The sequence below is a fragment of the Homalodisca vitripennis genome, unplaced genomic scaffold (genome assembly GCF_021130785.1).
Source record: "Homalodisca vitripennis isolate AUS2020 unplaced genomic scaffold, UT_GWSS_2.1 ScUCBcl_86;HRSCAF=1036, whole genome shotgun sequence".
Taxonomy (NCBI): Eukaryota; Metazoa; Arthropoda; class Insecta; order Hemiptera; family Cicadellidae; genus Homalodisca; species Homalodisca vitripennis.
Genome location: NW_025776218.1, coordinates 1 through 54501, shown reverse-complemented (window position 1 = coordinate 54501; position 54501 = coordinate 1). Strand labels below are relative to the sequence as shown.

The 54501-nt window shown below is 35.9% G+C and overlaps 2 protein-coding genes across 2 annotated transcripts; one reads left to right on the top strand and one right to left on the bottom strand.

Moving 5' to 3' along the window:
- Positions 1 to 1204: 1204 nt before the first annotated feature.
- Positions 1205 to 6496, bottom strand: LOC124370333 (nucleolar and coiled-body phosphoprotein 1-like). Its single transcript, XM_046828622.1, has 3 exons — positions 6109 to 6496; positions 4925 to 5271; positions 1205 to 1351 (listed from the first exon to the last, which is right to left on the bottom strand). Exons 1-3 carry the CDS (start codon positions 6494 to 6496, stop codon positions 1205 to 1207), a joined length of 882 nt encoding a protein of 293 aa, XP_046684578.1.
- Positions 6497 to 24108: 17612 nt separating this feature from the next.
- Positions 24109 to 33533, top strand: LOC124370332 (piggyBac transposable element-derived protein 4-like). Its single transcript, XM_046828621.1, has 2 exons — positions 24109 to 24785; positions 33425 to 33533. The coding sequence occupies exons 1-2, from the start codon at positions 24109 to 24111 to the stop codon at positions 33531 to 33533; spliced, it is 786 nt and encodes a 261-aa protein (XP_046684577.1).
- Positions 33534 to 54501: the final 20968 nt, after the last annotated feature.

Below are 54501 nucleotides of genomic sequence, written 5' to 3'. Positions count from 1 at the left end.
CAGAAGGGTATTGAGATCCGGCAGCGATGGCCGAGGTTCGGGGCTCTTCGGGACCGGTCGGCTACAGTGTTGCCAAGTTTTTCTGTCTGACTCGATCATCCACAGCGTTCACATCAACCGCTTCTAGGTAGGGGTAGTTCGCAGCGGAAACATGTGGACACATTTATCGAAGCGATAAATTAATAGTGTTCGTTGTTTTGAGAATTGTTATTTTATAAGTAATTGAGTCAGAAATCAAAACCTTGTAAAAGATTTTTACTGAAACCACGAGTGTATTATTGAAAATATATACATAGGCCTAATAACAATAATTTGAATATGGTACATTTTACTGTTAATAGTTACCTTCAAAACACCAAAGAGTATAGTGAAAAGAACTAAAATTATATTCGTTAAGTAAATGCAAGTCTGCTAAGTTATAATTATTTACTCAGTCTTAGCAAATCCATTGAAATGACCACTGTGCCGCGGTCAAAAATCAACTCAAAACAAATAAAGATACTGTAGTTTGAACCTGACAAAGCACGTTTAGGATAGTATTTTTAACCAATAAAAGGTATCCTGTTAAAACCGTTATAGGATAATAATTGTTAATTGTTGAGTCTAAACTTAAATTGCTAGGGTGACCAAAATGCAAAATTTGCGACTAGGGCGTCAATCCGACTATGATATGAAATTTCCTTCAGTGTAACTTTTATCGATCAACTTAACGTAATCTAATTACTTGACAAAAAATCTGTAAAAATATTTCGAAACTTGTTATATTTTTAATTTATTACTAAATGTTACTAACTTTAAACCACAGATTTGTGATGAAGGGTGCTTTTTTTTTTTTTTTTTTTTTTTTTTTTTTCTTATCATTCAATTTCGGAAACCAATTTGATATATAGAAAATGTGGATTTATTTATAAAATGTAAGATTTAGTGAGTCGATTATTTTTATTTAAGTCTTATAATTTTTTCACTTATTTTTCAATAGCGCCCATTTTATAATCGGTTAAAACCTCTTTGGAAATTACTTTTATTTTTGAGTAAATTAAATACTAAACAGTACATATACAAAAAGCCAACTGACTTGGCTGCACACTTTAACCAGGAAATAAGTAGTGCCATTAAAATGCATTTAACAAATTTTATTAGTAATGTGTAAGGTGTAATATTTACGAATCATTACAAACTATCAATCAATACGGCTTTTTACAGTTCATCGAAGTCCCAACATTCTTTCTGCCACCGGAGAGAGAGGGAAAATACCACTCACGTTACTGCCGCGTTCTTCCTCTTCATTGTCACTGCTGTCACTGTCCGAATCCTCTTCACTGGAGCTGTCATTGCCGATGTTTATTACCATCTGCTCAACGGAGTCTTCCATCAACCCTTGATTTTTCCAAGCATCTAGGATTATATTCTTCGTGTGGTCTACTACCTTCTTCTAATCAGACTCTGTTACACGTTCCAACCCCTCTTTCGTCAACTGTAATATTTCAGTTATGTTAAATTTCCTGTTGCTTCTTGCAACATATTCCTTTACTTGAGATTAATTCTATAAGATTGAAGTGACAGTAGTATGGTGGCAGAACGAAGTACTCGGTGACCATGTTTTCTTCGCAATTTCGTCGACTTCATATTTTGTCTGAGGTTTTTTTTCTTTGAATAAGTTCTAACAATTCGGCTTTTAACATCGCCTTTTCATACTGTATGTCATGATTATTTAACCACTCTATTATTTCATCCTTTCTAGAACTGCTGTTAGGTGGTTTGTCAACTACTTTTGAGTGGTACTTTGCATTGTCCATTACTATGAGCGAGGGCCTCGTTAGGTTTGGAAGTAAAGCATCTTGAAAACATTTTGACAATACTTTGTGGTTCATCTCTTCATGATACTCGTTGGTTTTCTTTGATGTAAAAAGGTAATGCACAGTCAGGAATAAATCCAGCAGAGCTGCCAGCATGCAAAAGAATTATCCTCCCCTCTTTTCCAACGGGAACAGGAAACGTGCCTTCAACAGAATCATCAGTCCATCCAATTTTTTTACAGTGCCCAGAATTTACCCAAGTTTCATCAAGCCAAACTATTTCCTCAAAATTTAAATCTTTTATTTCTCTAAGAAATCTGCACCTCCAAGCAATGATATCTCCTCTTTCCATTAATATTTTACGGCTGCCAATTTCTTGTGTTTGAAACCCAATCTCTTCAATATAATGGCAATAGATGATTTGCTTCCACGAAAAAGATCTGCTTCTGCAAGACTTACTTGTAGCTTCCTTACTGTGGGATACTCTCTTCTTACGAAGAATCCGTAGACATGGCGGCGGATGGTATCTTTTTGAAAGGCGTCCAGCTCCGTAACAGGCTTAAACCTCGAATTTTTTTTTATCAGGAGTGTTCAGTTTCAAGCCACTCTGTTCACTTTGTATTTTCTCCTTTCCAATTATCACAACTGTATTTTTTCCTATCTCCAAAGCCGCAGCAGTTCTTTCGATAACTTTTTCTACTGGAAGTATCGGTCCTTTGTTAATTTTCTCTCGCTGGAAGTAGTCTCTCACTCGACAAACCAACTCCCGGGATTGGCTTCGCAATGGAACGCCTTTTTCTCCAACCTTGGTGTAAGGCACACTTATCACGCGAGTGCGGGGCCTACCGCGTTTTTTTATCACTGTTTCAGTGCACTGAGACATGGTACGGAATTAACAGTAATTAAATAATGTCTGTCACAAAAATGTAACACTAGAAAGTACGTGCGTACACTTGTCTTTCAAATAAGGTTTAGTCTTGAAAAATACTGTTTAACCCTTTTAGTGCCAAGCATAATTTGTTACAGTTATACTGAAAGTGCCAGGCCTTCACACACATGTCTGTACCAAGATTGCCAGCCACTTTTGGCCAAAAATTACTCATTTTCTTTAAAAAACTATAACTGGACCATTTTTTAAGATAAATTCCTATTTCTTTTTTTATATTACTCCTAGATAATTGTATTTTTCAAAAATATAATTAATTATACAACCAAATTTGTTTATTTTTTAAGGTAAAAATACTTAGTAAAAAATAAAAAGAATATATATTTTTTGAGTTTGACTTGAAATACAGTACAGAAAAAAATCACATTAGCACAACATTAGGTACATGACTCAATTCCTCATTTAATTCTGAACAAAATCTCAAAATTTGAAAATGCTAACTTAAAAAAAAAACATGTAAAATTTTACTTACCAGGAAAACATTCCATTTTGTGAATTAAATGTCAACTAATGTTTCTGGTTACTATAACAATATTAGTTAGTCAACCTTGCAAATATTTTCACTTTTCATTATCGTATCTTGTTTTTGAAAGAATAAAAATTAATTGTTCACTTATAAACACTAAAAATAACAAGTAACTATTTACATATATGTACACATAGAAAAATCATAAACAAAAAACTCAGCAGAAGTGTGAAGGGTAACACTTTGTGTGCACCCCTCTCTTGCACTTAACACACATATACAAGGATTTTTTTCTTTTTCCTCCTCCTTTAGTGCTCTCAACACTACAAACACAACAGTTTTTTTGCTTGTTGTCTCCAACTTTTTCAAAAAATCGTCGAACATTAGTATGACCACTACCACGGTTGGTTGCTGCAGGTCTAGGAGAGGTGGCATTTTCCTGCAACTGAAGCCACTGATCACCTAGCTCATCTACAATGCTCACCAGAAATTCTAAATGTGTTACAGGCTTTGTGGTGTTTAATTTATACAATATGTATGCATTTAACAACATTCTGGAAAAGAGATTAAATGTTACCTTTTTTCCAAAATTTAAAACTCTTCCTGTCGTCCAAATACTGGTATAGCATTTGATCTGATCCGTCTACACCTCCCATATTTTTATTGTAATTCCTAATCATTTTTGGTTTTGAAGATATGACAACGACATTTCCTCTCCGTTTTGACTTACGTTCTGATGCAGCAACATCATTTGTAGACAATAACAGAACCTGCATTTTTTGTGACATTTTTTGTCTGTAGCCAAGCATAATCATACTGCTTTTCCTGAGATATTTTGTTTGGCCAACTTTAAATTTTGGCTTCATTTGAGGAGGAATGCCCTTACGATTATGTTTCAGAGTTCCAGTTATGAAGGTATCCTTAGAATATAGGTATTTTGCCAATTTTAGAGAGGTAAAAAAATTGTCTACAAAGACATGGTATCCCTTGTTGAACAAGTTAGCCATTTTCATTAGTGTATCCACTACAGTAAAGCCTAAACCTTTGTTTCTTAGTGTTGTCTTATCATTAGCCTTAGCCCCTTTGTAAACAAAAAAACTGATACAATAGTGGGTAGCAGCATCACACAGCATCCATAATTTTACTCCCCACCGGTGATGTTTTTTAGGCATGTACTGCAAAAGTTGTGAGTGTGACTTGGTTGCAATCATGCTCTCATCAATTGATACATTTTTATCAGGTGTAAAATACAATTTTGAAAGCCGGTTCATATGCTCTATCAGTGGCTTGAATCGATCACATGGATCATAGTTTTGGTCGCCTGGCTGTGCTAAGTTTGTAGTGTCCACCAAATGAAAAAAAATTGCAATATTGCTTGGGGTTTCTTGTCATCATTCTAGGAAACCAAGGAATCAGTTGACTTTTAAGTGTACACCAAAATGAAGCAATAGTGTTTTGTCTTTTTATAGCCATATACATCAATATAAGAAGGAAAGCTTGCATTTCATTGATAGTAACTGGCCTCCAAGATTTTAGCCTACTTTGAGCTTTCATTCTTCTATCCCGGTTTTTATCAATAAATTCTGTAGTATAATTATTAGTAAATTGGACCATTATTTCAATTAAAGGAATGGTGAAGAAAAGTTTGAAATATGATCTTGGAGGGGAGTTTTGTGGAGGGCAGTGCTTGACTCCCGGCTGTTCCATAAAACTTACGGAGTGCTTTAGCCTATGTTCAGTGTCATTGGTTTCATTGACATCAACCCAACCAGATCCATCCTCAGATTCTTCTGAAGAGCTATTGTTTCCATCCCTATTGATAGGCCTAGGTCTGGGAGGTACCATTCTGTGGGCTTGTTGGTTAGGCCTAGCCCCTTGATGCCGTGGTGATTCATTTTCAGACGAATCACTATCAGATTCACTCGATTCTGTATCAATTCTTATATTTATTCTATTTAATCCTAGTCCCCGAATACCTGTAGAAGTGGTTGGTCTATTAGGATTGAAAGTGGGGTCTTCATCACTGTCAACAACTGAAGGTGAACTTGACACTTTTTCATATTCTGAAATATCACTCACAAAACTGTCAGAGAGATAATCATTTTCTACAATTTGAAGTATTGTGTTTTCACTAACTGGTGAATGGGAACGTTTCATGGTTACACATAAGAAACTAACAGATTGTACTACAATCAAAACATTCACAAACAATGCAAGTACAACAATAGAACAAAATAAACAGATTAGCCAACTTGAAAATCAAAATACGGCTATTATGTTTGGTCGTATGAATTAAACAAAGTAATAATTGGAAAGATTGTTTTATTGTGATTCCAAAACACTACTGATATGTTTATTTTAATTACTAAATATATTTTTAATCTTTTTTTACAAAACGTCCTAAAAATAGGACGCTGGCAATCTTCATACAATTATCCAACGTCCTAATTTTAGGACGTTGGCACTAAAAGGGTTAAACACTTGGCCACGAACACAGAAGCGCAATAACACCACACGAAACAACATACATAACCAACAACCAATGACGTAATGAAGCACGGTTTTGCTACTGCGCATCACCCAGCTGATACCTACTGGATGACAGCTACAACAGAGGAGACGTGACAACGCTGCCTCCGTCGTAAAGGAAAGTGCTCGGCTGTGATTGGTGGAGCGGTAGGGCGAGCCTTCGTGAGGCAGTTCGGCTGTCTTCGGTCGAGCTCGTCCCAATACCCTTCTGTCTTTAATTCAACTTTAGCATTGACAGCCTTTTCGCTCCTTTTCTCACAGCTACCACAGGCTGCTTTGATGTAATCACTGAACAACTTGGCTGGTGTTCTACTTCCATGTTATATCAGCTCCCTTCTGTTTAGATGAGGTTGTGTTTTTAGCAGATTCACCTTCACAAATTCCTACTGAAGCAGCTCCCGGCACCTTTTTAAAAACAGGATTTTCTTCTTGTGTAAGGAGCAGTAAGAACTCTTTCTCCCAGTCTTTAAGTTTAATTTTTTTGTTTCCAGTTGCTGTTCTATCAGTTTTTTTCTTTATTTTTGTTTTCATGTTGTTCAGCATTTTTGAGAGTTGCACCGGAGTAACTATTTTCCCGGTGGCTTTAGAATATTCTGAACATATGATATCCCAAGCTTTCTTCTTAGCACACATGACACTTGGCACTTTAGACTTTTCTACGACAACTGAATTTTCACTCAATAGTCGCACAAAAAGTGTTCTGTTAACAACGTCCCGCTCAACGTCAGCACAGTCACCGGCCTCATCACTTGACGACATAGTCAGCACCCAGAATGGTAAGTGAGTGACAGACAGCAGACAAGTGAGTCATGCACCGACGAGCCGGTACATGGATATCCCAGATAAACAGGACTCCGTAGGAACGTTGAGTTTTGTTCACCAACATGCGGTGAGGGGTTATCGATAAGAGAAGGAAAATAAAAGTGAAGTAAGTGCTATAGGGTAGTAAATACTACGGTAGTAAATGCTTCACCAAATCCGGATGGCCCGAAGTACTTACTACCCAGTGGAAGTATATTATTATTCACATCGTTCTGAGAAAATGCTACTACTTCGAAGTATTTACTTCAAGTAAATACTACTTTTTATTCACTTCACCCATTATGTTCAGATAATTGTTGTGGGCAACAGAAAAATTCAATTGTTTTTGCAATGTACTTGTATGCAACACAGGTACTTAATATTAAGTCCATCACCCACAAGTTCCTTATTAAAGGACACACGCAAAATGAGGGCGATAATATTCATAGTGTAATAGAGAAAAGTGTAAAAAGATCTCTTAAGTCAGGGTCTCTTTACACGGTCAGAATCATACGATCTGCCAAAAAAACTGGAGATGCTTACAATGTTAATGAAATGAGCCATAGTGACTTCACTGACTGGAAACAGGTGGCCAAAAAGTTTGGGACAAATTTTACTTTTGGCGCTGAAGTATAAGGAGCATTGAATCAAGAAGACTTAAATACACAAGACGACTGCAATTCAAAATACTATAGCAACATAAAAATTGCCGACATTAAAATAATCAATGTTACCAAAACTGAACCAAGAGTTATTTATGTTTGTGAAGACTTCATACAAAGAAAAAAAAATTTCTTAAAGATTCAAGTCGACATGGTTAATCCGAAACATCAAACAAATTCAGAGACATCTGATTAGGTAACTGTAAATAATCCTAAGAAAAGTCGTCGTAGAAGAAAAAAGTCATCCAATAAACTAGCAGTTTCTTTTAAGGAGATTGTTTGCTCCCCAGCATACTCAGACAAGCTTCAAATTGGAGAGAGGAAGAAAAAGACATTGAGGATCTGTTAAGATCTCATCATATTCCAAAATTTTATGAAGGATACTATAATTCCATTTGTAATTGACTGTCCTCCGTACAAATACACATTTAATAATGACTTAGAAGTAATTTGGAGCTTGTTATTATGCCATTAAACTGTTTTATTATTTTTACCTGAAACCGATTTGACACTTTTGTATACCTTTGTTCTTTTAAAGTAAATTGTTTTATAATAAAAGATGTGTCATAAATTTGAGTTTTTTCTTATTTCCATCTATCAGTAATGTTTTACCTGAATAATTATTAGCTTTCAGTTTAAAACAACGATGAACAAGTCCAAAATATAACTGGTTATATTTCATGAACACTGAAACAACTCAAAGTACCGTATGATTTATTTAAATTATATCTGTATTAATGTAAGTATTAAGTTAATTAATGTGTAAATAATTAGGTAAAATGTTTACGAACATTATGCGATTTTTTAGTATTTTAAATAATAAAATTACTAAATTTTTATATCATTATAAACATTATTTAGCACGTACTGAGAAATTACATTTTTTAGTTGTGGCACTATTGCATTCGGGGTGCGATATGATCCCTGCGAAAATTAACCCAATTGTTCAGCATGAAAATGTTTTATGTAGATGTCACTACACTGCACACCAGCAAATTTCAGTGGATGAATCTCTAATTGGTACTAAATCCAGAAAATTTTGCAGCAGTGTCTACCGAATAAAAAACCATCACCTGTGGGGCATGAAGGTACAGTAGTAGTCAATGATTACTATTTGAGATGTTTTTCAACAAAAGAACACGTTACGATGATCCACAGGAAAAGAGAATTAAATGAACTGAGAACAGGTTGACTACGCAAAGGAACTAGGTTGTTACACCTATCTTGATAAAAGGAAAACTCTGAAATATTGGAAAAAGGTTACCTTCGACATTATGAATAGAATGCTCCGCAGCACCTACATATTGAAATTCTGAGTATAAAAATATCAAATAATGAAAAATCAATGAGCCGTCTAATATAAATTCAAACCATTATTTTGGATATTGGAAATGAATGGATTAGAATAAAAAACAATGCCCCCCACCTGATAATAGACCTTCTACATAGAAGGACACTTTTGGAATAAAACAGTTGCCTGGAATAATGCTTTGCCTCTGCAAGGAGTGCAGCACTGAGGACACAAAACATCGCACTACTTATCGATGGTTAAGAGCACAATCATTGTAGGCACATTTTTTTGTGAAAATGAGATATTGGTATCACTGTAAGCTGGAAGTGTTCTCTTTCAATATGCACAAACATTGTATATCCATTCCAAATAATAATATCAAAAAGCTTGAAAAAACTAATTGTATCAAAACTAAGCCAGACAGATGTATAAAGTACACACTTATTGCATGTCCTTCAATTGTACAACACAAGAATAGGACAAATTTCAGTGTGCACACATAGTGTATGTCCAGACTAACTTCATTTAAGCATTAGTTATGTGTTCAAAATGAGGTAGCTATAATTGGTAAAGCACACTTTAAGTATGCTTAGTACTTTAAAGTACTACAATACTATATACATATACAATATACTAAAGTACTTTAAAGTATGTCCCTAAATTCTTTAAAACGGACAGTGTTGTCAAATCTATGATGTTCACAAATATTTTATGTCCAAACTTGCAATATCTATGCACTACATATAACGAAAAAGACAAAGCTGTTGGAAAAGCACACTTAATGTATGTCTTTGCGTTCTTTTAAATCAGTCGGTATTGCCATAACTATTCAGTGCTCACATATAGTATGTCCGGACTTACAACATCTGTGCAGTAATAATCAAGCTCTCAGTCTCAGGTTTCAGCTATATTATTGAATTGATGTCCAGAAGTTGATAGTGTGATCATTGTTAGTGTTGTATAATCAATTAATAATACTTTAACAACACTATTTTAATGTTATTTCACAATGGAAAGTTGTGGAGCGTTGATGTTAAGTATGCTGAAGAAGAGGAAAGTAAAATCAACTAACACACATTTGATTACTTTACAAGAGAACTCATCTTTGACCAGCATTTCCAAGGGTAAGCTGAAATAGGTTAGAAATTTAGTTAATTTATTTTGTAAATAAATTTTAATACACAGATTACACAAATTTATCATATATTGCCATTAAATTCCTCGAACACTAGTCATTTTTCTAATCCAAATCACCATTTTGATCTTCAGGTTAACGTATTACCTAACCTAAATTATGCACAATTTTATGTCTAGTAGAAGTACATTAATGAAAGTATTCATTTTGGTTTCAGAGAAACATGAATCTACAAGCGGGAATAGGGTGTTTGAAGAGGAAAACCTGTTACCATTAGCAATTCCATTATTGGAAATACCATCATCTGAGCAACGTCATAACCTTTCAGAAAACTATGAAGTCTTAACCTTAAACAGCAAAGAAGTGTTAGAGGAGGAAACTCCAGCACTGTCAATCATTCCATTCACAGGTACGGTTAACTACAGTCTTAATGCAATAAAACCAATTGAAACACCAAAAATATTAAAAGACCCAAACCATCACGATCTAAGCACAACTTTAAACAGCGAAGAAGTCTTGAACAGCGAAGATGAAAAAAAACCCGATGTCATCGATGATTCCATTAACAGGTACATTACATTGTGTCCATTAAGATGTTATACAACCTTGTACATAATGATAAGAAAACAAATACAGTATATATAATTATACACACACTGACACACCCCACTATGTTTATACAAAGTGAAACCAGAGTTAAGGCATACCTTTATTTGTGTTAGTAAATAAGTTTGAAAAGATACTTCTAAGCTCAACATGTTACCTCAATAATACTGATATAAAGAATATACCATGTTTACAAAATAATGTTTCTGTTCTATTGTTCCAGATGTAGCTGAGAGAATCAATGATTCTCTAGCACTTAATTGCTCAAGCTTTGACATAGAAGAAGGGACGTATGATTTATGCGGCAGTAGTATGCTTCAAGAAGATATTGGTGACATAATTTTACAGACCGACAACCCAGAAGAGGACATTTTTGAATTAATCACGAAAGGACATGAAGTTGCAGAAAGTTTTTTGGTAGTCCCAGAAAACCAACAGGTAGGTAAAAACTTTGAGCTACTGGCAGATGAAGGAATTGAACCTGTAGCAGAAAATTTTGAGCTGGTCCCAGAAGACAAACAAGTCGCAGCAACAGTAATTAGTATACGGACAAATGAAGAAGAGTTGGTTGATAAAACCCCTGAAGAAACAATTGATAACCGACAGGAAAGTAAAAACACTAGGAAACAAAAACCTGACCCTGCGTCTTGGGAGCGGAACATCCGAAAGAAAAATAGAATGAGTGGTAGGTCCTATGTAACACAAAAAGAAATAGTTATGCCAGAGAAAAAATTTGCACTGTTAGAAAATTGTACCTGTAGGTTCAAATGTTCAACAAAAATTTCAGTAAATTGGCAGAAAGCATTATTTGAGGAGTACTGGGAGATTGCTGACAGTGATAGGCAAAAAGTATCTCTTTCAAATTTGGTGAAGGAAACGCCTGTTCAGGATAAGAAATGAAAACTCTGGTAGGAAAAAAACACAAGTCTAGAGAGTATTATCACAGACAATGGATACGTTTCTATACAGACATTTGGACTTTAGTTTCAGCGAGCGCCGTGTGGAGCGCTAGGTGTACCGCCACGAGTTCTCTTGTCCCACTGTTGCTAATTCAACGGCGCGGCGCGCATCCCCTCCACTCACCCGCTGTGAACCAGACACACTCCTACTGATCACGTTCTACTGCTGGCGCGGCTCACTTCACTTCCCCACCTCTCACCCGCTCTGTACTGATACCCTCCCACTGACTCAAGTTCTGCTACTGCGTTGTATTTGTTAAGTTGAAAATGTCGGGTACTAGGTGTTCGTACAAAAACTGTTCTAACAGTAGGTTTAAAGTGAAAGGGTTAAAGATGTTTAGGTTTCCACGAGAAAATAGTGAAATATGGATTCAGAAAACAGGTAAGAATTAAATTGTTATAACAGGATATTAGTCATTTATAATATATGCTTACACTATATTTGTGTGAACACGTGTGATGTTCAGTTAGTTATATTTGTTAGTTGAAAATGTCGGGTACTAGGTGTTCGTACAAAAACTGTTCTAACAGTAGGTTTAAAGTGAAAGGGTTAAAGATGTTTAGGTTTCCACGAGAAAATAGTGATATATGGATTCAGAAAACAGGTAAGAATTAAATTGTTATAACAGGATATTAGTCATTTATAATATATGCTTACACTATATTTGTGTGAACACGTGTGATGTTCAGAAGTTTAATTTTTCCATTAAGCGCCGGCTTTTATTCACAGATGAAATGAACACTGGAATTCCTTGACCTAACATCAAATTATAAGATTTATATTAAAAATTAATTTATTCTAGGAAATCCAGATCTTATTGGACTGTCGCCGTTATCGATGAAGAAGAAGCTGCTATGTGAGAGGCATTTCCGACAAGGTGACATTCTACCTAGTGGTCGACTCGTCCATAATGCTGTACCTATACAGTATTCTTCAGAGGAAAAAGAGCCAACTCCAGGTCCTTCACATCAAACTTCTCCTTCTCCTCGTGTGAAACGTACTGCAGAGTCACCTAGAAGATATCTCGGAAGGTCTCTAACAGAACATCCATCTCCGACCGTGAGCACCTCTTCAGCCAGCTTCAGTGTTGAAACTGTTTCGCCGTCTGTTCATGGATGGATAGAAAGTGCATCACCTGCAAGACAATGTCTTTCTAAGATTAAGAGAGCCTTATTTCAGTCACCAACTAAAAACAAGCTTCTGTCTAAAATAAACTCACAAACTAAAAACTTGGCATCTAAAAGAGCCAAGATTTCAAGATTAAAATGCCAATTATTAAAGTTCAGCAGGCTTGGAGGTTTGAAATTCAAATCCAAAGAAGCCGAAATATTGTTTAGAATGCAAATTCATAAAAAGAACATGCATTGGAGTTCCGACGAAAAAAAATTTGCTACCGCTTTGTTCCTGAGATCTCCATCTACGTATACCTATTTACGAAAGTGTTTGATTTTGCCAGCAGAATCAACAATAAGGATATGGATATCGACAAAAAAATGCTTCATGACAGGATTTAATAGAGCACTAATGGAACAAATTAAATTAAAATCAAACAGTATGAATACTTTGGAAAAAGCATGTGTTTTGATGTTCGACGAAATGTCTATAAAGAAATGTTTAGAATATTCACCACAATACGACCTAATTGAAGGCTATGAAGACATAGGTAGTCTTGGTCGACACAAAAGGATTGCAAAGGAAGCAACTGTTTTTATGGTTAGGGGATTGTTTTATCAATGGAAACTCCCAATTGGTTACTTTGTTTCCGATAAAGGCCTGATGGGTAGTCAGACAAGGCTTATAATCGAAGAATGCATCAATAACATAACAGATGCAGGCCTCAATGTTAAAGCTATGGTATGTGACCAGTCAACAACAAATGTCAAAGCCTACAAGACTTTAGGTGTATTTGTTGACAAACCATATTTTTATACAAGTCGTTGACAAAAAGTTGTTGCACTTTTTGATCCACCTCATCTTTTGAAGTCCCTTAGGAACAATCTGTTGACCCACGACTTTGTCTATGATGGTCGGACCATTTCATTTTCCGATATAAGACAATTATTTGATATTGATAGCAAAAGTGAAAGTACAAGAGCAGCTCCTCAACTAACACCAGCACATATCTGGCCAAACCCCTTTCAAAAACTCTCTGTTTCTCTCTTGCAACTCAGATATTCAGCCACACAACAGCAGCGGCATTAAAAACTGTTACCGAAATTGGCCAGCTAAAAAGCGATACGGCTTTGGATACGTCCTCTTTTCTGAATCAAATAAAATTTATTTGATGCAATGAACAGCAGAACACACCATTCTAAAAATCCAGACTCTTGTGCATTAAGCTCAAGTAACAGCCATATAAATGCCCTTTTTGCCAACGCCTTGGACCTGTTTACCAACCTTAAGAAATTAAGTCCCAAAGTTTCAAGACCACCCTGTTTCGATGGCTTCATACTAACAATCCGCGCATACACTGAACTTTTATCATCAGAAGGCTGTAAATACATACTTACATCAAGACTAAACCAAGACCCACTTGAAAATTTATTTTCTTCAATCAGACAAAGGGGTGGGTGGAATCGAAATCCAAGTGTCCGAGTACTTAGAGGTACAATGCGTATACTCACTATTCAGCAATTCCTAGAACCACCCAAAACCACATCATATAATCCTGACTATGATGCACTTCTAGACCTAGGCAACAGGTGGGAAGACGTCACAGTCCAGAGTAAGGAAGCAACACCGCTTTCAGATTCATCAAATTCGTCTGAAGAAGACGAAGCATCAGCAAATGATTTCCAAAGTCAAATGATCCTCAATTCGGACGATTTCAGTATTGTTACCTTAGAAGAATGTTCTACAGTATATTTTGCAGGTTATTTGGCCCACACATATCATAGAAAGTTTAAATGTGAACAGTGTTTAAGCAAAATGTGCGACAAACAATCTAAGCTGTCAAGTCACAAAGAACTTCTAATTCTGAACAGAACTTTTTCAAACGTGAAAGTGAGTGACTCAAGTGGACTTTTAGCTCCCTCAGTCAACTTAATGTATGTTGTTGAGATTGCCATCAAAACCTACAAAAAGTTATTTAAGAAAGTGGCTCATAAAGCAAATGTTGTGAAAAGACTCATGAAAGCAACTGACAAAGTCATCTCATGCGATGCCATTTCATGCGTACAGTGTAAAGAAAACTCAACATTTGTGCTTAAACATTTGTTCAAAGTTTTGCTGCATAAACAGTGTAAATGGATTTCAAGTCAAATGAAAAAAACTACTGAAGGAAAAATTAAAATCCTCGGACACGAGTAAAAATTATGTATGGGTGAAATGTGATTAAATACTGGTAGATAAAAAGGTTTCAGTGTTTTAAGACACACTATGAACACCTATGCCTTTTCTTGTCCCTTCCTTGCTTAAAAAGTGCAATTTAGTGTTACGTAATAATTAATTAATATATGTTATTAATTTAACAAGAATATTGTGCACTGTGATATCCGACTAAACCTGCTCTTGCTCGGACAGCTTAATTGCAATTAAGATACGTTCTGTTTTTTACATGTTGTAAATATTATTTTTGTTTCAAAAAAATTGTTTATTTATAGAATGAAATTTGTATCGATGTAAATACAGTGTAGTAATAAACTTGTATCAGCTTTTGTAACTCAGGGTTTATTCCATTGTGTATTGTATGTCAGATTGCTCTACACTACAATTTATGGTTTATGTATTTTATAAATATTAATTACGAACTTGGTCTGCGTGTATTTAGAAATATAAAGTTTGTATTTTCTCAGAGTAAACATTTGTACTTAAGATAAATAAGGGATTTTTGCTGATCATTTTCACTTAATATTTGAGTGATTCATCAGATCTCATGTGAATGTAAGTCCTGCAGGGGCTTTACTGAAGAATATTTAATTTAATCTAGTATTTTTAACATTGTGTGCCACATAAATGATAAATTCTGCTTTTTTAATTGTTTTCGTATTTCAGTGCTGATACTTATCTTTTGTTTAATTCTTAGAATAATATTTTCATCAATATATTTTAATGTACTGTTACTTATTATTGTTCAGCTGAAAATTATTTTAGAAGATTTGTTCTAAATAAAACTTTTCATTTTATTTCCACAATATTTGTTTTCTTTTTGCTCTAGTTGAATTTATTGTCATGATTAGAACTTAACGTCATCTGATTAACCTGATTTTTAAAATACAGACATTCGATTTTAGCATTCTAGTTACATTTAATATTTCTATGATTTTACTAACTGAGCAAAAAATTAGGCTGATTGATTCATGTAGTATCATGGTTAGGATTTCATAAGATGCACGTATAAGGCTTTTTATACAATGAAGCTTATTTGATTGGTGTTTTTGTTATTGTTGTTGTTGTTAATATCCTATATTATTGGAATATAACCTAATTAACAAGCTTAACGTTGTATAAGATTTCTCAATTTCAAAAATACAAGTTACATTGCGTACAGTATTGGGATTAAGACGTAGGTACTGTATAGTCTATAGACAAAACATGATTCAATGCATAGTTCAATTCAACGATTCAATATATATAATTTTATTAGTTACAAAATAAAAGAAATATTTATTTCTGTGTTTAGTAACGGGAACAAACATTTTTAAAGAATTACTTTTAATACCTTTATGTTGTTTAACTTAATTTGCATTAGAGGAAAGATGGGAATTGAACGAGATTTTCCTGACCGCAGATTTATATTTTGAGGTATTGAAAACACTCAGGCAAAGACAGGAGTGTGTACTGTACGAGGCAGCAAGACTACTGAGCGAGCACTGAGCAAGAGCAGCGGTGAGGTGACGAGGAAGTGTATCTGCCGCGCCGCGCCAGTGCCAGCGCATGTGTTTACTGCTGTTGCTATTGGCAACGGGAGTGAGGCCTAGCGCGACACTAGTGCTCTCTGATGCTGTCATCCACTAACTAAATTTTTGCGCACGGTCGCTAACTGTCTGTATAGAAAACGTATTCCATTGTCTGTGGTATTATTTACCAGATGAGAAAAAAAATAAACATAGGGTTTGCTTGAAATTCTTCTGCTCTGTTTTCCAAATAAGTTTTCAAATAATTGATTTGGCATTAAAAAAATCATCAAGTGGAGTATATGTCGGTTTCTGATGGTAGGAAAGGAAGGTGTGCACCAAACAAAACAAAACCAGAAGTAGTAAATCTTGTAAAAGAAACACATAGACAGTTTCCCAAGGATGGAATCACATTACTCCAGGAAAACACACTAAAAAAACTGTATCTGTCTCCAGAAACTAAACTTAGCAGAACTTTATAGACTGTATGTCAAGGATTGTACTGAGAAAAACTTAGAACCTGTTTCAGAGTATAGTTATCGTACAATATTTAGATCTTACGACCCCCTCTCGCAACTTACGTCCCCAAAAAAGACCAGTGCACCAAATGCAACCATTATAACCGTGTTGAAGATACGAGTAAGAGCCCATTTGAAGAAGCTTACCAAGTTCACTGTAGGAGAAAAGAGGAAGCAATGGATATGAAGAAAAAATACACGGTAGATAAAGTTGATAATCAAATTACTGCAACTTTTGATTTACAAGCAGTTATGTCTGTGCCTTATGCAGGTGATTGCCAAATTTATTATAAGCGGAAATTGTCTGTTTAAAACTTTACAATTTATGATTCAGATGGGGATGGTTTGTGTTATTTATGGGACGAATGTAATGGAATGAAGGGATCTTGTGAAATAGGCACTGGCCTATTATCATACATTAATGGCTTACCTGAGACTGTTACTCATCTTATTACATATTCGGATACTTGTGAGGGACAGAACAGGAATCAATATATTGCAGCTGCAATGTTGTATGCAGTGAATAAAACCCACATCGATACCATAGATATGAAGTTCATGGAACCTGGGCACAGTTATCTGGAAGCCGATTCCATGCATGCAACAATTGAGCGTGCAAGAAAACACAAAAAAATATATACTACCAGAGAATGAAGTATCCTAATTGAAATGGCAAGAAAGAAGCCAAGTCCCTATACAGTAAAAACTTCAGTTCTCTGAAATCCTAGACTTGAGCAAGCTTGGACATGAAGTCATGAAGAACAGAACTACAAACCTGAATAAATCCCAAGTAAACTGGCTAAAGATTAAACGGTTAAGATTCCAAAAGTCTGAGCCTTGCACAATACAGTACAAGTACGAGCTTCAAAATGAGCTTGAGTTTCAAGAGCTGAATGTGAGCTTTATTAGTAATCACGATAATGACAACCATTTACTATCCTGGGGCACAGTTGAATTATCTCCCAAGTACAAGTCAATGATCCCCACATCTAAGGCCAAGAAAAATGATCTCATTTCTCTTCTAAATACAGGGGTGATTCCAAATTGTTATTCCACTCTAATCAATGACATCCCAGCTTCAGACAAATCCAAGGATGTAGTCCCGTATGTTGTCGAAGATGAGAATGATTAGAATTTATTTTGTTCCCTTGAACTCAAAAAGGTCTAGGCGTCTTGGTAAAAGAACGAAAAATCCAATTCAGAAAGTTCTGACATCTCTAAATATGGAGTCCCAGATATTCTTACAGATAACAATGATGAGGACTAACTGTTTTATGGTATAATTAAAGCATGATAGACAGGCTTCCCCCAACTTTGAAATGTTCTTTTTAATTTTTCCGAAAGTTTTAAAAAATGGACATACAATGATTGTGTTCTTAACCATCGTTATGATAGTGTGAAATGTAAGAAATGAATACATCCTGAGGGCCTCAGCAGGCAAATATTAAAAAAATACAGTATAACTTGTACATTATAAATATTTTTGTACATATAAACTTGTTATTACTTCTGTTTATAACTTCTATAATAGGGCTGTTTTGGTTTTTACAAAGTTGCTAACACCTATACAAAAGAAAATCTAAAAATAATATTTATAAAACAAAATGTTCATTTGTACAAGCAAATTTCAGAAGATGAATCTCTAATTGGTACTAAATACAATTTATTCCGTTGTAAATTACTGTTTGAGTTATTTTAGTACAAAGAAAACGCGTTACTATGGTCCACAAGAAAAAAGAGAAATAAATGACGAGACAACTTTTAAAGAGAAAACAAGGAACAGGATGACTAGACAAAGGAACTACTGTAGGTCGCAATACTGCCTGCCCACGATCTTTCCTTCCCTTCACTCAGTAACCTTTTTACAATAAGTTTCATATCTGATTTATGTAAGTTTTTTTGTAAATTGGGGGAGTGTCACAGTATATCTTGCGACTCAATGTGACAAATCGGCAATAAGTAATACTAATTTCAAACTAGTAGATGTTCGCGGCAAATTGGATGACGGATCTAGTTCATTTGATCCGCATAGTATAGCCTCGTCGCTAACGATGACGTCAAACCACGTGCAAATGTTAAAATGATTATTAGAGAAAACATATAACTTTATATTACAGTAAACTCAAATAATCAATTTATAACAACTACAAAAGACACTTATGTTTTATAAACAGTAGAAACAGAGATCGAATTAAAAACGTATTTGCGTACGTTCGGGATTGAAAGTGAAAGGCACCTATTTCTGTTATCTCCCGCTCACGACCTATAACGTTCTACTTGTTTGATTGACACACGGACTGCTAACATCTCATCTTATTGAGGGAGCTCATGCAAATGATTAAATCTGTTTTATATTTATTAGTTCTGCTGAAGATCGCCCTACGTTGACTGCGTCAATTTGTCGCGAGATCTGCCCCTCGTAGTTGTGTCAATTTGCTGTGTGTCGGTTTTTTAGTGTTGTTGACGCCCCATGTAGTTGTGCGCCTTTTTGTTACCAGTCCCACGTTGCTGTACCATTTTGCTCTGGATGGTGATGGTCGCCATCTTGCTCAAAATCTGCCCAAAGCTAGCTGCGTTCCCTTGGTACTGCTTGAAACTCTGCCACCTTCCAGATAAACAAATTGCTGTCCCAATCCTTTCCCAATCACTACTCAAAATGTGCTCCCTCTCATTGGTGATGTAATTTACTTCGTGTTAGATAACTCATACTATTCCAACTTAATACCAAATTACTATTAAATTTGAATGTCTGTGGTGTTGTCACCAACAACAAGTCTATGTCTATCTCAGGTTTTTAAATAGGTTGAGTAGTGGTTAAAAAACTTAATATCACTCCATTAAAGTTCCTATCACACTTTTTTATAAATGGGATACTCAAAGAAAAGTCAAACCAAGTGACCTTGACGTTAATTTATTCCATATTACACTGTCCATACATATATAATTCCACTCACCTTGCTTTGATAATTTAAGAGTCTAACATAATATCCCATCCTTCATTAAAATTTCAATACACCATATTACAGTTTCCTATTAATTTCACCATTACTATCTCAGGAGAATCCACACAACCTCCTTGCTTCAAGTCTGGAAAGAGAGAAGACCGAATCTCCGTATAAAACTACGGATACTGACTCAAAACAATACTCATCCCCTCTCCCGTTCAAATCAGCGTCTTCACGAATAAATATAATTTGATTCTTTTTGAAGTGAAAACTTCTTTAGGCGCGTTGAGCGTTTTGGTAGAGGGTAAAATCCTCGGTTCGCCGTCACCGACATGCTAATGATACTAACCTACATGAAAAAGTCAGTCTCGCTGTGTTTTTTAACCGTAGACTTGGCCGCGGACTGCTAACCTGCATGAAAAAGTCAGTCTCGCTGTGTTAAAACTGTCCCGGCGGAGTATGAAAAACAGACTGCGAAAATCAGTGACCTTTACGGCTTCCTCTCGCAATTTAAAAGTGAAGCCAATGTCGTACAATTCTGTAAGATGCGTCAAATTAAAGCTCTTAATATTGGCAATCTATTGGTTTACATTTTTAAATATTAAAAAAATTTTGAAATAATTTTGATTATTGTTTACATTTTACATAGCGTTTACAATGACAAGAAAAAAGTAGTAAGCGAGGATTTTTTTTATTTTTTGGTCAGACAAAATTTGTCAGCGAGAAAGTTGTGTGAAAATAGATGAATATTTTTTTTTGTAATTTATCATTTTTTTTATTGGAAGTTTAGTTTAGCCTGTAGTAGCGTATGAAGTGATGAGTGAACGTTTCTGCCGGAACTGTAGTTGGCGCATTGGCTCACTGATACCGTATTAACTCAATAAATTAGTTTATTGTGCAATAAAAATACCTTTACGAAAGAACCAAGTTAATTTAACTAATTTATTAGTTTTAAAAATATTGTGGGTTTAATTGTTATTACAATTATATACTTTATCCGTAGCAATAACTGTATTATTTACAACGGTTGTTCAACTCACTGTTGTTCACTCGGTTGTTTACTCACTTGTATTCTATGTTTAACTAACTATTAATATTGAGCAATTACAACATATTTTTATACAGATAAATGAATAATGAAAACAACGAATATATTTTTAAACATTTTTAATATTTGTACGAATATTTGTATTTAAAATTTAGCATTATTCATTTTAATTATGTTTTTAATATTTAACCTCTTCATCATGAAATGAGTATTATTACTGTATAAGATTTATCTTACTAGCGTGGTAAAATAGATTTTCTAGTTATTTGATAATATTTTTTCGTGGATTTTAAAATTGGAAAATTAAAAACGCGTCACATTTACAATTACAGATGTACTGCTACTATAACGTATTGTTAATTACTCTCAACTTAATAGTTCCGTTTTCACTTCTATCGGCAGTCCCACTACTGCTACTGTTTTTTTTGTTTTTTTTAAATTGTCGAAAATTTATCACGTTTACTATAATTAATCAATTTAAGTCTTTCTATTTTCTTTTTATTATTTTTTCAAAGCTTTTTATTTAAATTTTTAGCAACATGTGCTTTATGACGTCATCAATATACAAGTCATTTATCCCACAATTGGCTTTTCTGCGTAATTCTAATTAGTACTTTTGTAAAACACAAATTTTGGTTATGCTTACTTCATTTTAATTAATCAAATCTTTTCCCGTATAAAGTTTAATATATTTCTTCGTTGTTAATTAAATAAATCTCAATTCCGACAACATGTGATTCACTGACGTCACAATCTGCCGATTCACTGACGTCACAGTCTGCCAATTCCCCGCGAATATTCAAATGTCGTAATTTGACCTGTTACAGTTCTTATTAAAATAGAGAATGAATGAGTACAGTGTACATAATTTTGTATAGCGTAATGTGAGAAACGTATTTGCTTTGAAAAAGTTATATTTCCATATTAACTATTATAGTACTGGCGAAGTTTTCAACCACGAGTAGACTAGAAGTTAAGAGCCACGAGTTGACTAAATGTGAGTGAATTGAATAATGAATTAATTGTAACAAAGTGTTTCTTTCTGAAAGTATCTAAGGAAGACTAAAATTTTTAAATATGTGAACAAACGTGCAAATGTGAGTACATGAATAAAAATTAATAGAATATAAAAATTTTGCATATGAATTTGAAGTAAAATAGATGCATTTCGAATTCAATTGGATTTTTGAAGTGTTAAATTAAACATACATTGACTTACATCATATTGAATAATATTAAGATTCGTGATAAATAACAAAGAAGTATTATCAAATATATTTGATGAGACTTTCTATTTACATTAACCATTAACCACCTCATACTCTTTTAATTCAACAATATAATGCTGGCGAAACAAATACGATACATTTTAAAATCGACACCATCAACGTGAGGCTTAAGGACTACATATTCCCAATGCTTACAAATTGGAATCCGATTACGTGGAGTTTCTTCCTACAATATTTTAAGTTCATACCAGACAAAACCCGACCAATTTTCAAGTTGACACAACCACGTGAGGCACCAAAAGACAAGATACGACCCATTAGAAACTGGCTTGAACAACTAGGGCTACACAAATCCCGAACACTTACATCGGTCGGCTAACTCATTATCAAGGATCCCTACGTTTCTTGGGCACCACATGTACATTTCTTCTCGTAAGGTCGGTGAATGAGTTTTTTTTTGGGATATGTGTCTCTAATAGCCTGTAGACTGCTTAACGAGTCGGAGCACAGTATCAACCTCCGGGTCCCAGTGCAAACAATGCTTTGTGTCTTCTCCATGGTTATCACTTCAGCCGAATACACTAAAGTCGCAGGGCAGAGTCCTTTCATAGCTGTCGATGCCACAAACGCACAACTGGTTCAAGCTTAACTCTTTAGCCTGTCTGTACATATAATGTCTCTTTTATTTTCAAATATTTCCAGATACCTTTTGTTTACAATCTTGCAGGATTGTTAGGATAGTCGACCTGTTTATTATCCATAGAGGTACACAAATGCAATGGCGTTGGCACACCTCGATATCGTGGCTTCGTATTGCAATCAGCATGGCGTCTACTTTTTATACCAATAGTATTTGGGACATTCAGTTTAAAACGTATATATCTTTCTATTTATTTTGGAATACTATATCATATATGAGAGGTAATTTTAAAGCAAACCAAAAACTCCACATTCAGCCAACAGACTGCAATGAAATGGAACGGTAGATAATCTGAAAGCAGAGTGATGTTTGCTAACAAGCATCTAAGGAGCGATAAGACAAGCCGAGAAAATGATTTGACACCCATAATCAAGACACGAACGAAAGACAAAAGCTCTGCGAGGAAGTTTTTTACTATCCGGTCAGTATCAAACTTCCCGTGGAAAAAGTTTTAAAAAATCGATTAACACGTTCGCTACCGATATGTTAAATAAAAAACATATATATAGACCAGCTGTCCCATATATGCGCCGTACGGTTTTTACTCCTGGACCAGCGTCCCACATATGAGCCGCTCGGGCCCGCTGATACAGACCGACGGCGCATATTTGGGACAGTGTTCTATTGTTACTAATAATATCCTGACAAATCACTGGTCTATTTTAACGGTTTAATATTTTCGTATCGGTCTCTGGGGGTGTCTGGCGCAAATATGGGACGGTTGGTCTCTGGATAAGTCAAAGTCAATGACCTGTATTTACGGTATATATTTCACTGGTCTCAACAGTATTAGTTTGTGAAATGCTCGTCCGGCCGCGCCACTGCAGCAGAGCACGTGGTTCACTAAGTTTGAGGTTATGTTCAGTGAATGAGGTTACGTTCTGTGAGTAAGTTTACGTACTGTATAAGCTTCTATCTGATTTTTTATGAACATGGAGCCAAATAGAAAACGAAGGCGTGTGTGTACCAACAGTGAGATTTGACCGTGAGTTAATTGATAGTGACAGTGACACTGAAATAAGTTCTTTATTTTCATCAGATGGTAACAGTGAGTACATTCCAACCTCTAACAGTAGTGATGATTCTAGTAGTGAAGTAGACCGCAATGAAGTTGTTACTGAAGTAGAGGCACATGAATATGTGCAGAATCAAAATAATTTTACCGATGATGTTAATGTACAGTTCGTTGCCAATGAAGTCCACAATGATCATATCAGTATTAATGGTTGTTGGACTGACACGAACAAAGTCCCACTAATTCATGATTTTGTGGGTGAAGAAAAAGTGAATATACAAACAACTGATCCAGTTGAAGTGTTTGGCAATATTTTTGACACCGCCCTGTTAGAAAAAATTGTCACATGGACAAACACCAGAGCTGGAATCATGCGAGGGACACCTCTTTCCAAACATGCTCATCTAAACTTTTGGGAAAATGTTTCTGTTGAAGAATTGAAAAAATTTTTAGGTTTGTGTATGTTGATGGGTAATGTAAACCTTCCATCTATAAAACACTATTGGTCCAAGGACGGCTTATATGAGCATCCTATCTTTGGCCGGACCATGTCCCGCAATCGTTTTGAATGTATTTTAAGATGTTTGTGTTTTTATGATCCAAACATAGACTCCACAGACAATAGGATGCATAAAATTGAGAATGTCCTCAATGATATCTTAGCAAACTCTGTTAGGGTTTACAGCCCTGGGAAGTCACTTTCTCTAGATGAGGCTATGGTCCTCTTCAGAGGCCGACTGTCGTTTCGGCAGTATATAAAAAACAAATCACACAAGTACGGTATAAAACTGTACGAACTGACAACATCTGATGGATTCATTTTAAATATCATCATCTACTTAGGAAAGGGGACACTTATTGACAAAGAAAAGGGCCACGCCTTTGAAGTTGTGAGAAAGTTAATGCAGAACTACCTCGGCAAAGGCCACATAATCTTTCTCGACAATTTCTACAACAGCGTGGACCTGGCCGAGTACCTCATGACCAACCAGACTAACATGTGTGGTACTCTACAGTCAAATAGAGTTGGGAATCCGCAAGTTGTGGTGCAAACAAAACTGAAAAAGGGGGAGTGTGTGAGCCGTCAAAGAGGTGACGTTACCGTCATGAAATGGCGAGATAAAAGAAATGTTTTGACTATTTCAACTTCAAATGGCCCCGAGATGGAGGAAACAAGAACAAAAAGGGGAGAAGTGATCCAAAAGCCCAGCATGGTTGTTCGCTACAACAAGGGTATGAGTGGGATTGATCGCAGTGATCAAATGATCTCTTATTATTCCACTCCTAGAAAGTCTCTTCGGTGGTACATAAAAAATATTTTTCCACCTGCTAGATGTATCACTGTGGAACAGCACATTTATTTTTTCCAAATTGACAACGAAGACAACCTATCTGAATTTCAGAGACATTATTATAAAACAATACATTCATGTAGAACCCATTCCACGGAAACCTCGCCCCATCCGCTCTTCACAGACGACTCATGCTCCTGTCAAGCTGGAAAAGCGACTGAGGTGCCATGTCTGCCGAGAAGCACACAATACAAGGAAGCAAACCTTTTATGCCTGCTCTATTTGCAAGGACTCTAAAGACAAACCATTTGGCCTTTGCATGCCAACTTGTTTCAATCTATGGCATGAGAAGTAGGCCCAAACATCCAATTTATCTCAAGTACACTTTTGTTTGAATTTATTTGTAATCTTTGTAATGTAAAAGTTTGATTTATATGTATTATAAAATATGTAAAATAAACTTGTTCATGGAATAGGTGTGTTTTTTTGTTAAAAATTATCCTTGAATCTAAAGTATTTCAACAAATAAATAGTGGCTCATATTTGGGACACTCGGTCTATGATACCATTTTGATGCTATAGACCGACCGGCTCATATATGCGCCGTAATAAAATAATGCTAAAAAACCGCAAAAACAGAAATATACATCAAATATATATATAATTAGGGTTATTACAAAGTATAATAACCTATTTAAACAAAATCTTACCATCGGTCTGTGATGAAGGGCACACCAATATTAACTTGGTCTGTGTGTAAAGATCGTATTTCTGACGTCGGTCTCTCGTAATAACCCGGCCGGCGCATATATGCGCCGCTCGGTAGCGAACGTGTTTAAACTGCATTTTTTTGTCTAAAAAACTTTTTGACCCCTCATTCCGGGGGAAATTAAGCGTTATCTTAATATTTATAAACACTCGGCGCGCGAGCTTCTCCCAGTCTCAGTACGGTCTTCAGTTCTTCAGTTCTTTTAGCGTGAAAAAATGACATTTTGGCTTACCTATAAACCCCACCTAATATATTTTCTAGGATAAAATACGGATAAAAGTTCAGGTTTATTATTTTAAATCTTAAACTGTCTTTAAATGGCTTAAATATAAAGCTAGATCCTTACATAATAGAATAGAACAGAACAATGTTGTATTCAACATTCTCCACAGTTTTTTAATGACAGAAGTAATTTAAAACATGTTAATAAATAATAATAAAATATGTACAAAGTTAATACATACGCTTCAATCCAAATCTTCAATGCCGCTCAAATCACCCAAGTCTTCAATGCCGCTCAAGTCATCTGGCGCGTTTTCACTGCTTTTCACTGTCACTGCTGCCGAGTGAAATGATCATTGTTTCCACGAGATTGTCGATTTGGGGCTCAGCTGAAGCATAATCATTTTCAATTTTTTTCACTTGTTCGCACTTTCTGGCCCATTCCTCTGCACCTATAAGTGAAAAACTTTTCTTCCGCTAAAGACTTAATACTTGAAAAACTGCACTGAATATTTCTACTGGCTACGTAGTTTTTCACTTCAGCCCAAATAAGTTCAATAGGGTTTAAGTCCGGGTGGTATGGTGGGAGCCGAAGCATAACATGTCCTCCACTGCTGGTCACTAGTTCATCAAGCTCATACCTAACAAATCTCGGTTTATTTAGGAGAATAACCCTGTACAGCTCCGGGACTAGCAAATCATCCGAAAAAAGTATTTGATGTTTAGAAAGGCAATCTTTCATCAATTGTTTCTTACTTTTCGAAGTAGGTGCTCTGTCTTTTTGTGCATTGTGATAGGGGGCGTTATCAACAACAATAACTGATCTTGGTGGTATATTAGGCAGAAGTTTTTCTCTTATCCATTTCATCATTGATTCCGTATTCACGTTATCATGGTAATCACCCGAATGACTCGATGCCTTCCACATTGTCAATGCATTGGGAACAATACCAGCTTCACTTCCTGCGTTATATCAGTATCAACCGTTCCCCTTTCGAAATGGGAACACGCATTCCTTTAGTTGATTCGTCAGACCACGATGAACTTGACACATGACTTGTCAGTATATAAGGATTCAATTCAATTCAAAACAATCTTTATTTACAATTTGTACATCATACATTATACAATATACAAATACAAAATGGCGTCAAAATTACAATTGAGAAGCTTATTAAAATAATGGTATCTAAATGATCACTAAATAATAATGGTATGAAGCATAATATACACTTAAATATACTCAATAAATTACATCGTATTGTCATTCAGAAAAAAACTCATCAAAAGAATAAATTGTTTTATGTAATAAATAATTTTTAAGTTTGAGTTTAAAACTTTTAATGTCATTAATATTTCTAATATTTTGTGGAAGACTATTGAAAAATTTTATACCTGCTACTAATGGGTTTTTTTTCTAAATTCTAAGTTTACTTTTGGAATTGCAAACTGGTTTCGATTTCGGGTCAAGTAGCTATGAGACGAGCCCAAAACAGGTACTGTCTCCAGCTTCCTTAACTGCAACTGCCGTTTCTAAAATATACATACTGTACACCGTTAGGATACCCAATTCAGAAAAATATTGTTTTACTGACTGACGTAGATCTAAATTGAGAATGATCCGTATAGCTTTTTTTTGAAGAAGAAGAATACTTTGCAAATTTTGATCGCTAGTTGCACCATATAGTACAATACCAAAATTTATATGGGAGTGTATGTGAGCAAAATACACTACTTTCAAAACGTCCAATGTACAGAATTTGGATATACTCCTCAACGCATATAAACCAGAAGCTATTTTATTCAAAATTTTATTTACATGTTCGTTCCAAGTTAAATTTTTGTCTAATGTCATTCCTAAAAATTTTACATTGTCTAATTGTGTCAGTTTTACTTGAGAAATTTCTATATCAAGATCGCTTGAGCATCTGTTTTGCCTTGTATTAAATCAAATATAATTAGTTTTTTCAAGATTAAGTAGCAAATTTTTTTTGAAAAGTAGTTTTTTAACTGATGTTAAATTACTTTTGGATTGGGTTTCTATTTCTTTTAGAGACTTATTTGAAATTATAAGATTCGAGTCATCCGCATATAGGCACATTTTACCAGCAACAGTCTTCGGTAATCCAGTATATATAACATAAGAATAATATAGGCCCAAGAATAGATCCTTGGGGGACACCATTAATTACAGTTCTTAGATTTGAGTTTACACTTATTAATTGATTGAATTCATTTTTAAAAGCTGTTTCTACAAATTGTTTTTGATTGTTTAGGTAGGACTGTATCCAATTTAGCGTAAGAGTTCCAACAATACCCAAATTACTAAGGGTATTAATGAGATTATCATGAGAAACACTGTCAAACGCCTTGCACAGATCCATGAAAATACCTGTGACATATTCTCCTCTGTCCACTGCATCAACAATTGCTTCAATAAAATCAATACCAGCAGTAATAACAGATTTATTTTGTCTAAAACCATGTTGTTCACTATCAAATAAATTATTAGATTCAAGGAACTCCATTAGTCTTATATACATAGCTTTTTCATAGATTTTTTAAAATATAGGCAAAATAGATAAAGGTCTATAATTATTTGGATCAGTGGTATTTCCTTTCTTAAAAAACAGATTTTACTCTTGAAATTTGTAATTTATCGGGGAATATACCAGTTATAAATGAGGAGTTAATAAGGTGAGTTAACGGTTTAATTTGATTAGTTTTAGCTCTTTTAATGATTGGCATGGGAACGTCATCGAAACCAATTGAATACTTGTTTTTTAAAAGAAGTAATAATTTTATCCAGTTCCAATTCTTTTATTGGTTTGATACGAAATTTAATTGGGGTTCTATTTTGATTTTCTGTAGTATTTAAAGTAGGTAAAACATAAGCATCATTGGTAATATTTGGCATTACATAGTTATCAACAATGTTTACAAAGTAATCGTTAAAAATGTTTACAGACTGTTAAAGGATCAGTTTTCCGTTTCACCATTAATCGATAATTTTGTTTCACTTCTTATTTCTGTGACTGGTTTTATTTCGTTATTTATAATCTTCCATGCAGATTTGCATGGGTTATCTGAAGTGATAATCTTATTATTTACACATTTACTTTTTGCCTCAATTATTTTGCTATAGTAAAGTTTTTTTATGATCCTTTATTATTTGCTTCATAGCTTTATCTTTAGTAACCCTTATTGTTTGGCTTAAACTAATTATTTCCTCTTTCTGTCTTCTTAACTCATCACTTAACCAATTTATCCTGTTACAATTTCGAATTCTGGTTTTAACTTTTGGAAAACATGTATTAAAGTAGTACATAAAAACTGTCATAAAAAACATCATATTTTTGATCAACCTGTGCTTGATAAAGATTTACCCATGTCTCAGATTCTAATTGTATAAGAAAGTTTTGTATATTTATTTCTGAAAATTGTCTTTTAAATTGTGTATAATAGTTTTTGTTGGTCTTTAAACTCTGGTAGGAGATTTCCAAAAGCTGGGCATCATGATCTGATAGCTCTGTGACAAGTCCAGTTACTGACAATTGATTCTTAGGTAAATTAGTAAAAATGTGATCAATAGAGCTTTGACAATTCAATGTACTAGCAATCATCCGAAAAAGGTATTTATTGTTTAGAAAGGCAATCTTTCATCAATTGTTTCTTACTTTTTGAAGTAGGTGCTTTGTCTTTTTGTGCATTGTGATAGGGGGCGTTATCAACAACAATAACTGATCTTGGTGGTATATTAGGCAGAAGTTTTTCTCTTATCCATTTCATCATTGATTCCGTATTCACGTTATCATGGTAATCACCCGAATGACTCGATGCCTTCCACATTGTCAATGCATTGGGAACAATACCAGCTTCACTTCCTGCGTATATCAGTATCAACCGTTCCCCTTTCGAAATGGGAACACGCATTCCTTTAGTTGATTCGTCAGACCACGATGAACTTGACACATGACTTGTCAGTATATAAGACTCGTCTAAGTATATAATTGGACGTCCTTCATCTCTGTAACGTTTGAGTGCTCTTAAATACGAAATTCTTTTTTCTCTTATTTCATTAGTCTCGATCAATTGCGGTTATTTTGTGTCCTTCTCCATTGAAAACCAAGTTCTTTAAGAATGTTGTTGATAACGTTTAACGTAATGTTGTTGAATGGCTTGATTTTGATCCTTTAAAGTCGATCCGCTGTTTCAATTCTACATGTAACAAAGATACAGTTGGTAGCTTGTTTTTTAGAAGATGGAACTCGTACACAACTCGCCTTATCAGAGCTTTGTCAAAGTCATCCAATCCTGTAATAGGCTTTTTACGATTCCTTTTCAATTTGTTTAGGGTGAGAAAGATACTTTCACCATTGTCATTATTAACGGTTAAATTTTTAAGCTCTTTATTAATTCTTGAGATTTCACGTTCTGAGACGCCTGTAGCTACTGCTGATCGGACACGGGCCTTTGCCAAGGGAATACTTAAAGTTTTTTCATCAGCCTCCTTTTTCATAAATGAATATACATTACTGACAATTTCACGACTTTGGCTGTGCAAAAACTCTACCCTTCAGTTTTGATTTCACGCGGGGTCACACATATTGCTTATGAAATAAGCTTCTTACTAAAACAAAATAACACAACGCTACCTTGGTTTGACAAGGTTCTATCTGGTCCAACCAAAATTTTAGAGGAAACGAGTTTGAAAATTCAAATTGCTAGAATTTTGTTCATTATGAATATAATTTAACAAAATTTTACTCAGTGTCTAATATAGTTATAGTGCAACATTTCATTTTGTTTTTATGAAAAAATTTTTTACTGTTGATTTTATATAAAATATGCCTAAATGCAGTTAGAACCTTGTCATAGACGAAATGAGCAAAAATTAAAGTGACAAGGGTGTAAGTGCACATACAACTTTTTCAAACTAACATGTTTATTTTTCTAAAATTACAAACATCAAACAAGGCTAACTTAACTATGAGATATTTACAAAACAATAAACTGTAGTATTTTTAAAGTGTTGAGGTATCACAACTTAAATGTTTTGGTTCATGATTGTGTATAAAACAAGTTAAATTAGAAAAATTGTAAATAATTAGGCACACTTAGCCATATTATTGTTCTACACAAAATGTTCTTCTCTTAATAATACTAATTTTAGAGATCAAGTTTAGTATCACTTAGATACTCCTTATTAAACATCTTTTTGCATTCTACAACAATGCACGTTTAACTAGATTTTTAAAACGGCAGTGTAGTACTCACGGTCTTGCAATGGCATAAACTGAAAAGCAGCCTTTATGTCTTTTTTCTTTGCTTTTGAAATATCTATACACTGTTTTTGGATTTTCGGTTTTACTGCGAGAACATTAACTTTACTAGAAGAGCTTGAGGGTTGCTTGCTTGCTGATAAAGTCTGTTTCTTACACTTTCTCTGGGGTGGTTCGCTAAACTTGATGTATTTGCAGTTTTCAGGCTCAAGTGGATCATGTGATGACTTTATGAAAATAGTATAGAGAGTTCTTGTAAACCTCAACCTTGAAACACTTGCAAACGGAACTTCTTTGTAATTCAGAAGCTTCGAAGTTTCTGTAAAATTCTTGAAGTCAGCAGGCTGCATTTTAATCATTCGGTACGGTTGGTGGCGACTTACTTGCTTTAATATTCTGACAAGTCCAATGGGAGAATAAGATTCGTGTTTTTTCATCTCTCTCTCTATGCAGCTGTGTGAACTGTCGACTTCCTGTACACAATATGAATGGCCAGGCAATGAATAATGCATTGTAACTGAGCTAACACTCGGGTTATCCCTTAAAAAGTCCAACACTGCATTTGACATAATGCTATTTCTATTTTGGGGCACACAAGAGTCAGACCAAGTTGTTAAATCACTGATATCATTTTTGTCCACCACTACATCGAGGATTCTTCTAACGGCAGAAGCAATGTCGTTTCCTGCACGACCTGACATAGTTTCAGGCCAAATGGCGCAGTACACTTGCTTCGTAACGGTATAGTAGGCTGTCAAGTTGTAGATGTTATGCTTTCTTAAGTAAAATAACGAACTTATATCAGGTGGGGGACTGTAATGACGTTCTCAAGATCAAACAATAAAACTGGTGTGTCATTATCCTTTTCTTTCTTCCTCACATCACGCATTGAATTTTTACAACCTATATGCCAGTCATATTCTTTCTGCAACGTTTCAGTAAGAGTTTCAGTTTTTCTTGCCACAATAAACTTTTCGCATGTAACGCACCTGTCACTCTTTGGACAGTGAAATCCCAGATTGAACTCTGTGGTAAAGATTTTGTAATATAACGATTTTCTGACTGGAGTAATATTTTATGATGCACATTTTTGTACATAAAGATCGTACATTTTTGCAATCGAGAGATGAGCTCCTAAGTATTTCCTGTTTGTCTTAGCCCTGCAGTAGTGGGACTCAACTGTGTGGAAAGATTTAATATGATCCCTTACTAAAGAAGGATCGCCTCTAGGTAGCCTACGGCTGTTTTCTGACCTTCCTCTTTTGTCCAAAGTCGGTGTATTTGTAACGACATTTTTGGTTTTGTGAGCGGTATAGATAGGTTTCTGGGAGATTGCTAGAGTTCCGAGGGAAAACAATTTACACACCTGAAATTTTTCCCCATTCAGAGTACAAAACAACATTTTGTAACAGAGAACAAAATTCTAGCATTTTGAATTTTTCAAACTCGTTTCCTCTAAAATTTTGGTTGGACCAGATAGAACCTTGTCAAACCAAGGAAGCGAATTGTCTTCCATCATTTCCATGATTATTTCAAAGTACTACCATAAATAGGTTAATATAACAAAACACTAACACAACAAAGTAGTAACAACTACAACATGTGGTCAGGAACAACATAACCTCTCATAGCAGCCTAGCAGTCACGTGGTAGTTAGCAGCCCAGCTGATTGCCACAGAGTATCAGTGCGAGATACAACCTTGTCAAACTGCACTGAGTAAACCAAATTCCTTCAGTTAGAACCTTGTCAAATTAGCAGTCTGGTTATTTATTAACATATAAGAGTAAGAGTCAGTTCTTCATGTACATAAGAAAGAGGGGAATCAAAAGCAACAATAACCCCATTTTCGCAAAAAATGTCAGTTACAACCTTGTCAAACCAAGGTAGCGACAATACAAAAACACTGAACGTAATAATTATTCACAGTTAACTGCACCCAGTAAATACACACAGCTTAGAACAACTCACTGTTAATACTGAAGTTTAACGATGCTCACTCTATGACAACAGATGTCACACTGGTATTATATTGTTTGGAGGGAAGGTTTGCTGGAGGGAAAGATGAGTCACAAGTCAGCCAAGCCGTTCCGGCTGGTCCGATCTTGAAGTCCGCCACCGTGGCGCGGGCGTGATGTTTTCAGGAATGAGCGATTCACACACCCCTCTTCCCCCCGCGCCATAGCCTACCACCGACCGGGCCCGCGCGCCCAGACATATTATTATATCTGTACGTGGACGTGCTAGTTAGTCCACGGCTCCGCCCTGACACGCCGGCACCTCAAAACCGCGAAACTGCAGCATCTTAATCTCTGGTAGAGCCCTTAAACCCCGCCACCAAGAGTGTAATTGCCACCAATCCCCCCAAATATATTGCAGCACCTGCAGCCCCAGCTGCACCTACAGCACCTCTGGCTCTGACCATCCCCCAAGCTCTCAAACCGCAGAGGAGGAGGAATATAGGTCGGTCCGGTCCGGTCGACGTTAAACCGTCAACCAATCAATAAAACCCTGAAGAAGAGAAGCCCGACGACGCAGAAGAGCGGACAATGGAAAGCCAGCCTGCACCTGCAGCTAGACACAATACCGCAGACCAACCCACCCAACGGAGTAACACTGCTGATGAGCCACCTAAACAGACAGGATACTTATCCCACGCGGCTGTTTTCAAGTGGATCTCATCATTAGTGACAATTGTGACTGATACCAGCAAATCACCGAATGAGCTGCTTGCGGCCATTCTCGTCTCCTTCCAGGAACTCCTAGTCTATGGATAGACAATTAAGACTGGTTGTTTGGAACGCGAAAGGAGTGATGTCCCGTAAGAACGAACTCCACTTGTTTGCTACCGACCACGACGTGGACGTGCTGCTACTGACTGAAAAGCACCTTCAGCCCGGCTCTGCGTTCAACGTTCCAGGCTATCAAACCTACCGGACGGACAGACCACCGCGTGGAAGAAGACACCCTGGTGGAGGCACTGCCATCTTGTTTCACCGGAGAGTTATCCACAGGCCAATCACCGCTGCCACTACTCGGACCTCGAATCCACTGGGATAGCAGTCAATGCAAGTGGAGCCGAAATATGTATCTTTTCAGCTTACTGCGCTCCGAACTCAGTGCTTCGCCCGGCCGAGCTAGATGCTTTGTTTGGCTGTGGAGACATCGTTGGCGGGGACTTAAATGCCAAACACGCATCGTGGCACAGCAGAAGGCCGAACACTAAGGGACGACGCCTTCGAGCCTATGTGGATCAGCGGGGAGGTACGCTGGTGGCAGCACCTGTGGACCCCACGCACTACCCACCGCGACTCAACGCCATCCCTGACGTAATAGACTTCTTCATGCTCAAGGAACTCCAACACCAGGTGGATGTACGTGTAGCTGATGACCTGTCATCTGACCATGTACCCGTCCTGGCGATAATAGCAACATTCCCAGTCTTGAGAACCCCACCCACTGGCCTGTTAGTTAGGACGGACTGGGAACGCTACAGTCGTCTCCTGAGCGAGCGACTACAGCTCCCACTCCCAGCAGCGACACCCAACAAGCTTGATGAGTATGTTTCGGAGTTGCACACCGCAATTTCGGATACCTTGGTGGAAGCGTCTCGACCTGGTCGCCCCCGGCACACTAGAACAGCACTGCCTGCCATCATTCGAGCTGCGGTGGACAAACGAAGATGCTTGCGACGTATCTGGCAGCAAACCCAGCAGCCAGTCGCTAAACGAGCCTTCAACGGTCAATGCAACATCCTCAAACGGCTGCTGTTTGACTACAGGACCGAGACGTGAAACTCTTATCTCTCTGGGCTGGAGTTAGAGGATGGCAGTGCATGGAAAACTGCAAAGATCCTGCGCAGCGAGAAACCAACGAACCAGCCTCTTCACAGACAGCGAGGCCTGGCCTCCTCCGTCATGGACAAGGCAGAGGCCTTTGCCGATACCATGGATGAACAGTTCAGGCCAAACGCGGAGATCTACAACGAGGACCACTGCGAACACGTGGAGGAAACTCTTGACCATTTTTTTGGTATGGAGCCCGAGGAGGAGCTGGAGCAGTTCACTCTGGAAGAGGTACAGGCCTTCATCAAGAAACTGAGAAAAGCTCCCGGACTGGATGGAATTGGAAACAGAGCCCTACTAGCTGCCCCTGCAACACTGCTGACTTGCCTACTTACCATATTCAACGCTGCCGTCCGAATGCATCACTTCCCGGCCAGCTAGGTGGCCAAAGTCATCCTCATTCCCAAACCTGGAAAATCCCCCCTGTTCCCACAGAACTTCCGCCCCATATAATTCCTTCCCACAATCTCCAAGCTCTTCGAGAAGCTTCTCCTGTCCAGAAGAGCTCCATACCTAGATGACTTTATCCGACCAGAACAGTTCGGATTTAGGAGGGATCACTCGACGACACAACAACTAGTTCATGTTGTGAACATGCTAGTTGACAAAATGAATTGAATGGGTCATTTTAGAAACAGCATAAGTCATTTCTTGTGAAATTGTGTTAGCAGTGTTTTTTACATCTTCATATGTAGATACACGTTTTCCATACAAAAACAACACAAGTCAGGTATTCTATCACTATTAATAGCATAATAGAAATTTTAACTCATTTCAGAAACAGCATAAGTCAGTGACTTGTGTTGTTTCTGCTAGAATCAGATGAACTGAGCAGTCAGCTGTTCTCAGCCAACAGCTGATGCCATTTATTTGCAGTTGCAGAGGCTAGCCTGCTGTAGTGAATGTGAATGTGAATCACAGTCAGCTTGACTTTGTTGTCATTATTACTTATTGTTTCTAAGATGAATTTAGAAGTACCGGTAACAAGTCAATATTGTAATATTACTATAAGGAAAATGGTCGAGAGACCCAAAGAAAACTACAAGTTTGAAGTTATAAAAAGAGCAAGAGTGACTGGTTCGGCTTATGTTTCTCACACAGGAAAAACAGATCGATGCACTTACACCTGGCAATGATTGCAAGTAAGTAAATTATGCATTAAAAATTACTTTAAGTATGACAAGTGTTTAGTATTCATCCTGTATTGTAAACTCTAAAGTGTGTTGTTGACAATGAAAAATACTACTGTCTCAGCTCTTATCATTTTAGAGGTTAGGTTAAGTGATTTGTCATAGCCTATTATTTTAACTTCTGTAGATATTTTTATCAGTAATATTCAAACATAAAAAATATCACATATTTTATACCCTGTACCCAAACACAATGTTTAGCACTATTTAAGCTAACTCAAATTGCGTATTGTTTATATACATAGGCCTACATGATGTGTGTTGTTTCAGATGTCGCCGAAAGTGCTACTCTAAATTGCCAGAAGATGCCAGGAAGCAGATTTACGACAATTTTAGAAGCTTAAATTCTAAAAACGAGCAAGATAATTACCTGCAACAACTGATGGCAGCATCGGAGGTTAAGCAACAAAGGAGGAGAAAACCTAATACAGAATCAAACAAACCTGACCGCCAAGCTTCATTCATCTATGAGGTGAACACTCCTAATGGTAAACATCAGGTATATCAGAAGGCTTTCTGTAACATTCATGCTATCACTCCTGCCCGCATATGCAGAATAAACAGCTTAATGATATTGGGGAAATCTCCCATTGATAAACGTGGAAAAAACGTTTCTGTCCAAACCAGAAACTGTGGTTTCTGCTATTAAATCACATATTGCATCTTTCCCAGTCAAGATCGCTCACTACAGCTCTAAAGAATATCATTATCTTAATGAACAGCTCAATGTTCTTGAAATGTTCAAGTTATTCAGGCAGGCACACCCAGATATTGATGTAGGCTCTAAGTACTATCTTAAAATCTTCAAAGAAAACTTTAAACTACACTTTGGGACGCCCTCAGGTAGACACATGCTGCACCTGCGAAGCACTTGATGTTAAAATAAAAAGTAAGTTCATTAATGAAACTGCAAAACATGTTTTTGTTTGTAGAAAAAGTTGTCCATATTAGGCGAGCTAAACAATTTTCCAAAACAATCCAGCAAGTTACAACTGCAGTGAAAAATAGTAAAAGCAAAATTGGTGGTATATGCATTGATTTTATGCAGAATATACAACTGCCTACTATCCCGATACAAGAAAGTTTCTATTTTGCGGCATTTAACTGTGAGTTTGTTCTGCATACATAACTTGAAAGACAACACTGCTGTGTTTTTATATGTACCATGAAGGTGTTGCCGGGAAAAGCCCATACGAAGTTTGTACCTTTATACTTAATTACCTAGAAGAACATAATATGGCAGGTGTTGAAAATCTTCATATATTCTCAGACGGATGCGGGGGGGCAGAATAAAAAACATTCATTGATCCGACTGGCTAATGCCTTAGTGTCTTTGAATCGATTTAAAAGTGTTGATCAATATTTCCCCATAAGGGGTCACTCATTTTTACCCTGTGACCGTTATTTTGATGAGAGCCCCACTTTGGCAGCGTCAATTTGATGCAAGTCCCAGGTTATAGCGCCAATTTGCTGTGTGTCACCCCCACGTTGGTTGCGATAATTTGCTGAAAACCCTTTACCTTGACTGCGTCAATTTGCTGCGGATCCCCTCGACGTGGTTGTGTCAATTTATTGTTAGTCGGTTCTTTAGAGTTGTTGACTCACCATGTAGTTGTACGCCTTTTGTCACCAGTGGCACGTTGTTGTACCATGTTGCTCATCATGGTATCGGTCGCCATCTTGCCCAATGCTAGCTGTATTCCCTTGGTACTACTCAAAACTTATTAAATTTGAACGTCTCTGGTGTTATCACCAGAGACAAGTCTGTGTGTATCTCAGGGTTCCAAAAATATGTTAAGTAATGATTACAAAATTTAATATCACTCCATCACACATTTTATATAAGGGATATTCAAAGAAAGTCAAACCAAGTGACCACGAGATTAATTTATTAAATGTCACACTCTCAACACATATTATAATTTCACTCACCTTGCAATGCTTTGATAATTTAAAAGTCTAAAAACAATATCCCATCCTTGATTAAATTTCAATACACTATACAACAGATCACTACTATCCCAGGAGAATCAACACAACCTCCTTGCTTCAAGTCTGGTGAGAGAAGACCGAATCTCCGTATAAAAACGACGGATACCGACTCAAAACAATACTCATCCCCTCTCTCGTTCAAATCAGCGTCTTCACGAATAAATATAATTTGATTCTTTTCTTATAATTGTTGAAAATTTATCACGTTTACTATAATTAATCAATTTAAGTCTTTCTATTTTCTTTTTATTATTTTTTTCAAAGCTTTTTATTTAAATTTTTAGCAAACATGTGCTTTATGACGTCATCAATATACAAGTCATTCATCCCACAATTGACTTTTCTGCGTAATTCTATTTAGTGTATTTGTAAAACACGAATTTTGGTTATGTTTACTTCATTTTAATTTATCAAATCTTTTCCCGTATAAAGTTCAATAAATTTCTTCGTTATTAGTTAAATAAATTTCAATTCCGACAACATGTGATTCACTGACGTCACAGTCTGCCGATTCATTGACGTCACAGTCTGCCAATTCCCCGCGAATATTCAAATGTCGTAATTTGACCTGTTACACAACCCCCAAATATAAATTGATCACATATTTGTTATCAATTTATATTTCTCCTCCAATTTTTAAATTTTTGTTCAATTAAGCTATTATTTAAATTTCTTGATAATTTTGTTTAAAAGTATTCATTTAAAAGAAAGTAAAATATCAAAGCAAATGCTTACAATCATATTACACAAATTACAATTTACTAAATGTTTACACAAATTACAGTGTACATATAAATCAATTACACAAATTACAATTAATACAAATATCAATGAATATATAAATCAGCTACACAAATTACAATTAACATTAAATGATTACACAAATTTTAATGTACATATAAATCAATTACACAAATTACAATTAATACAAATATCAATGAATATAATATATAAGAACAGTACTAAAGTTTTAAATATTTTACATGATACATGTAACCTCTATATGTTTTGAATATATGTTTAATGTGCCCATTTCACATAACATAATGTTCAATACAAGTTAACTCTATTAGATTATACACTCACAAGTTATAATAATACACAAATACCTTGTAAAAATCCTAAATATATTCTTACTGATAAACAATATTGTAATATCCTTATATTGTCATCTCCTACTGGAAACATATTACATACACTATATACTATATTACATTATCCTTGTCACATCTTATTCTAAATATTTATACAACCTTATACTAATCTGACTTACTCTTATTCTATGAATCTCTTTAGTTCTCTTACATTACGGATCCCAAAGAATTCATTATTGTCTAGTCTGGTTAATGCATATGCATTTTCTCTTTTAATGCCTGCGATTACATATGATCCTTCATAAAGTAAGAAATATTTTTTAATCTTCTTATCTAATGCATTTGATAAAATATGGTTTTTTACTAATACTTTGTCACCTATTCTATACTTAACTGGATTTAATTTCTCATCATGTCTTTTATTCCTTTTTTCTGCATGTGTTTTACATAAAAGTTCTATGTTGTTCCAAGAATTTTTCAGCTCATCTTCACTTACTAATGTATTTATGTAATTGCACCTAATTAACTTTATACCATTGACTATATCCTCTGATTCACTGTTTGATTCAGTAAATTCAACATTTAATGCTTCTTTATCTACCTCCAACTTTATCTTACCATGCTCAAAGTCAATTTTTGCATTGTGTTCTCTTAAGAAGTCACATCCTAGTATTATTCCCAAGTTCACTGCTTTAACTACTAGAAAATTTATTTGAAATATTTTATTCTCTATTTCCACCTCTATCATGACCTGATTATCAATCTTTTTACTTCTAATACCTGTTACTCCTATTATACTTAAATTTGTTACCGGCAGCTCTAAAATTTCAAGTACACTTCTTTCTTTTATCTCATTATAATACTTTTCTGACATTATTGTCGCCTGGCTTCCTGAATCTATTATCATGTGATACTCCTCTTTATTTATTTTTCCAAGTATCTCAGGTAGTGCTTCCGCTACTGGTTTTATGGGAATTTTATTACAATTATCTTTATTGGTCAATTCATCAAAGATGTCATTTTCTGGTATAAAAGCTGTATTCACCCCTAGTCTTAGTCCGGATTTTTTCTTATCTGATCTTATCAGATTTCTAAGCTCATTTGCTAGAATTGTTAGACCCTCTTTATTCAGATGTATTAAATCTTCACACACCATTTTCCTTTATAGAATATTTCTTTTTCATATAATTTCACATTACAGTCTGTACTATCATAGTTATCATAATACTTCTCTGCCACTTCTAAAACTGTAACTTTTTCATTATTTTCTTTACTTTTTATATGTTCATTTATTCTCTCAAGTTTATTTAAATGAAATCTGTCATTCTCACCTAACTTTGGTATGGGTGGAATTGTTACCAAGATTATTTTATCAGCTTTCTCCAGTAAAACCTCTACTAGTTTTTCATAATCATTACAAATGTTTTTTACTTCTTTATCCTTTAATAAATCATTTGTACCTATCATTACTATTAGCTGTTTTTCTAAATCATTTGTATGTTTTAGCTCTCTGGTTAACTGTTCAATTGTCTGACCTCCTATGCATAAGTTAATTCTCTTTCCTCCTTTCTCTCTATATTCACCTCTTAAATTCATTATTTTTCCCCAAATCTCCTAAGTTGAGAATCTCCTATCATTTGGTATCCCTCAAAATTAGGTTCCTTTTCTCAATCGTTTCCTTCATTCTAGCCTGTCCTACCCATTTGTTTTCCATCCTGTTTTCCTCTAGTCATCTATTACCTCTCATACTTCCTCTTCCCCTTGTATATTCATATAGATCTCTCTGATGCCTCGTTTCGTTGTTTTCATACCTTTCTTTCTCCTTTCCATAATCATTTGTATCTCTACCCCTATTATTACTTTGTCTTCTCCTATCATTCTCAAACTCTACTCTCTCCCTATTATATGTGTCACTATTGTAGTATGAGCCTACTCTAGTCAAATTATTTCCTCTAATATTCCCTCTGACTTGTGTCCCTCTATATGGTGTATCTCTATGTCCTAAATTCTTGTATTGATTTACATTTTTATTGAGTATTGTCTCATTTCTCATATCAAATGATCTGTCATAACTTCTATATGTGTCAGTATTCAGTATATTAAGTTGATTCAACAGGTTTTCTAGATCTTCTGATCTTTCAACATTTTGGGCTGCAGCAATTGCACTACTTATGGTTCTAGGAACATGTTTGCTTATACATGCTAGGAATGTTCCCATGTCAATTCTAGTTTCTAAATACTGGCTTTTATTATAAAATTCCAATACGTAGGTTACTAGATTATCAAATCCAACCCTATATGTACCGTTACCCATTAGTTCTTTTTCAAATTTTTTCTGTTCTCCTATGGACCAATATTTCCCTTTAAAACTCCTATAAAATTGTTCAAAGTTTTTCCAATTATTTATATGCTGTCGTCCCCACTTTCCTGCTTCATTTTTCATATATTTTAAAATTATCAATACCTGGAAGTCCCATCCTTCTCCATTTTTCTCTATATATTTTTTACAAGCTTCCAAAAATTCATACCTTGAAACTGGTCTATCAGTATTATTTGAATACAGAACAAATGCATTGAACAGAGCGATGTCAATGAAGTTCATGAAGAGTTTTTTTCATTATTTGAAGGGTGTTAGAGCCAAAGGAGCTAAGTCCCAAAAACCAAATTTACAGGAATTAAAAAAATAATGTTATTTTATGTAATATTGTAGTTTTGGGTTTGAAAAAAATGTATGACACAAGACTTACCATTCCTAATCTAAATCCAAAAAATTGTAGAAATACTCCAATTGGTTGTGGAATAAATAGACAAAAATATGGCGATATATTGAAAAGAGCTAAGTCCACCTTCGGTTTCGAGCAAAAAGAGCTAACTCTAACTGCAATTTACAAGTGTAAAAAGTTATACTAGAAAACAATAAACAAACTACACGGTCTTTTCATATGTATTATTGTTATATTATTGATTTAATAAATATGGTTTGAATACATTTTAACAATCACTCAGGGGTTTTCGAGGTACACAAATTAAAAATTAGCCTTTCTCTTACCAAACGAATAAAAATCTCCTCATTAAAAAAAATTCCACTTATATTTACTGGTGGAGTTTATCCTGATAAAAGATCGTTGTAAAAAAGTTTATTCTCCTCCTTTAAGAAAGGAATCATTTAACGTATGTCAGTCTTCTTCGATTCTGTTAAACTGAGTTCTGGGAGCGCAGAAAAACAAGATAACTTAATTTTCTCAACATAAATACCCTTTTTAAAAACATTAGTTTGTACCCCGGCCTCTGCTTCATTGAAAGTATGTTTTGTTTTTATTACACCTGGATTTTTCTTATCAATGCGAATCCAAGCTGTCCTTGAAATGCTTAACTTTGCTGTGTTTAAGGCTTGCTTTGAAACTTTATTGAAGTCTAGAAACTTTCCTGCCATTTCAAACGTTTTAAAAGGTTTATCAGTCCTCGCTGAATGTATCACCTTTTTAATATCACTCATTACTTCAGCATTACAGTGTGTCCAGCGTTTCTCTATTAACGCAAAATCTCTTATCTGCGGCCGAAAAACTGTGGCCTACAACAAAAAATTTGTGGTCTATTTGATCAAAAATTCCAACTGAAACAAGAAAAATGGAAAGAAATATCATCATTCGATTTTTGATCTGCCCGCAGCTGTTGTCACTCTCCGTATACGTAGAAGACTTTTGTCAGTAAGACTCCCCGAGTTGATGGCTTGAAACAAACATGAAGCCATTTCATTTCATAAACATTAAACCATCACCTGAGTCGCAGATATGAATCCCAAATATGTAGAAATTTAGTTGCCTCAGATAGTACATTTCTGAGTGAGTCAGTCTGGGTAGTTGGAACACTTTTTGGACGTCATTTACAATCGTAGTTGTGTCACTGTTGGACTTAGCAGTCTTCACTATCATTTTTCATGGCAGTGTAAGCAGCCTCTGATTTTCGATTCAAAGTTCTAAACTTTTTCTTGCTATTTCAGCCAATATTTTATTTGGGGATTTCCTCTCATTATTGAGACGATCACATTTTGTACAGGTGTCAGTTCGAGGTTTCCTAAATGCAAGTTTTGGAAAATCACTTAAAAAAACCTTTCTGTAGAAAGCAAACGACACTTTACTTTGGGGATATTTTCCTTTGAATGCACAAAATAAACTATCCTGACTAAGGTACTGTTTGCTGATTGCTTCCGGCTGTAGTGGCTTGGTTCTGTAGGAAATGATTTAATATGTAATCTTACTTAATTTCTGTCCGCCAAAGTAAATTTGAAGGTTTTAATTCATCCTCTTTTATCTTTATAGATGGTATCTCCCATCTTCTTCTTCTTAACTAATATTTCTACTCTCTTTGAAAACTTGATTCCAAAAATATCCGTAAACTTTTTTTACATACCCGTTTATTTTGTCCTTGGACATCTGGTACGGAGTAGGAAACAGTATGTTGTCACTTACTTTTATCTGGTTGCTCGTATGATCCATGACGTCTTCTTTCAATCGGCATTAATTCAATTCGACCGAGAAGGTATTTTCCTTGTCCATTTAAGTCTAAATCATGAAGAGTGGTGAATAGTTTCAACTTCTGTTCAGCAGATATTAGTTTGCAGTCATATCGGCATTTACAAATTTCCTGAAACAAAAATATTTAAATAGTATAAAACAGACATTTTAAAATGAGTATTCACAACACACACACACACAACACTAATTTACAGTGCAAATAGTGTAAACACAGGGAACATAACCAAACAATTAAAACTGTGTCAACTTACATTACTTGAAGGCACTTGTTTGCCTGCAACATTTTGTTAATTCAGAGTTTTGTACGGCTCCTCTCGAAGTCTGGCTTTATGTTGAATACTCTTAAGTGATCGATCAGGTTTACCAACATCTTCTGTAAAGGCTCTATTCTCCATAATCACACACAAGACAGCATTCACAAACAATAATGACCGCAAAGCCCAACGAATGTACTGAAATAGCGGGTGGAACTTAGCTCTCTTAGCTCCACAGAGAGTCCTGAGATACCACCAGCGCTACCTCTGGACGATAGTTACTACTACTAGGAATATCACTGACACATAGCTCTCTTGGCTCCATATAAAGAATTCAATGTAGATTCAGTTTCAGAAAAAAAAAAACAAAAAACAATCGGCAAAAATGGCACTTAGCTCCTTTGGTTCTGACACCCTTCATTTAGAAGTAGTACTAGTACATGAATAATGAATGATATATTGACTTGTCACTGACATCAATAGCTTTCAAGAATTGATTATATTTATGTATTACTAAAGGCTTCACACATTTTAATCCTTTTTGCTAGTGATCAGCTGGTCTTCTGCAAGGCAGGCCGATGTAATCTAGAACAACCGTACCGCAGTCGAACGTGATGAGCAACGGACTGATTTATTTTTAGACAATACGGGGCGCGATGTTCTGTGGCCTTGACAATTGGGTGGGGGTGGGGCGGTGCAAATGAAGTGGCACTAATGAGTCAGGCTGCCGGCTTCTCCAAGTAGCCTAGCACTCAGTTTACAGACATGCGCTCGAGTGTGTTGTACAAATATGTCAATATCAAATTTTATTTTTTTACATGTGTTAGCTCGGATTTAACGGAACCTCGGATTATCGAGACTCGAACTATCGGGACTCTACTGTATATAAAACAGATGTTTCTGAATGCATTAACCTCCTCGGTACATTTGTCTACTGGGGTCGACATAAAACATCATATAGAAGGGGATTTTTTTCTCCCTCAGTAGTGGGTTGGTATCAATAAATGGACATTCCTAGGTATCCCTAGAGATGGCCAGCACGTATTGGCTTCAGTTTCATTTCGTTTGGAGAAGAACCGCCTTCCTGGTGAATTTGAAAACATGGCGGACCGCACTCCAAGAGGCACTCGCTGTATAGATCCATGTAAGTAATTTTTATTTATATTCTTAGGCTAAATCTTTTTCAAATCTCATGTGAAATGACAATGCTAATGTTAAGAGCACCAAGTGGTATGATTTTATTGAATTTATCATAAAGAGTTTAGCCTCTGAGGGCCATTTAAATTTTATGTCTACCTAAGTCGACATTGGGACTTAATGTTTAGAATAAATTAAATAGTAGCATTGTTAGGTTATGTAATTTCCAGATAAAAATTATCAATGTTTACTAATTTTTTTTAACGAAACCCATATATTTGTATATATATATATATATATATATATATATATATATATATATATATATATATACAAATATATGGGTTTCATTAAAAAAAATAAGTATAGATATATAAGTAGGATATATATATAATCCTATACTCTTTTTTATCCCTTAGTATGCAGTATTGCTTTTTTACGCCACTCTGGCACCCACCGTTCTTGTAAAGACAAACATTACATAAGTTTTCTTTGGTTTCAGTTTCCAAGCCATTTGCCGACTTCGTTGATAATGAGCTCAACGGGAACATCAGTGACTTCGACCTCTCTGATGAAGATGACGTCGACGCTGATCCAAATTTTCTGCCTGAAGCTGTTCAAGCAGATCAAGATAGTTCAGATGAAGAAGACGTTGAAACTGCCGAGCCTACACTTGAACAAAACCATCAACAACCTGGAACTTGTAGGCCTTTATTAGGTACCGAAAGAATTTTCTGGAAAAAAGATACATCATTTCATCCTCTACCGCCTGCTCCTGAGTTAGAAGAACCAGATACAGTTCCGCTGAACCTCCCACCACATGAGTATGTGAGTAAATATTTACCTGATGACATTTTCGATTTGATGTTTACTCAAACTAATAGAAAGTATATAGAACTCCAGGGCTGCCCACTTTTAGAGAATAAGGATGAAATTAAGAAATTTATTGGTGTATCAACAAAGATGTCAGTATTTGGACTTCCAAGAATTAAAATGTAATTGGGAAAAATCCACTAAAATTGAGTCAGTTGCTTCCATAATGACAAAAAACAAATATTTTTCTATTAGACACAACCTAAAGCTGGTTTACGATAATGAGGTTTCAAATGAAGAGAAGGCCTCATCTAAGTTTTGGAAAGTTAATCCAATAGTTAAATCAGTGAGAACAGGTTGCCTTCTCAATTCCCGACCTAAGAACGTAGCCGTAGACGAGCAGATGGTTCCCTTTTGGGGCAATGTGCCAGCTAGGCAGGTAATTAAATCAAAACCGAACCCTTGTGGTCTGAAAATATTTGTAGCTGCTGCTCCAGATGGTCTTCCCCTAGACTTCTTCTTATACAATGGAAAGGGTGATTTGATAGTTGAAGAAGAGATGTTCCAGGGTTTAGATATAGGTGGCAAGGCTGTTGTAAAGTTGATTAGCACTTTTCCCCCAGGAGTTTCTGTTTATATGGACAGATTTTTTAACTCACAGCTTCTTCTTGATGTTCTTCACTCTGAACGAGAAGCAACAGGAACAGGAACAATTCAGAACCAGAGAATTCCAAAAAATTCAAAACTAAAATAAGATTTAGAGCTAAAAAGGATTGGCAGAGGGTCTGTTGATCAAAGTGTACATTCGGATGGCCAAATATGTATTGTTAAATGGTTCGACAACAAGGGTGTTGTTCTGATGTCTAACAAAGAAGGCATTGCACCAATAGAGAAATGTAGAAGATGGTGTAGGGTTCAAAAGCAGTACATTGACATTGACAGGCCTTTCATTGTAAAAATGTATAACCTAAATATGGGAGGCGTCGATTTTCTAGACCGCCTAATTTCTTATTACAGAACGTCAGCTAGAACACGTAAATGGACCATAAGGGTTATTATGCATTTTATTGATTTTTCAATTGCAGCTAGCTGGATTGAATACAGAAGAGACCAGAATGCCCTTGGAACTACAAAGAGGGATATTATGGATTTGATGACGTTTAAATTGTCTTACAGTGACTTTTTAGTACATGGTTCAAATCATGCTGAAGCAGAAGATAGTGACAATGACTTCGAATGTTCAATTCCCCCACCACGAAAACAGCCTAGAGTTGCTCACCCACCTGACGTATTGAGGACGAAACATGTTTTACACCTTCCAGAAATACCATCTCCATCAACAAAAAACCGTTGCAGATTTCCAGGATGTACGTCAAATGGAGCTCGTGTGAAGTGTACGACATGTGGAGTATTCTTGTGTATTCAAGAAAAAAGAAACTGCTTCAGTTTGTATCATCAGTTATAAATTCTTAAAACATTTAGTAATGGCTTTGAGTTAATCGGAACTCCAATAATTTCTAAATTTTGTTGGTATTAATTTCCTTGTAACAGAAATATTTTGTAAGTATATTTTTCATATGCTGTAATAAAAAAAATGCTTTTTATGGCAAATCTTACTTGAGAATGTTTATTTTAACCTCAATCTGTGGTTTTGGTTTGAATTTAGTGAAAGATATTCAATTGTAAAAGACTTTGGTAAACTTGTAAAAACATATTTTGTTCACATTTATAGTCCCAATGTCTACAATAGTCGACATCAGCTTACAGGGGTAAAATATAGGGGATGATTTTTTTAAATAATTTTTTTAAGTTTAATCTAACAATATTTAATTGTAAACAAGCAAAAGTTTTGATATTAAATACAATTTTTTTTCCCTAGGACTGAGGAGGCTAAAAGTGTAAATGAGCTGTAATCTGATTGGTTAGCCATGGAAATTACAATTTTGCACTGTAAGTGACCACTACTGACTAGGTGACCACTACTAGTCTAGTGACCCTATCATTCATTTTATTTTTGTTTATGGGGATATATCCCTTAGAGTAAATTTTCCTGAAGGCAATAACAGGTTTCTGTTACTGTTTCTTATGAGGAAAGTATGACATTGAATTCCGTCAATGTACTCTCTTGCAATAACTACTCCTGGTTTTGAATCTGAGTGTGTGAAGTGCATAAACTTTGAAATGCCAAATGGAATTTTGTTGTCTCTTGGAATATCTTTCCCGCAGGTTTCTTGAGATATTACATTTTTCTTAAAAAAAAAAAAAAAATAGGCGACCAGTTTACATCAAGAATATCATCAGAATCTGGTAGCGTTACTAAAAGTGAATTTTTCGCTGATGATTGTAAAATTGCAACTTCTTTCAATGTGAATATTCTGTCACACTTTCTAAGTTTTCTTTTGACCACTGCAAAATTGTAACAGGTCAAATTACGACATTTGAATATTCGCGGGGAATTGGCAGACTGTGACGTCAATGAATCGGCAGACTGTGACGTCAGTGAATCACATGTTGTCGGAATTGAAATTTATTTAACTAATAACGAAGAAATTTATTGAACTTTATACGGGAAAAGATTTGATCAATTAAAATGAAGTAAACATAACCAAAATTCGTGTTTTACAAATACACTAAATAGAATTACGCAGAAAAGTCAATTGTGGGATGAATGACTTGTATATTGATGACGTCATAAAGCACATGTTGCTAAAAATTTAAATAAAAAAGCTTTGAAAAAATAATAAAAAGAAAATAGAAAGACTTAAATTGATTAATTATAGTAAACGTGATAAATTTCAACAATTATAAGAAAAGAATCAAATTATATTTATTCGTGAAGACGCTGATTTGAACGAGAGAGGGGATGAGTATTGTTTTGAGTCGGTATCCGTCTGTTTTATACGGAGATTCGGTCTTCTCTCACCAGACTTGAAGCAAGGAGGTTGTGTTGATTCTCCTGGGATAGTAGTGATCTGTTGTATAGTGTATTGAAATTTAATCAAGGATGGGATATTGTTTTAGACTTTTAAATTATCAAAGCATTGCAAGGTGAGTGAAATTATAATATGTGTTGAGAGTGTGACATTTAATAAATTAATCTCGTGGTCACTTGGTTTGACTTTCTTTGAATATCCCTTATATAAAATGTGTGATGGAGTGATATTAAATTTTTGTAATCATTACTTAACATATTTTGGAACCCTGAGATACACACAGACTTGTCTCTGGTGATAACACCAGAGACGTTCAAATTTAATAAGTTTTGAGTAGTACCAAGGGAATACAGCTAGCATTGGGCAAGATGGTGACCGATACCATGATGAGCAACATGGTACAACAACGTGCCACTGGTGACAAAAGGCGTACAACTACATGGTGAGTCAACAACTCTAAAGAACCGACTAACAATAAATTGACACAACCACGTCGAGGGGATCCGCAGCAAATTGACGCAGTCAAGGTAAAGGGTTTTCAGCAAATTATCGCAACCAACGTGGGGGTGACACACAGCAAATTGGCGCTATAACCTGGGACTTGCATCAAATTGACGCTGCCAAAGTGGGGCTCTCATCAAAATGGCGCACCAACTGGAGGGCTCCAACTTCCACAACTAATTTAAGTAGGTTAGTGGTAGCGTATTTTAGACTAAGTGAAAATCACCTTTTTTATATAAATTGTATTTTCAGGTGTGTGTCTAGAAGAAGTATGACAAATTATTGTTAGTCTATAAGTTTGATAACTTTGAACAGGTAGAAAGTAGAAATAGCCAATGATCTGGTAAAAAGTCAAGACAATATTCCCAAAGGAATCCAGCCAAGAACAGGTAGTGATACAGGCCACAAAATTGCTCATCTTGAGGGAAGTCACCCGCGCCTTTGTGCTGTTTGTGGTCCAAGAAGCTCCAAGAGAGGCATATATTGGTGTCCGCAGTGTAATTGTGGTATTCACAGGGAGTGTTTTTCATACTTAGATCACTACCCAAGGCCCCTAAAGCCTGGGAGGAAGAGGATGAGTTTTGATAGGTTTTTTCTAAGGTCGAAGAAGACTTCTAAAACCTGTTTCCGTCCGTCCAAGGACTTTATCTAGGATTGTAGTCTCTAGTGAGATGGTTATGATTTTGTTCAGTATGTTAACTGTAAAAAAAGGACAGGAGCTGTTGGAACATTTGAAAAGTGTCCCAAAGTTACCCCGTCCAACGGTACCACATTCGACTCTTCTAAAAACTACACAGATAGTCAAAACTTGTGCGAGTCTGTAATTTTGAAAGACCCAGCTCATCCTGCAACTGCCTTACATGTTTACACCGACAGGTACTACACCAGCCCAGAACTAGCCAGGGAGCTCCTGAAATCAAATTGTTTCCTCACAGGTACTGTTATGCTAACTAGAGTGGGCATGCCTCCTGATCTAAAAACAATAACTAAGAAAATGAAAAAGGGGGATATTATGTCCAAGAGACAGTGGCGCACCCAGGGGGGGGCTTTGGGGGCTTAAGCCCCCCCCAAGGACCTGATATATCCGACTAATAAATACTGTATGTGACTAATCATTCGTTATGTATCATCATATATGTTTTATCGTACTTTTATAAACTATAATGAATGGTAACGTTAAACCTATTTATTAAAGTAACACAGATTAAATCATAGAAATCAAGAGTTGTGAAACAAATATTTAGACGTATGTATTCACAGTATAACTGCCTGCGCTGCTGTGTTAGCTCCCTCCATTCCATCCTGCTCTATGGCGATGACTACGTGCCGTTGCCATGGGCGACCAGCTCTAGTTTCCACAACTCTCACCAGACGCGCCCGTGCCCGCCCCGGCAGTGAATTTGTCTTTTGTCCAGTTGACAGTCGTAGTTTTATCGAATTGCAGTATAGTGTGTGTTATGGGTTGTCTGGCTGTCAAGTTCAAGCTGTGTTTGTGGTCTAGGTCTGACAAATTGGTTGGACAGTAGTCTAGTAAGTTTATGGGTGATAAAAGAAAAGCTAGTATACAAAACTATTTTAAACCGTTGAAATGCCACAAAAATATTTCGGCAAGTAAGGAGCTGCCTACATGTGCTGAACAGCCTGAGTTTGTGTTGGAGGATGTCTCGGGAGCTAACGTAAGAACTCTGCAGTCCGATGTAAGTCAAAATAACTTAGACATTGCTTTGTTTAAAACAAAAAAAATTGACAGACAGTGAAAAGTTAAAAGTGTTGAATGACAGATGGGTCCCTCAAAGTAGTTTTAACTTTCCTTACAGAACGTATGGGACTCAACAACGAAAATTTTTGTTTTCATGGCTAAATAAATATACTTGGCTGTCTTATTCTGGAATTGAAGACTCTGCATACTGTGTTCATTGTATGCTTTTTTCCAAAAAAGAAGTAGGCAAGAGTAACGCTCAACATACTGGCCAACTTGTTGAGGAAGGTTTTTCTAACTGGAAAAAAGCATTAGAAAAATTTGAAAAGCATGCAGCCTCACAGTACCACAAGGACTCTTGTGTAAGCGCAGCTAACTTTAAAAGAGTAATGGATAGTGAAATCAAATCAATCGACAAATCCCTTGATAAAGGGAAAGACCTTCAAGCCCAAAACAACGTGAAAAGAATCCTTCCGATAATAGACACTATTATTTTGTGTGGAAGGCAAAATATTGCTCTTAGGGGCCATAGAGATTATGGCGAGTTTGATATAAAATCGTAGACCTGCCGAGAATGAGGGTAACTTTAGAGCACTGCTTAGAGCCAGAATTGAAGCGGGGGATCAAGATTTAAAAAAAACACTTTGAATCATGTGGAAAAAATGCTACGTAACATAAGTTGGAACTTCCAAAACCAAATAATTGATGCTTGTAACCAGATCATAACTGAAAAAATAGCAACTAAAGTTAAAGAGGCTAAGTTTTTTAGTATTCTCGCAGATGAAACGTCCGATGTTTCAACAATTGAACAGTTTTTCGTTGTGTCTACGATACGTAGATTCTGATGCATCAAATAATTACCAAATATGTGAGCAATTTCTCAAGTTCATGCCACTAACCTCCACAAACCGGTAGGGAGTTGGCAAAAACTGTAATAAAAGGACTTGAAGATAGTAACATTGACGTCAATAACCTACGTGGCCAGGGGTACGATGGAGCGGCTGCCATGAGTGGGGAAGTTTTAATGGGACCCAAGCCTGTATCCAAGAAGCTCACCCCACAGCAATATTTGTGCATTGCGCTTCTCATAGCCATTAATCTGGCATTATCAAAACGCTTCTGAAGTTGCACCTATCAGAAACTGTTTTCGGAAATAGTAGAGAGGGTGTATAATTTTTTCAACACTCCTAAAAGACAAGCCGTTTTACAACAGTGTATTGCATCGGAGATAAATGTTGAAACCAACAGGAAAAAAACTGCTACAACTTTGTCCAACAAGATGGGTGCAAAGGCATGATGCCGTCTTTGTCATGAAGGAGCTTCTTCAACCAGTTGAAGTAGCGTTGGAGGAAATAAAAAACTGGAGTGATAGAGACTCTTCTTCTGGAACTCTTATTTTACTCAGCTCTTTACGTCAAGGCGAATTCATCATTTCTCTCTTGGCATCAGACAAGCTCCTTGGTTACACTGTAAACCTAAGCAAAAAGCTGCAAGGAAGTGATTTGGAACTATCTTCTGCAATCACACATGCTGAAACTGTACTTGAAAGCCTAAAATCCATAAGAACAAATGCGGATGAAGAGTTTTTCACTCCTTGTTTGAAGAGGCTACCCATATGGCCAACAACAACTTTGGATGTAAAATCTCCATGCCCCGAACAGTTGGCAGACAACAAAATAGAAACAACACACCAGCAGATACGCCTGAAGTGTACTACCGGCGATCTATTTTTCATCCCTTGGATTGAATCTTTGATAAAGTTCTTTGGAATCCCGATTCATGAAACATAAAGACATATTGAAGGGGTTTGAGTGTCTGATGCCTACAGCCGATGGATCACGTGGAAAGGAAGAAACCTCAAAACTTAATTAATCTGCAGCTGTGTTGTTTTTATAAAAAATGACATAATTGAAAGTGGTGGGAACAACGAAAGCCTGCTCAAAGCCGAGTTTTGAGTTGTGGCACAACAGCTTTAAGACCCACACACCAACACACCAAGAAATGTAATTGATTTGTTGAACTTGTGTGATAAGGACATGTTTCCTAACATCCACATATTGTTGAAAATATTGTGCACTATCCCTGTAACTACGAGTACAGCAGAAAGGTCGTTCTCAACATTACGTAGACTCAAGACCTATCTAAGGAATTACCATGGGTGCTAACAGACTGAGTGGACTGGCTGGCTTTGAATATTCACCGTGAAATAGAAGTGACCAATACAGAGGTAGTTTCTGTTCTCAAAAAATCGACCAGACGTCTAGATTTTGTCTTGTAAATATTTTAACTTTAAACTTACATTCTCATTTTGTAATCATTAAATTTACATTTGTAAATTTAAATGTATTATTTTCTTTCCTTGAAAACTTAAAACTAATTAATGACAGTCCAACTTATTCCAGGATGACATTTCATAATAAAAATCAATATAAAGCTTTAACTTGTAATTTTAATAAGGTTTTAATTGAGCTAAAAGCTGGTTTAATGTAATTAGTAGCCTATTAACTTAAATTTTTCTCTAATAAGATTAACTTGTAGTTGATTATGAAACAGGCCACAGACAGTTGGTTTTAAGCTTACTCAATTATCTAATGATCATGTAATACAGTGATGTACCAAATGTTACATTATTGTAGTTTTCGATATGTTATAGGCCAACTAATTATATATTACTGGTCATTGAAGGTCATTGTAATGGAAAACTATAGGCGTACATTTTATACTTGGGAAGCCGAAGCCCCCCCCAAACCAAAATTCTGGGTGCGCCCCTGCCAAGAGAAATAATAATATATTGGTTGTTTCTTGGCGTTGTTGGACAAAAGGGTTGTTCATTTGCTTAGTACAAATAATAAAGGGAGCAAGACAGAAGTTACTGATGTACCCAGTAAGTGGCCAAACAAACCTCCAACAGCCAAACCAAATGTAGTCTTAGACTATACTAAACACATAGGAGCAGTGGACAGGAGTGACCACTTTATATCATCCTCCAAACTTTTGCGACAGGCATAAAAGTGGTAAAGGAAAAACTTTATTTTGGCTATTGGAGGTAGGATCTGTAAATTCTTACTTATTGTACAAATGTATTACAAACACTTGAAAAAGCCAATGACATATGCACAGTTAAGAAAAAGCTTGGTGGGGGACCTCGTTGCAAGCAAACTGGCGCAACCAATGTGCAGACACGGCCGCCGGGGTCGACTCTGTCAAGGTCAAGGAGCGCCACCCGCTGAACGGCCTAAACAAGAAGCCACACTTCATCCAAAAAGACTAAAGGGGAGTGCGAGGTGTGTAGTTTGTCTGAAAAGGGGCTTGAGAAAAGAAACAAAATACTCGTGCAAAACATGCATCGATAACCCAGCCCTACAGCCAGAAGTGTTTTGAAGTTTTTCATACCATGGTCGACTATCATAAACGGAAAACAAAATCTTGTAGAATAGTTTGTCTTTCTACTGTTTTCCAAAAA

Excerpts from the sequence above, each read along its gene's own strand:
- LOC124370333 (XM_046828622.1), bottom strand. The coding sequence starts at position 6,496 with ATGTCGTCAAGTGATGAGGCCGGTGACTGTGCTGACGTTGAGCGGGAC. Across the intron at positions 5,272-6,108 it reads TTCAGTAGGAATTTGTGAAG|AATATGAAAAAGTGTCAAGT; the intron begins GTGAATCTGCTA and ends GTGATATTTCAG. Across the intron at positions 1,352-4,924 it reads AACATAGGCTAAAGCACTCC|ATGGTAATAAACATCGGCAA; the intron begins GTAAGTTTTATG and ends TCCGTTGAGCAG.
- LOC124370332 (XM_046828621.1), top strand. The coding sequence starts at position 24,109 with ATGCATAAAATTGAGAATGTCCTCAATGATATCTTAGCAAACTCTGTT. Across the intron at positions 24,786-33,424 it reads CCTAGAAAGTCTCTTCGGTG|CACCTGCAGCCCCAGCTGCA; the intron begins GTACATAAAAAA and ends AATATATTGCAG.